Consider the following 60,948-nt stretch of genomic DNA (forward strand, 5'->3'; position numbering starts at 1 on the left):
CATGAGGTCCCGCAGACCTGGAGTTTTGTATCTGGGAAGAGGCAGAGTATGAGCAAAATATTCTGTGAAAAAAATTAACATTGCCTTTCAGTTTCTGTTGCAATTTTCCGTAATTCATTTTGAAGGATAACATAATTTTAATAAAAATGGTATGAATATTCAAGTAGGATGGTCAACATATCTGGTCAATATACATGTACTTTCCTGAACTGAAGGCAATATTTTGGGGGATAGCCTCCATTTAAAATGTTTTAAGGCAATAAAAGAGCAAAATAAAAGCAGTTTCAGGCTGTTGAATCTGGTCTAAAGACACATTACACCTGTATTTCCTCAGTGGTACAACTCAGCTCCTGTGTTCTTTTGCCTTAGGTTTTTATAGCTCACACATCTAACAAATATAAAGCCATCCTTTCTAGTGGGAACTAGACCAATGCTATTAAACAGTAATTATTTGCTGACTACAGTCATGACAGTCTGTTGAACGAACAACCTAGAGGTAAACTGGACTGTCAGCTACCACCAGCCACTTCACAGTAACTCTACAGTTTTGTAGGGTCTTGGTATTGTGGATTTATGGAACAGATCCACAGAGAGGACATTTCAAATTGTCAAGTTTAACTCAGTATGAAAGGCAATAATTGTTTAATAAATAGTCATATTTTATTGGCATTCTCCCCTATTGCTTCTTAATACACTTAGAGAAAACCAGTGTAAGACTTAGGTGTCTTGGATAGCAGACTGACTACTATGAGCAGAGGCTGAGAGAGCTGGGACTGTTCAGCCTGTGGAAAAGAATGGTTGGAAGGATCTTATCCATGTGTATAAACACCTGATGGGAGGGAATGAAGAAGACAGAGACAAGCTCTTCTCCGTGGTGGCCTGGGTCAGGACAAGAGGCAATGGGCACAAATTGGAATACAGGAAGTTCCACTTGAACATAAGGAAATATGTTTTCATTGTGAGGGTGTTCAAGCATGTGAGCAGGGTGCCCTGGAAGGTCGTTGAGGCTCCATCCTTGGAGATACTCAAAACCCAACTGGCCATGTTCCTGGACAGCCTGCTCTAGGTGGCCCTGCTTGAGCAGGGGGCTGGACCAGGTGACCTCCAGAAGTCCTGCCAACCTCAACCACCCTGTGACTAGGGAAAGACGAGGTAAGAAATTATTTCTCCCAAATAAGCACACCTGCAAAATATTTATGATAAAACACAATTTAAAGTACCTAACATAACATATATGAAGTATTATTTTTAAACAGGTGGGTATTAGACAAACAATGCCTTGAAACTTGTTAACCTAGTCGGATTTCTGCTAATTACCTCATGTGCATATCACACGAGAAACCTGACAGGGCACGGTGGGCAGCTCCGGGCGGGGTGGAAGGCCGGGCTATCACCACCGCCGCCCTCGGTACCGCAGACGGGTGTAATTCACCTCAGGAACCGGAGCCCCCCCTCCTCGGTCGAAGCGAGGCCGCAGGTGTGCCTCTGCCGGCGGCGGGAAGGCGGCGCGGCCTGTGCGGGGAGGCCCCGCGCCGGAGGGCGGCGTGCGGCCCCCGCCTTTCTCTGAGGGGCTGTGCGCGGCGGGCCAAGGCAGGCTCGGGCGGCCCCTCCTGCAGCCGCCCCCCTCGCCCCCGGCCCAAGGAGGTGTCTCCCCGCCGCTGCTCCGCCTTCCCCGCTCATCCTGCCCGCGCCGGTGCCAGGCCAGGGCTCCCCTCCCCGCCTTCCCTGGGGGAGGCGGCGCATCCCGCATCCTCTTGCGGGGAGCGGGCGCGGCGCTGCCCCTCGCCTCGGCGCACGGGGACGCGGCGGGGCTGGGAGGAGGAAGCGGCGGCCGTCCCTCCCTCTCTCCCGGTGCTGGCGGCGGCTCCTCCTCCCGCGTGTCACCCGCTGCTGCATGTGAGCGGGGAGGAGGGACGGCGCAGCGCGGGCCCCAGTGTGGCGGCGGCGACAGGAGGAGGAGCGGGAGCTGCGGCGCGGCGTCCCCCCGCAGCCTCATCGCTGGGCCCCGCCGGCGCCCCGAGCCCGCCGGCACCCCCCATGCCCGTGTGGTGCTGCCGCTGCTCCTTGGCCGGTCACGTCAGGTGAGGCGGCGGTGGGTCAGGGCGGCTGCCCGCTGCCCCCTCCCCGGCGCGGGAGCCGGGCCGCCGGGGGAGTGGGGTGAGGGGGCTGTGGCGGGGGCGGTGCCGGGAAGGACGGGGACGCCAGCGGGCGGGGAGCGCAGCCACCGCCCCGGTGCTGCGGCCCCCGCGGGGCTGCTGCGTGGCGGCGGGCGGCCGCGGGTCTCGCCGGCCCCGCACACCCCCACCGCTGCGCCGCTGCCTGGGTGTGCCGGCGGGCAGGGGCGCTGGGCGGGCGAAGCGCGGCGCCGGCGGCGAGGGGATGGAGGTGGCGGCCCGGGAAGGCGCGCTGTGACCTTGGGCAAGGCTGGAGCGCAGCCGGGGCTGGGAGGAAACCGACGCCTGGTGATGCTCGGGTTCGCTCCCGGGCTCCGAGCGCTGCACCGTCGGGGATCCCGGTCCTGGCGGGCATCGGTCTTCGCAGCTCCTTAAAAAAACCTCAGCAATCTGACGGTGTTAAATTTGCTTCCCGAAGTGTCATCTTGAGACCAAATTTAAATTCCTTTTATATAACGAGTTTTCTGTTAGCCGCCCACTACAGTCACTTAATTTTTTTGCTAAAAGTATGTAGGGAATTCTGGGATCTTTCAAAACTGCTACCTGAAAAAGGCACCTCTTATTTTAATAACTTGCAGTAAATTAAGACAGTTATTATGAAATAATTATTTTTCTCCTTTTCAAAGGGAGAACAACGTTTATGTATATGCTGTGGTTTTTCTCTTAATGAGTTTTTCACATTAATTAAAAATAAAAGTAACTGAAAAGCATTAAAAAGCAAAAAAAAAAAAAATTACCATGTTTAGAATCTATATGTTTGACAGGATGTAATTCTCGAGGTTATTTGCTATGACCAGCATAAGGTAAACTAAGCACTAGCTTTGGAACTGACTCATCTTTGTGCCCACTTGCATCTCTGCAGGACTAGAGCCACAGATATTTTTACCAAATCCGCACCACTGCAAAGCTGTCTGCCATGAGTTTTTACCAAGACGAAAAATTCTGGTACTTGGTGCCTTTCAGTGTTGTTCAGAAGGTAGGAAGATGGTGGTCCCCAACTTAAGATCTTACTGAGTTCTGGTATGGTGTTCTTGCAAAGGAAGAACATGCTCCCGACAGCAGTCCTTCATGTGCTTCATGTGCACAATAGCTGAGAAATTGTGTGTTGTATGCGGACGTTTCTGTGCAAAATGAGATTCTGCGCTCTACCAGTTGGGTAGTTTGTGATACACTATCTAAGCTGCAGAGAAGCAATGTTTTTATTGTTAAAGATTCTTTTGTAGCCTACAGCTCTCTGCATATGTCCCATAAAGAGGTTTTAAATGTTTCTTTTGATTTTTATCTTCCATCTAGCACAGCAAGTATATTAAAACCACACTAGAACATGCATGCTCTCTTTAAGCCTGTGTTTGCAAAGCATAGTGTAGTGTTGCCTTAGTTAACTTCGAGCAAAGGCTGGAAAATAATATAGTCTACCTGTGCCTATCTAAAAGAGGAGGTGAAAAAAGCAGTATGATAATTAGATAACCTCTTTCTGCCTTCTGCTCGTCTTCATCTAACTCACGCTGTTTGTATGTTACGCGTCTCCAAGATCACGAAGAGCTAATGCGCAGCTGTAATAAAACAGTAAGCATTTAATTTGCAACTTTTTTTTGTTGTAGTGCGGGAAATACAGATATAAAGTACTTGCTTTCTGAAATAAATACAACCTTAGAATAGCTCCCTACCCTTTTTAACAAGGAAATAATCATCAGAGAGCTCTTACACTGTGCACCAGTGCTGTTATTACTGTACAGCTCTGTCTCTAGTGTTACTTCAGACTTCACCATTGAGGAAAGGCTTTTGAAATACGTAGCAGAACCTTCAGTGTTGTGGGAGTTGAGGCAGCACATAATGTACGTGGCTTCTTGAAGGCCGTGGGAATGGGATCTTCCCATGTAGAAAGTAATTCCTGAAATATGAGAATAGCTTTAAGATATGCAGATTCTTAGGAAATAAATAAGAGTAGTTTTATTTATTAAGTTAATTATTAAAACTGTGTTTGAAAAGAGAAAATTGTTTAGATCAGTTGACTGGGGTACTTTTAATGAAAAAGTTGTTAAGTCTTTATTTTGAAGACTTAATAAAATAACTGCCAATAACAGACTATTTTAATTTGCCCCTGCCTTTCTAGCTAAACAGATAGTGCGTGCTTCTTCAATGACCTGGAAAGGCTTCAGAAAGGACTCCTAAATAATTAAGCAGCAAACAATATAAAACAAGTCTTCGTAGTCTAGAAGCACGTTTAGATGGTGAAGAGTTACGAGAGGAACCTAAGTGGATGTTGCAAAGAAAGAACTGAGAAATCTAGGAAAACGACTAGGGGTGAAAGCAGTCTGCTGTGCAGTAGCTGACCTGACTGCATGGCAATTCCTTTTATAAAAAGTTTTAACAGTGGTAAAATGGGCTGTGTCTAGGGCTTCCAGGGATCACACTTTTCTCCATCTTCACACGACTGCCAGCTTTAACCAGCCTTACTTCTACCCGAACAGAAATTTGTTGAGGCAAAGTCCCCTGTGTTGCTCAGTAGGTAGGAAGGGACTGAACGGCTGCTGTTGTACCTGAGCTGCTCCTTCAGCCTTTGGCTGGTCTTAATGTTGTTAATTGGCCAGGCAGTGTGTATCTCTCCTCTTTTGATAAGGATAATGAAGAATGAGTTCTGCTGTGTGAGGGATCAAAATAATGCTTGTAGGTGATATTTTGGTTTTGTGAACTAAAATTAGAAATCTGCATCTCTGCAGAGCCATCTGTGCCTTTGTTATCCTTCTGTAGACTTTCTAGGAGAAAGTGGACTTTTTTAAAAACGTCTGTTAGAAGAGCTGTGCTGAAGAGTAAAATTTTGTAGATTGGATGGAGCATATTTGTTTTGGTCTTGGTTTTGCCAGTTCTATAGATCTTAAAATAAAGTATCAAAAGCAGCTTCATTTTTGAAGAGACTGTTCTGACAACAGTTCAACTGTTTCATTGTAGTTTTCTCCCATCTGTCCTTCTTAATTAGAAGTTACAGCAGCCCTGAAACCGAAGGACAGCTTTTGAATTCCTTTGTCCAGTATTTTGGAGATAGCCTTGGGAGGAAGGTTAAAAGAATGCCTTTAATTGAAGAAACTGTTCTGCCTGGGGACTCCCTCCTTACTCTGCCTGTAGTAATAATAGGTGAGTTTTTTCACTTTTTTTAAGATTCTCTGTCATTGCCATTGCTTTTATAGACCTGCTGTATGAAGTCATTTATCATTAAATAACTAATGCTTAGCATCCTTACACTGAAGATGTTTATTAGAGTAACACAGTTGTTAATGATTAATAATAGTACCATAAAATTATGTTAAGGGACTTGCTATTGGAGTATATTTGAATTCAAATTGTGCTTTGACAAAATGAGATGCATTATTTGGCAGCAGATACGTGAGTCTTAACGGAAGAACTGTTTTGATTCTAGTGTTAATCACAGAGTTTGATTAATGTGATACGTCTACTTCAGGTTGCATGCAGGTTGTTCATGGTGCACTAGTAGAAATTTCTGGGGTCTGATGGGAAATTGAAAAGCATAACGTAAAATGTGTGCTGTATGTTGATTAGATGCTAACCTGTCTCATTAATTGCCTTTTTCTTTGTTGCATCCATCACTAATGTCTATATATTGTCCCATCTTTTCCAAAATGAAGCCAAGTCAATTCAACCAGTTTAAAACAATAAATTGTAGTCTTGATTAAATAGTTAAAGGCTTGTATTTGTAAAATCTTTCTGAATGACAGGAGAGAGAGGGAGCAGGCTTTTTAGGTACATACCTTAATTGAGAGTTTCAGCATGATTTGTATTGGGCCAAGGTTTTTCAGCAACAGCTGGTCACCAGCTCCTTACCATCATGATGTGATGAGGGGATAAAGAAAAGATCTGGAGTAAAGGAGGTTTTCAATAATCTAGTCCAAAGCTGTTGGGACTACAGCAAACCAACAGCTTTAATTGTACCTGCAAACAACCAGAGATTCCAGAGAATGGTGTTTCAATGGAATGGGCTCACAGTAAATATCCGCAACTTTGAAAGACTGGTGTTTGTACAGTGCCTGTTCTCAAAGCCCTCTTCATGATAGCTTAAAATAGTGCTCATGTAATACACTTACGTGGATGTGACAGACGTGAATCACTTGCTGAGTTCTGCATCATAGTTGAAGAGCAACAGTTTCCTGGCATATTGTCAGCCTTAGCATAGGTTTGCCATATGGTTAATGACTCAGTTTTCACTGTTTAGTTTTGCAAATACGCATTATGCAAATACCTGTGCTCAATACTTATTTTGTCTAGAATGCCTTTCTATGTGCTGACACCAAACACAGCTGCTTGAGAAACAAATACGTCGTCCAAATGCTTTTTCACAGATACGTTTGAGATGATACTTCATAAGCTGATCTTCTCCATTGGCAGCCTATTATCACTAATTCATTTGCTGTCTGAAGGGACTTAAAATGAATCTAAAATGATTTAATAATATAGTAGAAGAATACAAAAATAGTTGTCGTCCCCCACATACACATAGACACACGCACACACACACTGTCTACTGGTTTAATCTTCACAGAATCACAGAATGTTGGGTATTGGAAGGGACCTCGAAAGATGATCTAGTCCAATCCCCCTGCCGGAGCAGGATTACCTAGATCATATCACACAGGAACGGGTCCAGGTGGGTTTTGAATGTCTCCAGAGAAGGAGACTCCACAACCTCTCTGGGCAGCCTGTTCCAGTGTTCAGTTACCCTCACTGTAAAGAAGTTTTTCCTCATATTTATGTGGAACCTCCTGTGTTCCAGCTTGTACCTGTTGCCCCTTGTCCTGTCAATAGATGTCACTGAGAAGAGCCTGGCTCCATCCTCATCACAGAATCACAGAATCACAGAATGTTAGGGATTGGAAGGGACCTCGAAAGATCATCTAGTCCAATCCCCCTGCCAGAGCAGGATTGCCTAGACCATATCACACAGGAACGCGTCCAGGCGGGTTTTGAATGTCTCCAGAGAAGGAGGCTCCACAACCTCTCTGGGCAGCCTGTTCCAGTGTTCGGTCACCCTCACCGTAAAGAAGTTTTTCCTCATATTTATGCGGAACCTCCTGTGTTCCAGCTTGCACCCATTGCCCCTTGTCCTGTCAAGGGATGTCACTGAGAAGAGCCTGGCTCCATCCTCATGACACTTGCCCTTTACATATTTATAAACATTAATGAGGTCCCCCCTCAGTCTCCTCTTGTCCAAGCTAAAGAGACCCAGCTCCCTCAGCCTCTCCTCATAAGGGATATGTTCCACTCCCTTAATCATCTTCATGGCTCTGCGCTGGACTCTCTCTAGCAGTTCCCTGTCCTTCTTGAACTGAGGGGCCCAGAACTGGACACAATACTCCAGATGCGGCCTCACCAGGGCAGAATAGAGGGGGAGGAGAACCTCTCTTGACCTGCTAACCACACCCCTTCTAATACACCCCAGGATGCCATTGGCCTTCTTGGCCACAAGGGCACATTGCTGGCTCATGGTCATCCTGCTGTCCACTAGGACCCCCAGGTCCCTTTCCCCTACGCTGGTCTCCAACAGGTCTGTCCCCAACTTGCACTCATACATGGGGTTGTTCTTGCCCAGATGCAGGACTCTACACTTGCCCTTGTTATATTTCATTAAATTTCTCCCCGCCCAACTCTCCAGCCTGTCTAGGTCCCTCTGAATGGCTGCGCAGCCTTCCGGCGCGTCAGCCACTCCTCCCAGTTTTGTGTCATCAGCGAACTTGCTGACAGTGCACTCTATTCCCTCATCCAAGTCATTAATGAATATATTGAATAGTACTGGTCCCAGTACCGATCCTTGATGGACTCCGCTAGACACAGGTCTCCTACTGGACTCTGTCCCATTGACCACCACTCTCTGGCTTCTTTCCTTCAGCCAGTTCACAATCCACCTCACTACCCGATCATCCAGACCACACTTCCTCAGTTTAGCTGCGAGGATGCTGTGGGAGACCGTGTCAAACGCTTTACTGAAATCGAGATAGACCACATCCACAGCTTTACCATCATCTATCCACCTGGTTACGTCCTCATAAAAGGCTATCAAGTTGGTTAAGCATGACTTCCCCTTGGTGAAGCCATGTTGACTGCCCCTAATGATCCCCCTATCCTCGATGTGCCTAGAGACAGCACCAAGGACAAGTTGTTCATTACCTTTCCGGGGATGGAGGTGAGGCTGACCGGTCTATAGTTACCTGCGTCCTCCTTCTTGCCCTTTTTGAAGACTGGAGTGACATTTGCTTTCCTCCAGTCCTCAGGCACCTCTCCCGTTGCCCACGACTTAGCAAAGATGATGGAGAGTGGCCTAGCAATGACTTCTGCCAGATCCCTCAGCACCCGAGGGTGCATCCCATCAGGGCCCATGGATTTATGGACGTCCAGGTTGCTTAACTGGTCCCTGACCCAGCCCTCATCTACCAAGACAGACTCCTCCTCTATCCTGACTTCCTCTGGGGCCGCAGGGGTCCAGGGCTCCTCAGGACAGCCTCCAGCAGTATAGACAGAGGCAAAGAAGGCATTCAGTAACTCCGCCTTCTTTTTATCCTCTGTCTCCAGGGCCTCCACCTCATTCATCAGTGGGCCTACATTGCCTCTAGTGTTAGTTTTACCTGCAATGTATTTGAAGAAGCCCTTTCTGTTGTCCTTGACCTCTCTTGCAAGGTTTAATTCCAAGGAGGCCTTAGCTTTCCTAGTTGCCTCCCTACATTCTCTGACAACAGACTTATATTCCTCCCAAGTGGCCAGCCCCTCCTTCCATGATCTGTACACTCTCTTCTTCCACTTGAGTTTGCCCAGCAGTTCCCTGTTTAACCATGCAGGTCTCCTGGTACCCTTCCTTGATTTCCTACCTGCTGGGATGCTCTGATCTTGAGCTCGGAAGAAGCAGTCCTTGAATGCTAACCAACTATCTTGGGCCCCCTTACCTTCTAGTACCCTGTCCCATGGGATTTCCCCTAGCAATTGCTTGAAGAGGCCAAAGTTGGCCCTCCTGAAGTCCAGGGTTGTGATTTTGCTAGATATTCTGTTCCTGCCACATGAGATCCTGAACTCCACCATCTCATGGTCACTACAACCAAGGCTGCCCTCAACCTTCACCTCTTCAACCAGACCCTCCTTGTTAGTGAGAACAAGATCCAGCAGCGCTCCTGTCCTAGTTGGCTCATCCACCATTTGCATCAGAAAGTTATCATCAATGCACTGGAGGAACCTCCTGGACTGAGGATGGCTGGCTGAGTAGGCCTCCCAGCAAATATCAGGGTAGTTGAAATGCCCCACAACAACCAGGCCCTGTAATTGCGAGACTGCTCTCAGCTGCCTGTAGAAGGCCTCATCAAGCTTCTCAGCCTAGTCTGGTGGCCTGTAATAGACACCCACAACAGTATCACCCCTGCCAGCCTGCCCCTTAATTCGCACCCACAAACTCTCAACTGGCTCCTGATCCGCCCCTGGACAGAACTCAATACATTCTAGCTGCTCACTCACATAAAGAGCAACTCCACCACCTCTCCTTACTGGCCTGTCTTTCCTGAACAGGACATAGCCATCCATGACCACATTCCAGTCATGCGAGTTGTCCCACCAAGTCTCTGTAATTGCCACTAAATCATAGCCCCCCGACCGAACACGGATTTCTAACTCCTCCTGTTTATTCCCCATGCTGCGTGCATTGGTGTACAGGCATTTCAGGGAGCGAGCTGAGCGCACCGATTTCACCCCAGGGGGATGGGAGGCCTCCTGGTCTACCTCAACACTAGAGCGTTGCCCCAGTGGTGCAAGCCCAGCTACAACCCCATCCCCCTTCGAATCTAGTTTAAAGCTCTCCAAATGAGCCCTGCTAATTCCTGTCCCAGAACCCTTTTGCCCCTATGACATAAACCTTTCCCATGTATTACGGTCACGCCTGGTGTCTTATAAAACCAGCCATTATCAAAGAAGCCGAAGCCCTGCCTGTAGCACCAGTCTCGTAGCCAGGCATTTATAGAGAGAATCCTACTATTCCATCCCACGTCATCACCTGAAAATGGGAGGAGGGAGGAGGGAGGAGAAAACAACTTGTGCCCCAGACTCTTTCACCAACCGTCCTAAGGCCTTGAAGTCTTTCTTCATCCCCCTCAGACTACGGGATGCAGCTTCCTCCCCACCTGTCTGGAAGATCAGCAGCGGATCTTCTCTGTATGATTCCTGTAAAGCTGGAGTTAAACATACTTTTAGCTTCCTAGTGCCACCATCTTCTCATTGCACTATTAATCAGAAAGAAAAAAATGGCACATGTATAAGCAGTTAATGATGGAGCAGTAACTTATATCATTGCCCTTTCTTTAACTTCACCATCGCCTTTTTCCCTATATGATGCCCAATTTAAGATTTTATTCTAAGCTTGTGCTGCATATTGTACTGCAGTTCGGCACAGAGTACTAAGCTACTGTGGTGATATTAAGTAACTTCTGTCCTGTACCTGTCTTCGAGAAATTGGGAAGAAACAAATATGTTCTATTTGAATGAGTTGGGATTGAAGAATTTCATTTTGGAGCTCTAAGTCTAGAGGATGTTCTGTGCTAAACACTTTTATCTTCTGCACTAGTTTTGATCGTTATTGTCTAAACACAATGTCTTAAATTTTCATCCAAATAACAAGGCAGTTAGGATGATTGAAGTTGATTATTTGCTTTAAATTTAGACACATAGTATAAAGGTGATTGTATTTTAGTTTACTGTTAACCAGGAGAAGCTTCTGCTGCTATTCAAACAGAATATTAACTGCTGCTTAAATGAACAGGGCCATGTTTGGGGGTATGTTGATTGTATATTTAAAGTTTCTGTAATAGTCATATCTCTCAGTTGCAATCAGAGCTGTTATTGGAGGCATCGTGTGTAAATAAAGAGCAAACTCCTCAGGTATAAATTTCTCATTTCAAAAAAGATTTTTTTTCTTCCCCCAAGGATTTTTTGAGAAAATCATAGCAAGTCTAATTGCAGACATTGCAGCTGAACCTTCATCTTGGTGTGTTCTTGAGAGCATATCCATCAGGGAATTTCTTTCCTTTGGACTCAATCTGCTCGAAGAATAGGAACTGGGTTTGTATTGGCTCTCTGGATGGTCCTAGGGGAGGGGCTAGGGAGCTCAGTGATAGTAATTCACCTTAATATAATCCCATCCTCAGTCATTTCCTTGGCCCTTGCCAGCCTTTGTTTTGGCACCTTTTGTTATCCATTTGGTTCTTTTTAGTCTTATCTAGTAGGAATAATCTTTAGCACGGCATCCTTGGATATGGCACACATTCTTCTCTTTCCATTGTGGTCTAGCTTCCTTTACACCCCAGTAGGAAAAAAAAAACTAGCTATGCACTTGTAAAAAGAAACAAAATTCTTTACTGTGCACAAGATATAATTCTAAAAATAGTTAAGAATTTACTCAGTTGTGGGAATGCTTGTGAACTATAGGTACGATTAGAGTGTTTTCACAACTTCTATGGTTTCATTATGGATGGTTTCAATATATTACTAAGGTTCTCTCTCACATCCATTTGTGTGGCAAGTGGGTGACAGGAGGGGCTTGCATCCGTTTTAAGCTTTAAATTCCTGGACTGAAGCATACCCAGCTATCTCATGCTGATCTGTTTGTGGAAGGGTAGAACAGTATGAGAGTAAAGAGCGTTTTCACTGTCTGAAAGATTCTTTACGGTCTTTTTTGTAAATGGCAAAATAGGAACCAAAGTGGTTTGGGAAATAATATAAGCAGGATCACCAATACTTAAACCTTTTATTACAAACTTTTGATTTAACTGTCTTGAAGATCCCAGTGATGGAAATCCACACCTTTCCTAGACAGTCTTTTTCCTTACAGTACACAGGCACTCTAGTGCCTTCATTTTTGCCTCCATATTCTGGTACAAAAACTAGATTACTTGGTAGGAGCCATTGTGCAGTCTCACATACTTATTTGGGTTCTAGGCCTTTGGAGAAAAAATGCTTATTGAAGATTTTGTACAATTTAGCAGTCCCAGCCTTTAAAGAGCTCATCTGTGGTAAGCCTACATGATTTTTGTGTAGCCCGTGGCTGTGACCGGTCTACACACTCAGCATTGTAATAAAGTTTGGGACATAATGCTACTGGGGACCAGAGTGATGAGTGTAGGCTGGTGGAGGAGGAAAAAGAGCTCCGATGTATGAGGAGACTGGGAATGAACAGGGTTTCAGGAAACTGATGGGGGACTTAGGGGCTGGGAAATCAGAAAAGGGAGAAGAGACAGAAGGACAGTACCGCATCATACTACTTTAGTCTGATTTTGTTGCTGCTTATTTAGTGACTTACAAACTTTAGATTATTGACATTTTTACTAAAGCAGTAACTTCTTTCTTTAACAGGAAATGGACCTTCGGGAATTTGTCTTTCTTACCTGCTGTCTGGATACAGGCCATATTTATCTCCTGAAGCTATACACCCAAACCCCATTCTACATACGAAATTAGAAGCAGCTCGACATCTTTCCATTGTTGATCAAGTAAGCTTTGGTTGCCATCTTGTCCAGCTCTTTTCCTGTTGCAAGCTGGCTTATGAAACAGTAGGCTTTCTTTAACGATCCTGTCTAAAATGCTTTTGCAACTTACCTAAGTAGTGCCATAGACAAGAAAAAGCTTAATATTCTCAAAGAATTAGACCACAGTAAAGCTCAGTAACTGTGTGGCCTCAAACAACTAGCTTTATCTCTTGGCCTCTGTTTTTCCTACCTGTAAAATAAAGTGCACTATATACCTTCTTCAGTGGCTTGTAACAAATTATATATAGGGCACTACAGATGAAAAGCAATGCATTTTAAGAACTGCTTATCCAAAAAAAAATATGCAGATTGCATTGTGAAGAACCAGCTCACTTACCTAATCGTATTTCTAATGCATTAATAAGTTATTTTGTTATTCTGTTAATTTAAATAGAATAAACTCATGACCATTAGATCCAGTCCTGGGGCATGTGATGGTTTTTGTCGTTCTTCAGGGCTTTTGGTTTGTGACGTTTTTTGCTTTTACAGTCTGCCCTTTGTCGTGTTCTTACCGCTTGCCAAAAGTGTAAAGCACCACTTGGTCAGTGAGTAGCTAATGCAGGAATTTCAGCTTTCAAGTCCTAGGATGTTTGGGCACTATCGTAAAAGAACTCATGCTGCTAACCTACTTCAAGTACACATACTTCAAGTTAAAATCTTCCTACATAGCACAATTCTCATTAAGACTTCACTTTTTAGTAACATTAGGGATGTATATCCTCTACAAACACAACCCATTTTTCTTTTCTGAACAGTGTGCATCCTTCAGTGTTTGTGTTGCACTCACAACTGCTTTTGTGCTGTATTTGTTATCCTCATATACATCCCATTTTTCTGTCTCATTTGATAGTTAAATCTTCTCCATTATTTTACTCCCGACTTGCCCATTTGTTTGGCATGTTATTGTTTTCTACTCACTTCACTATAGTCCTGATGGATTACTCACAATACTATCACTAACTGTATTGCCTGTGTGACTGATTTATTTGAAATACAAACATGCATATGTGTTCGTAGTGGGGAAGTAGGGGTTGTTTGGCTTTGGGATTGGGTTTTGTTTTGTTTTGTTTTAGTGCTGTGCTGTTTGCATGTAATGTTGACCTCAAGTCTCAAGGTTTATTTTTTTGGCAGGAGAGTAAGTTGCCAAAGCTTTTGGCTACAGATGTTTCGTGTACTTCATCCTCGCCTGAGCCCCTGAGATTTTCCTAATTTAGGAAGCTAAACTGTCCTGTCTTTGTCAGCAAAAATTTGCCTTATGGCCAATTCTTTCATCAGATCTCTATTCTGTCTTCAAATATTTGCCATTGCATCACAAAGTTTTTAGAAGATGGCTGGTTAATAGATGCTGAAATATGAACATTTTAAAAGTCCTAGAAATTGTTCTCAACATGACCTGTTTTGTAATATATGCCTAGTTTTAATTATTTTTAAAAAATAATACTTATAATACCTCCTTTATTTCAAAATATAATAAAGTTAGTGTTGGAACTACTTAAGAGCTGTCAAAGGAGCTTTTTCTACTCAGTGTTTAAAATTTAATGTTTTTAAATTCCAGTTTTGCTTTATCAAAATGTAGCTCCTAGAAATACTAGCAATTCTTTGTTAAAAGCAGTCCACTATCTATAAATGTAAATGTTACTAAGTTGCTCTGATCTCTGAATATTTGTCCCTGTATTTTCTACAATGAATTTCAAATACTGACCTGCCCTGGTATTACTGTGTTACTAACATGTAATTTTTAAATTAGTAAAATGTATTATTCAGAGTTACAGAAGAACTGAATCATGGCAGTTATTTCTGGAAAGCGTTGTGATTGAGTCTCTACATTAAATACTTATTTCTACTTAAAATGAAACTTAAACTAATTGTCTTTTCTTTTGAAATTCAGCTTCTGTGTATCAGAACAGCCTGATGAACAGTAACAGTTACATGAAGAGATCAAACTTTCTTTCATATTTTAGGATCTGGAGTACCTGTCTGAAGGCCTTGAAGGACGCTCTTCAAACCCAGTTGCAGTGCTTTTTGATACACTGCTTCATCCTGATGCTGACTTTGGGTATGACTACCCGCCAGTTTTGCACTGGAAGCTGGAACAACATAATTATATTCCCCATATAGTGCTTGGTAAAGGACCGCCTGGTGGGGCTTGGCATGTGAGTAAAAACTTCATATCACCCCCCGTGACAGGGGGTTTTCTTACTGTCTAAGTTTTTTTTAGATAGTAATGGCAATTGCAGTTTCAACTGCTCGATTACTAAAGCCCAAATATGTTAGAGAGATGCAAAAGGAAGAAAAAGTTGTCCTTAATTTGGGGATTTTTGACCATGGCTGCTTATGTGGTCTTTTATTAGTTTTGATTTAATGAATTATGATGAAGAGTATTTTCTATTACTTTTTTCTCCTGTCTTTGCATTGTTTCCAGGTGCTGTTTATACAAAATCTTAAATGTTGATGTTCATATCCTGTTGGTTTCAGACTTCTTTCTTCTTGTTTTGTATTCTAAATAACTTGATTTTAGTTTCCCTTTCACTTGTTCTCTCTTCACCTTCTGCTTTATTAGATCATGTAGTTGCTCCTTAAAATAGTATCTAACTGTAACACGACAAGTAGTTCATCAACACTTCACGTAATGTCCTGGTATTATGTTAAGTTCTGCTATTTTATTGCTCTAAATGAGTACAATGAGAAGAACTTCACTGTGTTTTACATAAATGTATCAATTTGAAATGTATCTGGTCATGCATCTTGGTTTTTTCTCCATAGTCCATGGAAGGCTCTATGCTAACAATCAGTTTTGGAGACTGGATGGAATTGCCTGGCCTCACCTTTAAGGAGTGGGCAGCTAGCAAACGCAGGTAAAGATACTGCGTAATGTATTTGGGAAACCTACTTGCTATAAGAATCCACATAGCATTATTTTAAGAACTGGAAAACATTCAAGCTTCATTGTTCACAGGAGGTCGTCTTGTTTTGTTTATTAAATTGCCTGATGGCACTGGAAATTATTCTGCTGTGCTGTACTCTGGTGGACCAAAATGGACAACGGTTGGCCAGAGTAATTGCTTTGAGTGTATCATTGAAAGCATACGTACTAGCAGTGGTGTGTTTCAGCAGCATTTCGGAAAGAAGCGCTGTTACTGTAAGCAGTTTTGATCAGAGTTCAGGGAAGAATTTAAAATCTACAGAAGTATTGGAAGTTCCTCTTTCAACATGGAATGCAACTTAAGTTGCTGTGCACACTAGCTTTCATGTAATTCAGGAACTCCTGTATTTCGGTATGTGCTTTTACAGGAAAAGCTGCAGCATCTGAAATGTTACTATATATGACTTTTAAGAGCATAATTCAGTATTTCCAAGGTTGTTGTCTAGTAGTAAGTTTCTTGGAAGAAATTTAGGGAAGAAAAATTACTGTCTTGTACAAGCTCACTGTTTTTACTTCATTACACAATTAGTTCACAAAGGTCTGTGTCAGCAGATGAACGTAGGAACTCTACATAAGCTTTTTCTAAAATCTGAATTTTCTTGACTTTGTTCTAGCAAAATTAAAGGAAGTTGTTCTTCTACCACGTATGACAAAAGAAGAAGTAGAATGACTTGGGCATATGTCTTTAAGGGCAGACTGTTACTCATTTCAGGACAACACCTACAGCGAAGAAACTGTACCTTTGTTCTTTAATCACTTTCTTAGATAACAACAGTAGTCTTGCCTCCTTATTAACTGAAATCCCATAAGCTGCTTGTTATCTGAAGCTAATTTGTTTTATATTACAGTTTTCAACAATACTAAAACCAGAAATGCTGACCTGTTATACTACAATTAAACACACATATTTCAAAGTACTGAAGATAATGAAAACTTGTAGTTACGTAAAATAGTTTCCTAAGTTTCCTTGTAACAGGTGTTACACTGTCGCATTATCCTCTTCAATAAATATCTCATCAGGATTTTCAGAGTAGTAATTTGAACATTTAAAAGTACATATGCTATTACCTTGTTAATCTCTGAGAATGAGTAGCCTGATTTCTTGTAAATATGCTTTTAAGCATAATTCAGTGGCAATCATGTTCGCTACCGTTTCTTTTGCCGTCTTCCTAGAGCTTACTTCTAAAGAAGCAGCAGAATTCATACACCTGTTCAAAATAATTACATTTTCTTTTTTTATAATAAACATGAGAAAAGCATAGATGTAATATGAGGATTGCAGTGCAAAAATGTTTTTTATTGGACACTTATGCATCATAATCCTATTTACATAGTTGCATTAAGATTCTGTGTCATACTTGCTTTGTTCTTTCCTGTGATACAGAACTACTTAATTTGATACTTATTGAACTTCCCTGTACCCAAGGGAGAGGTCTTTTCCAAAGTATGATGAAGAATACTTGACTCAAGTAATATATCGAACCTAGATATTCAAAATTAGCACTTAACAGTTACTATGATATTTAATTACTTATATCCTAAGTAAGTACATTCTCACCGAGTACAAGTTTAGCCACTGTTGTATTGTTGACAGTCGTGATGCTAAACTGGCTTTGTAAACACTTCCATACAGACCTACTGTGATACTGCAGAGTTTTGTTATGCTTAATTTGTTAATCACCATACTTTACATTGTAAAGATTTACAACTATTAAAAAAAGTTAGCTTGTCTTGTATGTCAGGAATCAAGGGAACAAATAAATTGAATGCGTTTAAAAGATATTGAACTCAGTGTCAGTTACACTGAGCAAATTCAGTCCTCTTAAATTTCACTGCTATGTGGTATGTCATATATGATATTCAAATTACTGATAAGGTCTAAATATTAACTGGAACCATTCAATTCTGTTTCAGAAATATAAAGAGTAACCGAGTAATGCCAGAGGAAATAGCTTGTTATTATAAACACTATGTTAAAGTCATGGGCCTCCAAAAGAATTTCAGAGACAACGTTTACATAACATCAGTATCCAGGCTTTACCGAGAAAAGGATGATGAAGACAGAAGTCAACTAAATGAAAATATTTCAACACAGCATTTGGAAATGGAGGAAGGACAGAAATCACTGATTAAGAGAAACTGGGAAGTCAGAGGTTATCAGCGAGCAACAGATGGTTCTCATGTGCCCTTCTGCCTCTTTGCTGAGAATGTGGCTCTTGCCACAGGAACCTTTGATTCTCCTGGCCGACTACAAGTTGAAGGAGAAGACTTTCCTTTCGTGCTTCATTCCATGTCTGACTTCGGAGCTGCTATCAGCAAAGGAAAGTTGCGTGGGAAGGCAGACCCTGTGTTAATTGTGGGTGCTGGACTTACAGCAGCTGATGCAGTACTGTGTGCCTACAACAACAACATCCCAGTAATCCATGTATTTCGTAGAAGAGTTACTGATACAAGTCTGATTTTCAAACAGTTACCTAAAAAGCTTTACCCTGAATACCATAAGGTCTATCATATGATGTGTACTCAATCACACACTGTGGACTCTAGTCTACACTCTGCTTACACTAGTTTCCCTGAACACAATGTACTTTCCTTCAAGCCTGAAATGAAGTGTGTTCTTCAGAGTGCCTCTGGACTGAAGAAAATTTTGAAGTTTTCTGTAGCCTTAGTTCTGATAGGTTCTCACCCAAATCTTTCCTTTCTAAAGGACCAAGGACATAGTATAGGTCATCACTCTAATCAGCCCATCACATGCAAGGGGAATCCTATAGAGATTGATCCATACACCTATGAATGCACTAAAGAAGATAACCTCTTTGCTTTAGGTCCTCTGGTGGGAGACAACTTTGTACGGTTTTTAAAAGGAGGTGCGTTGGGCATTGCACGATGCTTGGCAATAAGACAAAAGAAGAAACATGAATTGATTGAAAGTGGGGATGGAGGAGGTGATGGGGTACCCTAAATGAGACATTAGAAACTTTCACATACAGGATTACAGACGTAGTCTAATAGAACACTCACTGACAGTGAAAGTTGATAGCAGTCACATTTCTGTTGTATACAAGTAACCTGCGCTTGTATTGCTTGGTAAAGGATGCTGATACTACAATACTTCACCTTTGCAAAATACAAAAAATTGATCTGCTATTACAACTGATCTCTACTCAGCTGGAATTACTTCCAGATAAACAGTAAATGAGACTAACTTACATTGACCTGCCTGTCATCTCTTGCTCAGCTAAAAGAGCAGACTTCCTCTGGGAAAAGCAATGCCTACCAGAGTGGCTTTACATTGTAGTGTCAAATGTGACAAAATATTTTTACCATGAAATCAAAATAACTTCTAAAGGCAGAAAGGTTGCTTAGTACAAAGTGATTCTTGGTCCTAAAGCAAATTTGGAGCCTTCTGCTTGAAACAAGGATTTTATTTATTTGTCATAGTAATACAGTAATACTTGGAATGAGCACTTAGTAAAATGTTTTTTCCTATAAGGATTTCTGTAAGCAAGAAGTATTCCTCAACAGTTATAAATTATCCTATTTGATAATTGGAATAAAAGAATAAGCATTCCCATTTAATCTTTAATGCATGATTTGACACAATCTATTAATGTTTTCTCACACTATGCCTAGAGTTGGGTGAGTGCAGAAAGACTAACATGAGATGTTCCCCTACAGTGATATGTACAGTCTGAGAATACTTATTAACATAAACAATAAAGTACTGATATAAGTGCTCTTATTACAGTGTCAATATAATGAATATCTGGTGTACTACTGAAAAATTAAGTACATGAGAAAACTTAAGGTTTTTTTGCTTCCTAGCTCAGGAAGACTGAATGGGATCACTTGACTGATGAAGGTGGGTGACAGATATTCTCATCTCCCGTTTGAACAAGTACTGGTCATTTCTCCTTTTTTTCTAGAGCAGCACATAACACCAAAACTATTTTAGCCTGCAGGTTTTGAAACTTGAAAAATGCTCATATCTTACAGCCAGCTAAAAAATAAACAAACCAAACCCAAAGCAAACATGCCGTAGTTCCTATAAATCTTAAAGCTTGTTATGAAAGACAAAGACTGAACTTGTACCTACCTCTGACTTGAGGTTTCACCTTTCTGCTCCGTAAAGTAAGACCTAGATTTCATTTTCTGCATTTTAGAGTAGTTGGTTTACCTAAACACACTCATGGGTTATTCACCATAGTGAGGTAAGCAACAGCTGGTTAGAAAACTCAAGTTATCTTCCAGAACTCTGAGTAGACCAAGTGCTTGGTTTTAACTGATGTATTACCAAACATTTTAATTCAGGTCCAATGTGATGGAATAGATGTTATTTAATTTTTTCTTTGGGCTTTTTGTGTTGAAGAATGTCATGTTAGTTTAAGGTATTGTATTTGCATGATTAAAATCTCCATAGTAGAACTTGAACAGATTTTAAAAAGGAAATTAGACTTAGACTTTCTGAAACTACTAGTGCTTGCTGGTTTCCCAGCTGTCTTAACTGTCCTAAGTTGTAGATACCTATATGCAATAAATGCCTGTTTTCTGTGCCTACTGAATTATGGGGTTCTGTTGCTACTGCAGGCCTTTATGCATCTGAGTAAGTTACTTAGACTTTGGACATAGAAGTTGAAAAGGTAAAGTATGCAAGGATTAAAATGACAGTATTTTCAATGGAAGTCCAAAGTAATTTATGAAATGATGCTACTACTAATAATAAATTTTATTTTAGAGCCAATTTAATTGCATAAAAATAAACTCAAATGAGGCAAAATTTTTATTAATTTCTGCATTGCCTACATGGTTAGATTTAACCATGCATTGTCAATACTAGTTAAGATATTTTTTTTATACTTATATCTGAGCTGGTTTTAATTATGCTAAAGTCTAGGCTTATTTTTTTCATAATTGAACTGAGATTCTGTAATTTGCCTTCTTTGGCAGAAACTGTGTATATATAGATCTGTCCTAAACCTGTGATACCTAATAATTTTAACTGAGGATCTGTATAAGTGCAAAGTATTTGATTATAGAACTTTATTGCAATTAATATATTGGGAATACATCTGCGCTGTGATTAAACTCCTTCAGTTTTGTGTCAATATAAATGCCCAAGTACAACATATTGTGGCATGTTACTGCATTTTCATTTGTCATGTGAAACATTTAAAATGCCAACAAAACAAAGGAAGCAATTTACTTAAAAGTTTTTTTTGCAAAAAAGGGGATAAAATCTTCCAACAGCCAAATCTCTAGCCTAAGCTGCTGCAGCTACTCACAGGCTCTGTGTGTTGCAGTGACAAATTTGTAGCAGACATCAGGGTCCTGTTCTTACACAGGTATCTTTCCCTGCAGTATTACAGCACCTTGAGGTTTAGCTGCTTTTTTTCTTTTATCAATCTTGCCAGGATGTTTGAGATGATTAAAAAAACGCATGTGAGAGCCCTTAGTTGGGCAGACAAATGTTCTCAGTGGTCATGTTTATTAAGGCAGTATGAAAACACTTCTTTCAACCAAAGCTTTACTAAAAAATGATCGTTTCTGCTAGGAATTGCTAGTTTTAAAGTTGTAGCTGGACTTTCTCACTTTTGGGTTTCTGATTTTGAGACAAATTTCTGTTTCTCTCCTCTTAGATTTTTTGAGAGAATAAGAGATGTAAAAATTCAAGGTTTGCCTTAGGATAGTTTTACCTAAAGCACTGTATCATAATTACTGCATTTATTGTGGATTAGATGTTGGCACTGAATAGTTGTCTTTTGGGGAAATAACTTTGTTTCTTGGATTTAAAAAAAAACCAAACATTTGAATTTCCTGTATATTGTAATAGTTCCCAGAAGGGAGACTGATTGCTTCTTTCAGCTCTTCTTTCAGTGAGAAAGATGAGTTTTAAACATCATGGAGTTAAAAAGGATCCTTACTACTTAAGCTTTATTACTAAAATACATACAGGAAGAATATAATTTTTAGCTAGAAGAATTTAATTTGCATTTATAGAATTTGTAAAGGTATGTTAACCCATACTGTGTATTTTCTAAGAGGCTAGTGGGAAAATGTCTCTTACATTTGGGTTTGGTTCTTAATGCTGAATGTGTCTTCTAGCTAAATCATTGCTAGGATTATTTCACATAGTATCCAGCTGTGTTGAACTGCGGCTAAGATTTGTCATAGCAGATCTCCCTAATAATGTGGGCTTGCCAGCAAATGTATGGAAAGAGTACAGGTCCCAGAAACAGCACCTATACATTGAGTAAGGGACACCAAAGTGCATCTCACAGCAGTAGGTCCCTAGTCCTCAGCACTTAGGGAATTGTTGGGGTATACTGTATTTTCCTTCTGACCTGGTGAGTGTAGGTATCTTTTTTTAATGATTAATTTCATAGAGTGTGGTTGCATAATGAAAAATACTAATTTTGTAGAGGGAGGTGGCTGTAGCTTCTTTCTCCCACAGCTCAAAAACTGTGAAAAGAAGGCCAGAGCCGAAATCCAGAGTACTGGAGGAAAAAAAGCTGGAGGAAATTAAATTAAGATCCAAACTTTGAGGCAAGCCTGACCTGCATAGCCAGCTGAGGGGAAGAAAATGAGTTTACCTCATGAAATCCTGTTTTTAGGCCAGCTGCTCTTAAGAGAGAAAGAAAGAGTGTAAAATTTGCAAACTTCTAGCGAGTCCTCACTGATAACAAGCAGTGACCAGTGAGGAACGATGGGAGGAAAGCGGCAAAGAATCTGAGCAGTATGAACTGCAAACCTATAGGTGCTGAAGTGAATCCATGCGGCGTTGATAGGCTGGTGGTCTCCTGTCCTCTTCTGTCAAGATCTGCACACTGTAACTTCAGAGCTCTGTGCTGGAGCTGTTAGTCTAATGTGTTGGCATATATTTTTAATTGGCTGTTAACTGAAGTTACACTGAAGTGCAACACATACATATGAACTAGAAGCAATTGCTCCAGAAGCAGTAGGACTGGATCAGTAAGGCAGTGTGTGCCAAGAGATGAGACTTGGTTGCTCTGGTACCATGTTTTCTACTTCTGAGAAAGCAAGCAGGTATTTTCATGTAATAGCAGAATCTGTGCTGTAGCAGTGCTAGCTCCCAAACATTTCTAAACAGCAGGAGAGAGCATGCATATGCCTTAAAGGGAGCTGATTATTCGATTTTATTATCATCCATATAGTAATGATTTTATTTTGAATAAGTTATGGAACAAAAACTGCTAAAAGGTTTATACTGTTACATTTTAATTTAGATAATATTTTAGAACTTTATAATAACAATGTCATTTTTGGATTATTTTTTGAGGATTATATTTTGAGAGCAAGATGGGAGCACAGTACTTCAACTGATATGAGAGCTTTTGGGACATTTACTCCTCCCTTTTTCCCTTCCCCAGCATGAAAGAGAAGTCATGTGTTGTTTGAAATAACCATAATAACTGATTGTATTTAGCAGAAATCAATGGAAACTGAAACATTCTTTGACAGAGAAAGGAAGGCTTTGGTGACATTATGGGTACAAAGTTGAAGCTAGGATATTGAACTATGAACAGCTCTTTTTTTCTGAAAAAGACTATACTTTGGGGAATGTGGTACACTTAAGGTGTTTGAGTTCAGCTGACTTTTGAAGCTTGACTTGCACAAGGAAGTGTGAGGTCAAGGATGAATTTTGATCTAAGGAACAAGGATTATGGGAGGGGAAAAAAGTGTTAAGAGTATAATTTAGTAATTATAGTGAAGCTAAGCACTGTTTTAAGGATGGTTTTGTCTTTGCAGACACTGGAATGTTGCAGCTTAAACAAACCGTGAACTTGAGTTCACATTACACCTGTCTGCATGGTAGCTGATTTTCTAACAAGGGTAATTTTGTACTTATAGGGCATATTAAGCCAACTTTTATAACCTAGTGGTCATCAGTAGTTACCCAAAACAGAAAAAAATATACTTCATATTCCTAGCTCTCCTTTTGAAACGACTTGTTCTGGAGACTAAGTTAATCTAATTGGCACTTTCCTCTCTCTATTCTGAGATCACTGGCAATGTGCAAGTATGAGCCTACATTGCCTACAGTGGATGCTTCAATAAACTAAAATTCAGCTTTGTATTCCTGGGCACCCTCTGTAGACTTACATGCCAGCATAAAGAAAATGAACAATGAGGTTTGTTACGTATTCACAAATTATGACATCCTGGCATTTTTTAGGTTCTTTTAACTAAGAATAGGAAGAACGAATAGTTGTCCCCAAATCTAAAGCTAGAGACAAGGTGATTAGAGAGATTTGATAAGTTCCAGAGGATACTCTGAGGAGAGGGAAATCATTAATTTTTCATCAGTTCAGTTCTAGTACCAGCTTCTGTCTGAACACTTGAGTTATTCCTGTTCAAGAACTGATCCTGCTACCTTACGTCTACCTGGCACAATCTGGAAAGCCCATGCTCTGATCTTGCCCGTTTCTATGTTAGGTCTGGTATGCTGGTTGTGGAATTCCAGTTCTAAAGGAGATAAAGGCTTATATTGATCTACCTGTATTTTTGTTCACACATGATACACCTAAACTTAGAGATATTATGTAAGTGTGTGTGTGTCATGCCTCAGTATTTCTGCTTTTGCTGAAGTATGCTTGGGTCATACCCTTTTTTTTTAGATAAGCTATGTAAATGTGTACAGAACATCTGCTCTCGGCTGAAATATATTCTCCTGAGCTGCAAGCAACTTGCGAGCAAAACCTCAGCTTTGATTAGATGATAACCCTACCTGAGGTTTGCATGCTAAGCTTGTTCTATCTTCATGTGTGAAAACTGATGACAGATGGAAGGCTAAAGGAGTAATATTAAAACAGCTTCACCTAGAAGCCAATTATTTTGGTTTGAAGAAGTGGGGAACTCTTTAAGTCAGAGGAAAAAAAACAAACCATGGGGAGGAAGAGGTGTTCAGAGAGCTGTAGTGTTCAGAAAGAGGGAAAAGGTATTGGTTTGCATGGATCTGGTGCTGTAGCCAGTGCTTGAGATTCTGATAGTCAAAGCTGGGGCAGAGTGCTAAAGCAAGTGGCAGGGAGAGTTGCTAGTTAGGGAGATCTGATCTTGTCTAGCATTTTTGTAACTATCTCACTGGAATGCGGTGACGGTGGTTATCAAAACACTATATGAGGAAGAGTGAGGAATAATGGAAGACAGTTCAGGTTTTGCCACATTTGGCTTAAATTCTAAGGAGATACCAGAACACAATTAGAAGTAGCCAGTTTGTGAATCAAATACCAGATGTGGCCAAATGTGACCATGGATAGATTCAAGAAATGGAACAGAGCAAGAGAAGGGCTAGTTTTATGGGAGGAGGGGGAAAAGACAGGGTAAGAATAAGGACTGAGAGATCACCTGTACAAAATGGACTGGTAATAGGAGAGCTGGGAAGGGATTGGAGGTAGGTCTATAGTGGAGACTTCAGCTACTATCTCGGTTATGAACTGAGGTTTGATGGTAAACGTGGAATAGAGCCTCTCGGACACATCAGGAATGGAGGTAACGAAGGGGGCTTAGCATTCTGGAGGAAGTCGATGGGGAGATTGGTGGACAGAGGAAACCAAAGCTGACTACAAACACACTTTCAGCATATAGGAGCTGATGCAAAGACACAGGAGAGACCAGCCCTGCTGCCCCAGCACACGTTCTGGGAGAAGATTGGGAGTAGGAGTTGGAGAAAATGGGGCAGACTCACAGACGTGAATGGATGGAAATAGAAAACAAACTTCAACAGTGAGAATATCGTGGTAGTCTTGCCAAAAAAGGCAGTGGCTTCCCCAGCTGATGCAGGAAAGACGAGAAGTCAGCTGAAACTGGTGTGAGTTAAACTGAAAATTAAGCATGTTGTTCCTGCAGGGATACAGCACCCATCCTCTTATTTTAGTGGTGCATGGAGTAATTCAATCTGCATTAAACTGTGTTCAGCTAAGCTGCTGAATGCAAGACTGTATTTTAAAAGCCTTGCTAATAAAAAGTATATTTAGTTTAAGTATTGTGTGCATCTCCTTCCTGTGAGCAGTGTGAACAAAGATAATACATGCTTTAAAAAAGCAGTCCCAACAAACCCTCAAACTTCTGTGTTACACAGAAAAATGCAAGAAACAAGATCTGAAGATAAGTCTCTGCTTAGATGTATTTTTAGGTGAAGAGCAGCATTTTGTCAAAAAGGTGGGTATGCTTGCAGATTGTGGTTTGGGGCAGATGAGCGAAACCTTAGATGTCATGTCTGAGTTACTGAACTTTCTTAACCTTCTAAAGAAAATCAACACCACAGAAATTCTCTCAGAAAACTGGTGACCTGAATGTTGAAACCACAGGGCACAAGCCCACAGAATGAAAATGGAGCATGCAGCAAAAGTTCTGAACTGCAGAATGCAAAGTTAATTGCCCTTGCTTGGGCCCACAGCTTTTGCTTTACCTATGTCTTTATCTCAACGCATAACCTTTCCAACTTTCATTCTCGTTCTCTCACCCGCCCTGCTGCAGGGGGTGCAAGTGAGCAGCTGCATGGGGCTTAGCTCCCTACTAGAGTTCGCCTGCAACAGCATATTTTATGAAATAAAGGAAACATCAGGTCAAGTTAATGTAACAGTTCCAGGGGTAAGGCAAACACTGATGTAATTTGTTGGATGTCCAGGCTCCCAAGATTTGGATCATGTAATCATGTCCTTTATCATCTACCTCAGAAACTCCAGTAAACAGAAGGCCCAAACCAGTAAGCCAACAAGCATGTTTCCTCTAACATCTGGAGCTGAAAACCATGACAAAACGATGCTAAAATGGAAGCAAGGCTTCAATATTATGAATAGGAGTTGTTACATGAATTTGGAATTACAATTCAAGCTACGGGTAAGGGGTGTAAGTTTAGATGTCTAAGCTGCTCTTTTAATGCAAGCATGAATTCATGTTGAAATAGCAAAAGGCTCAGGTTCACCAATCTACAGGCTTCTCATCAACCAGACAGCAGATGCAACTGAATTAGAAAACAAACTATCACCTATTAGGCATCCTCAGGTTAGACCCAAAACAGGAACATACACCCTGTGTATCTTGAGCCAAGTGCTGATCCTAACTTTTTTTTTCTCAGCACTACTGTGGAAAACCCCACATGGCCTCCCCTCTTGAGAACATACAGCTGCCTGTCAAAGACTGCAAAGAAATCTGAAGGTGATGTTGGAAATGCTGCTACAGAGAAAGCATCTCAAACAAAATCTATGAAGAAATCTTCAAGCGTTTGTCTGTGGGTGCTCACCCAGTCACTTCATGGTCGAGTCCATCAGTCCTATGACACTAAAAAAAAAAAAGTATCAAAGTTGCTAAATTCAGCTCTCTAGGGAACTGCATTTGAAGAGCCCTAAGTCACGAATGGAAGAGTGGTCACTGATGTACCACCAGGGTTGCAGTCTGAGCAGCAAAGGACTTAACCTTTATTTTCTTGTAGAAGGCCCCTGTACATTGTATCTTTAGAGAATTTCTAAGGTGAAATGACAAGTTCTGTTTTTCACAACTATAAACACAACCTTTCTGAAGGATCTTGTCCATTGATATTCTGCTATCCAAGCTACCTGCTTGAATTTAGTAACAACAATCAAAAAGGACATCCTCAGCAATCTACAAGAGCTGCCCTGTTTGACCAGAAGGTCTTCAACAGGAAAACCTGGAGATTCTCATTGTCAGAGTAGAAAAATTCACCTGAGGGTGCAACAAACAGCAGTCACTATACCTCCTCCAGCAAATATTTCAACTGCTGAAGAACAGTCTTTTTAAAGGTATTTGGTGGACACAATTTGATGTGCCCTAATGCAAGTTACAATACCAAAACACTCTCATGGATACTGCTGAACTCAAAGGTACTGGTCCTGCACTTTGTGTATCACTCTGGAGAGTCCTGACCAAGTGATCAAGAAGATGCCAAAACAGACCTGAGGAAACACTGGTTTTTGAAGACCAAATATTTTCTGAGACCATGCAATCACACTGACTTCAGCATATCTGCTATCTTGATATACACAGATCTCAGGATGCTGTTCATCAAATATGACACACACCAGAGTGGCTTGAAACAGCTCAGGTCATCTTGCTTGAATGTTCTGAGCTCTCACCAGAGGAAGTAGCTTTCTTACTGAGCACTTAAATTCAATTACATCAACCAAATGTACTCTCACATAAGGAAGGAGATCCTACCATCCTGCCTCTTGAAACAGGATGCGATGGAGCTACTGTCCACCTTCATCTGTATGTGATGGCTTCATACAGCCGAGCAGAAAGTCTGGAAGGCTTTTCTCACTGTACTTTCAGGGGAATCCTTCAAATTCCAAATTCTCAGATCATTAAGATGAGCTCTCCTAACCCAAAAACGGGTAGCTCTTTCATAGCTTTCACTGTCAATATAGATGATGGAATTATTCTCAAGGGTAGATTTTTTACAGTGATTGAAAAAAGTAAAGGCATGGGTAACGGGCATTATTTCCAATAGCATGGGGATTAATTTGGCTTCTCTGCCATACCCTAACCTGGAGCTTTCAAGTTTTTCTTTTTTTTATTTTCCAGGGAAACTCCCCCCATCCCCCAACCAGTTTTTATTTTTAAGCCTTAGTTTTGGGGTGTTCCCTGCCCCTTCACGTGACTCCTGGAAACTATCAAATTTGGTCTTCTCTCCCCCTAACATGAGTCTCATTACAAATAAAAACAAATTACAGAATATGAGACATCATTATATCAGAATTTACACTTCTGAGGAACGTACAAGGTTATTTCTCATTTAATACTACAGGTAAGTACACAGACTCTCATAATCTGATGGTTCTCATCACGCAGCTTTTGGGCTTTCCTTAGACATCTTTTGTTCCTAAACAGCCATGTTCAAACACAGCTCTCTATTTGCAAAAGAAAGGAAATATGCAGAGAAAGAAACTGCACTTGCCTCTCTCTTCCTTCCCAAGAAATCAAAATTAAACTGCTTGTTGCTGCTGCAAACTTTTTTGGAATATTTTTCTGAGTTTATAAGAGTGTTTCTAGTCTAACTGTAGACTGTTCAAACAAATATTGATGATTTGAAGGCATAATAGGGCAAAAAATCACTGAATTTTAGAATTTAAACATTTGTTTCAAATATGCCATCACACAAAATTGGTGGCTGGCTACAAATAATTTGATGTCACCAACTTCAAAAACAGAAATAATCTTGAACTTATCAGTATTAAATACTTCTTGTTCACTCAGAGACAAATTTCAAGTTTGGTCTAACTTATTTATGAAGTTTTCAAAAACCTCCACCTCAAGACAAAATTAACAGTATACAAAAACTTAATTAATAAAGCCTTTCTGAAAAGAAAAAAGCCTGATGTTGACTTCCTTTTTTTCCCAAAATAGTACTGACAAGCAAACATTAGAAATAAACAGCCTAAAATGAAATCCTAAATATCTATGGTATTTTACTGATCATTACTCTGAAGCAAATGTTAAGGTCTTGAAAACATGCAATCCCTAAAGTACAAGCAGTGAAAGAAACTTTTATTTTTCTTTAATAAAAGCAAGACTCAAAAACATGTCTTACAATAATAGATAGCTCAAATGGTCATATGTAGGTATATATTACATGTTGTAACCAGCAAACCTAAGGAACAGAAAGTGGATTATGCTGGAGAACCACTGTAAATTCAGGTCACAGTTTATCTTCTCCTTTTCACATTAGGATCGTATCTGCAACAAAAAAAGAAAATTTGTCACAAATAAGTAAAACTTAATGATACTCAAAGTTAACAATGTGATGTAAATAGCTTTATTATATGTTCATAAGAAGGGATTGGTCAGTGTTCAGTCCCTTCCCTGACTGCACTTCTGTAACTACAGGTGCTACAATTTGACTGAAGGATGCATAAGCTAGAACCTGTGCATGAGCTAGAGAGAACCTTTACTGAAATATTCACTGACTTCCTAGCTACTTAAAATCTTTAGATCTGATGCATGAACAAGCTTCTCCAAGCCTCTAATGTCCCAACATGAAGTTCCTCACTTAAAAAAAAAAAGGGGGGGGGCACACAGAGAGAAGGGAAAGGGCTACTGTATATTCACAGCAATGTACAACATTTGGCCACAGCTCATTCAGACAAAATCCTTCTGATGCTTCTTACTCCCACATAAAGCAGTTCCTTGCTTTACCTTCCCCTTTACATAGCTTCTGATTGATTTTTATTTATTTATATCTACTTTCTGGATATACCAAATACCTGATTTACTGCAATATGCTTATAGTTTGCCTCTGCTTGACACTGCTATCCCTTGGCCTTCTCTTTCTCTCCATGTGTGCTTCATCTCCCCAAACCCTGTGTCACTTCTTTGAAATTCTGATGTGTTTTGTATTCATGCATGAATAACTTATGGACACAACTGAATGATCAGGCAGTTTTACTTCCACTAATTCTGTTCTCATTCATCAAGACTTTTTTTGCTTAGACAGGAAAATGTGACAACTTGTGAGCCAAATTACATCACCGCATAACTAGAAAGGTATTAGAAGTCACTGCTGTTGCTGTACAACTCAGATTTTTGGCAAAAATGAAATGTGTACCCTTTGAAAGAAATGCTCTATTATTAACTATTAACAGTGCAAGCTATTAATGCAGTAAGATTTTCTGAATGGCTCTTACACATGTTGATATGTGGTATCATGTTTCTTTGATAGGGATTTGGACAAAAACATCGTTCTTCACCATACACATTTTTCTACCTAAATGCACAATTTTTAGTGTGAGCCAAACGCATGGCAAGTGAGAAGTCAAACAGTGGTTGCTTGCTTCTTCACTTAAAAACTAAGAAAATAATTAAATCTTTGCTAAACAAAATGAGATCCTTATACTAAATCTGAAAGCACTTCTTTGAATTTATTGCTATATCATTGTAATACATTAGTTCTAACATTTAAGTATGTCCTGGACACCAAATTCTATTTTGGGGTGGGGGAGAAGGGGATGATACATGATGAAAACCTGCCATCAGGACACCAAAAGCTTCAACCCTCTCTGTGACTGTCTGTGGAGATGCTGGCACTGACAATCATGATCATATTTTTACGTAATCTTCCCCACCTCACCTCCAGCCATCTTCCATGTTAAATGAAGCCTGTATGATGTTTTCCAAACAGAAAGAAATCGAACAACATTATCAGAGAAAGGAAACTGTACAGTGCCTGTGGCCCGAAATGGAAAAAGGACTACAGAGATTCCACTACTGTGAGAGAATGCACAAAGAAACAAAAGACCTTGCTGGGAACAGGGAGTGAAGGATACAAAGGGCTATTACTGAACATAATCCATTTATCTTCAGTTTTAGCAGACTGTATGATACTTTCCTATGCCTTCCCTTCCTCCACTATCTCAGTAGGCACTCAGCAGCAGTTGAGGGCACAGCTTTTCTTTCTAGCTCATCTTTACCTTTGAGTACTGCGTGACTCTTTCTAATGGCATCTTCAAACACAATTTTCACGGGAAATGGCAGCTGTTAACATTAGCATTATGCCAAGTAGTTTTACTCAGGATTGAGGACAAAATTAGAAGTATGTTACAAACTGCTGAACATTGTGTGTTTTAATATTTTTGACTGTGGAAAATTCTGTAAGTACAACTATCCTAAATAAACTGGAGTTGAGGTAAAAGCTTTTCTAAGCATGAATACATGCAAATTATCTAAGTTTCCACTGCTGTGTTTTGAAAGGCAAAAATTAATCAAGATATTTTGAACCAGTTAATATTTATACAATCACAGAATGGTGTGGGTTGGAAGGGACCTTAAAGATCATCTAGTTCCAACCCCCCTGCCACAGGCAGGGACACCTTTCCACTAGACCTGGTTGCTCAAAGCCTCATCCAATCTGGCCTTAAACACTGCCAGGGAGGGGGCAGCCACAACTTCTCTGGGCAACCTGTTCCAGTGTCTCACCACCCTCACAGTAAAGAATTTCTTCCTAATTCCAGCACAGCAATCAAGCTGCACCAGGTTTTTATAAATGTTTTCATAACTGACATACATTTAAAGGCTGTATTGCAGATGTAAAAACTGGATAAAGTAGCAAACTTGGCTTAGAACTTTTTTTAATTAGAAAGTGGTTATAAATCATTAAATTAGGATTACAGTTGAAAGTAACTGGACAGGAAATCAACTGAATAGGATGATTCTCTCTTTCAAAAGAGAGATCAGGAAAGCAGTAGGCAGCCAAAGTGAGGGTTATTGAAAGAAAACTGCTGAAACAGACTGTATTTTAGAGGCAAATGTAATGAGTTATGGCAAAAAGCAAAGGCAAACAGCCAAGGTGAACCTGGACCTACCAAAGAAATGTCTCAGACTCCTGTGACATAACCACTGATGAAGACAGAATGAATGAAGACTACTATGCTGTCAGGAGCACAGAATGATCAATGTAAAAATCCCTCTACTCCTCAGTCTGAAAATTGGAAAGACAGTAAGGCCTTCAGGGAGTTTCTAACAAGTAAAAAAAGCTAGCAGCTCTTTCATTGTGAATGGGTTTGAAAGCAGTTTAAGGTCTCAAAGATAAGGGACAAAGAGGGGCCACAATGAAGGATTTACTTAGGTGGGTTTTTACTTTTTTGTTTTAAATTCTGGGAATCATTACTTCAAAGATCAAAAAAAAAAAAAAGAAAGCAGTCCTGCCAATCACTTTTCCACAGAACTAGTATTCTGTTGCTTTAGCTCCCTCAAGTGACAGGGCAGACAAGTGCCATGGCCAGAATGAAAAAGTGGCAGACGCCCTCACTTTTTATTGGGCATTCAGATGACTGCCTTAATTGTAAGATCAAAACACTTCATTGGGCTCTAGCAAACACTAATAGTGGAAAGCCTGACCCCAGAATCTCTTCCAGCCTTTCTGAACAATCAATCTGGTGCATATAAGACAGGAAATAAGAATATTTTTGTTTTGAGAATGTTCGTATTAAAAAATCGTAGCAAGTCTGAATGAAATTGAAAGTTTAAGACATAAAAAAAATTGAGAGAAGTTGATGAATCATTTTTAGTATATTCCATACATGGAATACATGGAATTTTGAAAAGAATAGTCAAAGAAGTCTTTTACAAAATTGTAATTTGTCAAAAAAAAAAAAGATGTGATGCAAAAAATACACATTTTCTAAGTACAAACATAAAACTCTTACCTAAAGAGATCATCAGCAAGTGATTCTTCTCTTGCATGTCGGTTCTGTTCCTGAGAAAGTAAGTTTATTTAATATTTGATGTTAAGGATGAAGCTAATGAACAATATAGCAGAACAATATATTCCTGCACTAACACAGTTTTTCCTAAAGAAATAAGTTCTCTCTAAGTACTCCATTCAGTGCATATTCACATTAGATAATATATTTCACTACTCAAGTTTGGCTACTGCTGCCAATGGAATGGATTAGTTTGTGCAAGACCCCAATTTTGGTCAGAAACATGTTTTTTGTTTTTTAAGCATCATTATAGAAATAGGGAAATTTTTATCTGATTATTGGTGTGTAAAGAGAATTTTAATTAGCATTGTCTATACCCCAGGATAAAAAAAAAGGAGATAACAAAAAAGTGTTGATGTAGCAGGATCTCGATCAGGCTGTGGAAACAGAATATGACTCATCAGTAAGTATTTTTAAAGAAACTATTGGAAAATGAAAGTGCTAAAGAGCTGCTGTGATGAAATACAACATTTTTTTAGAACTTTTACATGGAAAGGTGAAGATTTTTGTAATAGAAAAAATATTAAATTTATTCTTACTATATCTCTTCAGTATACTCCAACAGAATTTTACTCAGGTATTTTCTGTTCTGTTCAAGAGTAGAATATCAATTGTACTGTATAAAAATCTGAACACAGTTAACCATGTAAAAGTTCTTCCGTGACACATTTTTAGAAGTCACAAGTTCCCATAATGCTTATTTTGCTTATTAAAAAAAAAGATCATTCTCTTTGAGGTTATTGATTTTGCTTTAAATCAGTATTTCTGATTATGTGAATGCTGCATGTAAAATGAATTCAAATAATCAGCAAAAAGATGAGCCTTACCACTGACCTCTGACTTTTCAGTAACTTTTCTAATGTGTATGTTCCTATGAGCATGTGTGAACAGCTAATTGGCTGAGGTTTTATTTCAAAAATAAAATTCTGAAGTATTTCAGTAATGACCACAGGTATGACCACTTACATAAGTCAAGTTTTGTTTGATCATCTTTAAAAAATAATTCCTTACCTCCATTTCTTGCCTTAACCAGTCTTCTAGCTCTGAATTCTTTTTAGCATGGTGAGCAATTAAATCTGATCCTCCAATAATGTATGGAATTCGTCCTGCCCCTGGATAAGCTACCTGTCAGACAATAAATTCTTACAATTACAATACAAGGCAAGCATACTGCAAGTAAAAGGTCTGTTTTAAAAAATTCAGAAAGTCTATTCAGATATCACAGAAGAAAGTGAGTCATTCTTTGAATAACATTTATCAGAGATCATATTTAAAAGAGATTGAAGTGAAAAAAGCATTTACAGAAAGCTATTAACTCCCTCCTTTTGCCAAAAGAAACAAACAAAAAAAAAGCTAACAAGTTACATATGCTAAATAAATCTGATAGTACATTAAATGGAGTTTGAAAACATTATAAACTGATTTTTACTTATAGATTCTATTTTATCATCAGAATGCATAAGCATCTATTACAAAACGGTAGAAAAGAAAATACTATCAGAAATTTAAAATGTCATCTAAAAATGACAGCATACTCCCAGAAAGCTGGAAGTGGTACTATGTGACTCACATTCTCTGCATAGTATTTTACTGAAATGCATTTCTAGTAATCTTACATCATATATACTTTTTTAATTTTTAAGATGAGCTGAAGTAGTATTTTTACATTGAACACTAATAATCTTCTCGAAATTACGTTCAGGACCCAAGCAAGCGATAATCTTACTTTTGTACGATACTAGATTCAGTTCTATTTAGATTTATTAGATAAAATGCAAGATTCTGAATCAGCATATGCTTTGTATGTAGGTCTTTGGAGAAGGCAAATTACCAGCTTTTGGAGGTACAACTGGAAGTCATGGTAAGCATAACTTAATGACTTATTCTAAGTAACAGCTTAGAATAGAGAGTACAAGTATCTAAATAATCTAGCATGAGGTAAGCCTTTGTCAGCCTGGTACTTCTTCAGTCAATTAGCAAAATATTTGTTAACAATATAATACGGTATTTAAATAGTTTCTTTCTGTAGTTACTATCAATTTTAAAAAAATCTTTCATAACATATATTTCTACAATCACAAGGCAATACTTTTTAGTATTTTTAAACAGTGCCATCTTGTGACCATTTCAAATACACACTAACCTTTTTGAACATTTTGAAATTTTTCTTTCCCCCGTAGCTGGCATTTCCAGTAAGCTGACTGTTCCATCTTGGATGGCTGACAACCAATGATCTAAACTCAGTCAACAGAAGTCTGCTAGGAAGATTGTTGGAGTCATCTTGAAGTTTGTGGTGGTTCTTATGTGGGAAGAAAAGGATGGAACACGTCAAGTGTATAAACAGACATACAGCATATCTAACAGTATAAATGTCAGAGAAAGAAATTATCATGAGCACAGCTGAGGCAAAAGTTTGGATTACAGAAGGGCGAGGGGAAGTAGTAGCAGTGCTAGAAGCCAAGAAGATGGATGTACTTATCTGCCTCCTTATATACTACCAATAGAGCTGTGAGCTCAGTAAATTTCTCTCTCTCATATTTACATCTCTTGAAAAGACAGAATCATTAAGAACTGCAGTAATAGTAAATCAGTGTACCTCATTTGACTAGGATTTTACTTCAAGATAAAACTTCAAGTAAAAAAAAAAAAATTTTCTTTTTCAATTTAGCTAATATCTAAGAATTACTTCTCTCCTCCCCTTCACCTTGCCTCTTACCCAAACTAATTTAATCAAGTGTGCTTACTCTAATGCAAACTCCAGTAAAGTCCACAAAAGACAAAGCTGAACATCATCAGCTCAATTCTAGCCTACAGATTTACCATTTAGGCCAACTCTAGGGCTATAAGATGGATCTGATCAATGAAGCAACTTTTTCTTGTACATGAGAACGCTCAGATGTCAGCAAGTTTGCATGCACACTTTGCTGCTTGGGGCTAGACCTATGTGGATTAAAAAGGAAGTCTGGGTGCAGGCCAAGTTCACAAGTAATGTTAAATTGTCTTCATGGACAGCTCCAGCCCAGATGCAGTACAGTTGTTTTCTAGCAAAGTATAAACTAGAAGTCTCTTAATCTGAGCTGACCCTGCACTTTGGTGTACCTGCACAGCATTCCCTCTTCTTGGGACTGTTTTCTGTACATTATGTGAAAAGGTTTTATCCTGCCCCTTGCTGACGGGCTACACTCTCCTTTACCTCTTCAGAATCTTTCCATTCAGTTTCATTTAGCCTCATCTCCTTTTCCTCTGCCTCCCTGCCATTCTCCGCAATTCTCCCCTCCTTCCTTCATTTTTCTCACCTATAACACAGCACGCTATTTACTGTTAATCAGTGTATGTTACATCTATTTTCTGTATGGTCCATCTCTTCCATTCGAGTTGTGATCTCCTTAGAACAGACAAGGAGATTATGTTCTTGTCTAGTCTTTAAGCATTAACATAACAAAAACATCAGTACAAGTATTAACCACATTGAAAGGTTAATACGATTACATTAGGTTTCTGTAGTTTCAGTCATCTTAAGTATCCATCCAAATACCATTACAAAAGCACACAGATCAACTACAGTTCTGTCTTTTCACAGTCAGTAATTTGGACTGTACTATTCAAATTTACACATGATTCTTTTAAGGAGTATAATCTTCAGCATCTCGTTTACTCTGAAATAAGATCCACACATACTATGTTCTTAAATGCAAAATTTTGATGCATTTTCTTAACACTTTTAAAAGTTTGCTGTTCAAACTTAACAATTAACTGGTTTCTTACCAAGACTGGTGACTCTTGCTTGATCTCACTTTTCATTTCTGAAGTTAGAACTGATCCAAGTTCCTCTTCGTTCTATTTGATTAAAAGTTATTTAAAATGTAACACTGAAATTAAACATAAATTTAACCACATAAAACTGTTTACTGCTCTTTACAGTGGAACAGGCATTTTCAAATCTATATAAATATCTGGACAGAAAAGAAACTGCACTGTACTTTTAAATTTATATTTCATGTACACGACAACAATTGCTTGGGTTTTTTTCTATTAAAAAAATCACCATTATTTTCTCACTTTTTTTTTTTTCTTATACCAGTAGCAAGTTTTGTCCATGTGTACGATCTCCAAAGTCCTGCCAGGTTCTAGAAAATACTGTAAAAGCTTTTGAATATAAAAAGTAGCATTATCAATTCCAAATGTTGTGTACATGTACGCAGAAAGGACATTTTATTACAAGGATAGGAAAGTATTCTGCAGGTTGCTTTCCTCCCATAGTTTAAGACCAGATTTGCCTTTCATAAATTATTTTCAGTGGTTGAAAAAAATCAGATGAGCTTTATGCACCCTGTAGATTTTGAGTCAATTACTCACATTCTCTGCCTTGCCAGATACACAAGGTGCCTCTATACTTTAAAAAAAAAAAAGTAACATAAATATGCCTGTGGAGCTTTAACATTAAATCTCCTTCCTATTTGACTGAAAACACAATTTATGTGAATAAAATAGGTCATCATTAATTAAGCTATTAGAAGGCTTTTTGTCAGCAAAAATCTTTAAGTGTGCATCTGATAAAACAAGAGCTTAGTTATACATAAGAATTTGTTTTCCTTCACGATCCTGACAAGAAGTCAGACTAGAAAAACTTCACAGGGCATAATAAAATTTGTAAGACTATTCCAAAGAGCCATTTTAGTCCCTCAGTACGGTCAGACCCAATAGAAAGTACCTCCTCTCTGATAGTATAAAGAGCAAAAAACAAAGATTCTCTACAAAGACTTACTTGTCTTTTAAAATTTGCCTATTAATAAAAAAAAAAAGCTTTATTATAAAGTTCAAAATTCACACTTTGCCAGAGGCAAGCTCCAGTAAAGTATCAAGAGAAGAGTGTTAAGCTGCTCTGAGCTAAGGATGCACAGGCAATTACTAATTCTCATCTGATCCAAGGTATCTTGCAAATTCCAGTTACTCAATCATACATTCAAACTTTATTATTACAGCATTTAAGCACTGCCTACACTGTAAGAATTGACTAGACAGGAAGCTTTAATATATATATTTTTTTAAATAAACAAAAATTAAACCTATTCCTTCTCTCTTATTCCCCTCTGCATTGTTAATAGTTTACTTTGCTAGAGCTCTCAGCATTTGTTTTCCTCTACAAACCTGCTTTTGTTTTTTTTCAATGAAGTGGCTACTGTTAACTCAAAATCCATTGTTTTCTTAATTTCTCTTAGAAAAGTGCCTTATTCTCAAAAACAGAGAAACAATCAAGAAAACTAACCAGAAGCTGTGTTGTGTTTTTTTTGGTCTTATTTGTATTTTGTTTTGGTTGGGTTTTTTTGTGGTTTGTTTTTGTTTTTTTTTTTTTTTTAGAGGACATTAGTGATTTGAACAGTAATTTTAATAATCTTTCACATGACATCTAGAGATTCTCACTTGAAAGATATTAGACACTACTGTAGCATTCAACAAAAGATGCCAACTAAGGTTTCTTCAGAAAATCCATTACAGAAAGATAATACAATTGAGTATTATTTTGGTATAAATACCAACATTATAATTAACACAACAACATACAATACGAAAAGTTCTTCTTGGACCAGAGATATATTCTGCTGTTACCTAACAGTACTTCAAGCAAAGAGAGAGAAAAACTTTCAGAATACAAGCAGCTTTCAATTCACAAAGTAACAAAGTCCTGAAGAATGAAAAAACATTTAGATAGGAGTAACACTGCAATGTTCACATGTAATAGATACATCATGTCAATTTTTAGTTACGAGTGATCTGAGAGGTTTAAGCAAACAAACTTTACAAAGCCACTGTCTGTATGCAGGCAGCCTCATCCTTAAAGAAGCTATCTGCATCCTTCTAACACAATTGTAAATGTCAAGATTAGACACAGGAGAAGAATACCACTTACCAATATTTTATTCTCTTCTCTCTGCTTTACATTTACTTCTCGAATCCTGCTTCCTTTGGCTTCCAAACATCGTTTTTTCCGTATATTTCCTTGAGCTTCCTGGTCATGATCTGCCATTTGATCTTCCCAGTCTAGGTCTCTGCTTCCAAACACAATTTCTAGTGCCTCTGTATCTTCAGATAAATCATCTAACTCCTTTCTCTTCTTTGGTGCATACTTTTCACTAGTAGTTTTAGTGTCTGTTTTATCACTTGCTAGTTTGCCACTTTCCCTCATAAGCTTTATACCCGTGTCTTCTAATGCAAAATTTGGGTTTGGGTCCAGGATGTTACTTTCCTTTTGATGCTGTTCTGCTTCACTGTTGCACACCGAAGCTGTGGGTTCAGTGCACTTGGAAACAGGCGATGACCTTTCCTCCAGTTTTGCTTGTTTGGGTACAGATGTTTCTTCTCCTTCTTCAGCTCTTTCCCTTAGCCAGAAAGTAATTACAAAAAGAAATTACAAAAGCAATTACAATTACAAAGATTACAAAAATTTTTGAATATGACTAGCTGCATCCCCAACATTAACAGCTTCCCGGGGGTTTAGCGACTGCATTGTGAAATTTGAACGTTAAGTACCCTTGAGGAAAAACTTGCCATTCTAGGAAGATGATCTCAAAATTACCTTTTTCAGTATGTCTTGAATTAAATGTACATCCCTTGAGTTAAAATTATTTTCCAGAAACAGCACCAACAATAAGGGAAGTAACACCAAGAACATTTTGACATACCTTTTTCTAGCTACCTGGAAGTAATTCATAATTGAGTTAGACTGGTGTCGTGAAGCGCACTCACTAGGTTTACCAGCTTCAGAAATTTTAGATGGCGAGACAGGATGACTTTTTTGACTAAATCCAGATGTTCTGTTCACTCTAGATATCGATGTTCCTGCATTTACGCTGCCACTTTCGCTAGCATTTTTCTTTACAGCAGTTATATCCTGGAAAGCCATTTTCCCTTTTCTGTCCATCTGGGGAGTATTCTCTATCACCATACTACATTAAAGAGAAAAAACATTAAGTGAACATACAAGATGTTACCACAGAGATACACATCAGAATACCACTTCTTAAAAAAGCTGTACTTGTACTTTGAACATACTTAGAAACATTGTAAATGTGCTAAAAACAAATGTAAAATTCGCTGTATTTTCATAATTGTGAAATGGCTTGAAAATTTTTAATAAAGACAGTCAAATCAGATATGCAGTATCTACATTTGTATCTGAAAAAGTCACAAGTCCTATGTGATGTTTTCTGTTATCTACCACTCAAAAGTAGAAATTATCTCACTGCAGACAAGTTAACAGGAATTTACTAAGTGTCATGTCAAACACTGTGTATCTTTGTCCATGGCAACGGTACAGTTCCTCTGCCACAAAAGATTGATTTGCAAATACTAGCTTAGAAACTATTTCCATGAATACCTTACCATGTCTGCTCTTCTATTTCTGTATCAGCTACATATACTGTGCTGTTATCTGCAGCAGTTGGCATTATGGTTTCATCCACAGCCAAGCTCTGAGAAATGGCTCTTCCCGCAACAGCTGATGCACGAGTACTTTCAGTTACAGCTGCAAGATCAACACAAGAGAATAATTAACAAGTTAATATCAAATCTGTGTTTCTTTGCATTATTTCTTGCAATAAATCTGTATTATCACACATTGGTAACTGATCAGGTGAGATTTTTGTAAAATAGTCTTAATGCAATCTTAATCAAAAAATTAATTTCTTAATTCAAAAAATTGAAAGAAACAGTTGTAAAGTCCATATTCTGGGATCTGGTTTTAGTTAAATATTCCACTGAATTAAGCAATGGAATTTTGCTTAAATAAAAATGAAGAACAATGGGAAACATATTAAATAGACATAATGTAATTAATAAATCATACAATATATATTTTATGCAAATCTGTCAGAGCACAAAAATCCTTACATTTACTGCTTTATGATCACAGAATCACACAGAATCAATCAGGTCAGAAGAGACCTCAGGGATCATCGAGTCCAACTGTTGCCCTGACACCACCCTGTTGACTAGACCATGGCACTAAGTGCCATGTCCAGTCTTTTCTTAAACACATCCAGAGATGGTGACTCCACCACCTCCCTGGGCAGCCCATTCCAATGTCTAATGACCCTTTCTGTAAAGAAATTCTTCCTAATGTCCAACCTGAACCTCCCCTGGTGAAGCTTGAGGCTGTGTCCTCTTGTCCTATCGCTAGTTGCCTGGGAGAAGAGGCCAACTCCCACTCCACTACAACCTCCCTTCAGGTAGTTGTAGACTGCACTAAGGCCACCTCTGAGCCTCCTCTTCTCCAGGCTAAACAACCCCAGCTCCCTCAGCCGTTCCTCATAGGTCAGACCCTCCAGACCCTTCACCAGCTTGGTCGCCCTCCTCTGGACTCGCTCCAACACCTCAACATCTTTCTTGAAGTGCGGGGCCCAGAACTGGACACAGTATTCAAGGTGTGGCCTCACCAGTGCCGAGTACAGAGGGACGATCACTTCCCTAGACCGGCTGGCTACACTATTCCTAATAGAGGCCAGGATGCCATTGGCCTTCTTGGCCACCTGGGCACACTGCTGGCTCATGTTTAGCCGGCTGTCGATCAGCACCCCCAGGTCTCTTTCCACCGGGCCGCTTTCTAACCACTCTTCCCCCAGCCTATAGCGCTGCATGGGGTTGTTGTGGCCGAAGTGTAAGACCCGGCACTTGTTCTTGTTGAACCTCATGCCGTTGGTCTCAGCCCATCTATCTAACCTGTCCAGATCCCTCTGTAGGGCCTTCCTACCCTCCAGCAGATCGACACTCCCACCCAGCTTGGTGTCATCTGCAAATTTGCTGAGGGTGCACTCAATCCCTACGTCTAGATCATCTATAAAGATATTGAACATGATGATCTCTAACATGTGATTATTATATTTGGGATTATTGCTATTAATACAGAACCAATATTTGCTATCAAAACAACCCTTAAAATAAATGTCTTCTACAGCCAATTTCTCATAACCCCCTACAGTCAGGGGACTGCCTTAAAACATCGTTTGCTGCTGTCTATTTACTTACATTATTTCTCTGTAAACCAGAAAGACATATTGTCTGCCCTTTCACTTGTCCTTGTCTTCATATACTTATGTGTCCTCCAAGTCAAAGGATACTAACATTTGCTATTTTAACGTATGTCTCATCATACTTCTAGATACATTTGGTATTTTTAATTACTACTTCTCTCTCAGCCCTTTACATTCTTCCCGCATCTCATTCTGATTGAGAATATGATGACAGTATTATCCTTTCAGATGACCCATTCTTTATACATTCATTCATTAATTTTTTCCTGCTACTGTAACCTATAGAGGAATAACCTACAGAGACACATAGGTCTCCTCCTTGAGCAACTACATATTATATGTTGCTATTCATTGTTCTGAGACAAGATCAGAGGAAGAAGTCTTGTTTGCAATCCCTTTGATTTGCAACACATCCATGGAAGTTTTTTGTAACTTCCAAACAATGGCCTTTGTTCCCTCTTAGCAAATAAGCTGTAAACACAGCTACCTTTAAAAGCCTGATATACGGTCCTTTTATGCAATTCATTCAGACAATTTAATTTTTATCCAATCGAATCATTCAGACTGGAAACAAGAATCAGCATTTCTGATTTATTCAGATGTCTGCAGGGTCAATATCCTTAAATTTCATGTGAGAATCAATTTATTTTGTATTGTTTTCTAACCTAACAGGATAGACAACAGATCATATGCAAGTTATTCATACAAGAATACTAGTCAACCAAAATATTTTTTCAGAGTTCTGCCAGTACTGCACATATACCTTTCTCCCCTCAAAATACATTTTTGAGTAAGTAATGTTCCTATATGTGAAGAAAAATGTATGTCTTTTTTGTTTGATTTTTTAAAAATCATAGGATTTGCTATCTGATGTAACACTTTGTAGAACAGAATAGAATCTAAAATTATACACGTAACTGACAATTTTATAGAAAGAAAATATAGACTTTTTTGGAAGAAGCATGAAAAGAGTATTAGACAAACAATTAGTATTAGGTATTAGCAAATATAAGTTAAGTTTCAAGTCGAGACTTTGAATGTCCACCCCCAAACTATTACTTCAGCAAATGTGGCAATCATGCCTCATTGTTTTTTCTTGTTATGTCAAGATTATGTTTGGTTTTGAACTGGGCGGGGGGCAGTTGAACTTCCCTAAAGCAACTTCCTTTCTGTGCAAAAAAAAATTCTTATTCTCTCAATTTCTAACATTCATCTTCTACCTCATTACTTCAGTCTTTTCATAAAAGACAGAATAGCATGGAATTCAAACTACCACATACATATTACTTCAGCGGCCACTAAAAATGTGAACCTCAGAAGATTGTTTTAAAGTACCTTTCCTTTAAAGATCAATGTACTATGTGTCTGCTTTTTACACTAATTTTAGATCTACTTTTTTATTTACCTCTAAGAGTTATAATTTTCAATGCAGTTTATTGCAAGATGATTAAAAAACAATAACCTCTTCGGACTTGTATACATTGTTCATACAGTACCATTCTATTTTAGTGATCTTGCAAAAGAAAACAAAAGAACTTGAACATTACCCATTGATGCCCTTGTACAAAAAGAAATACTGCCTCTTTAATGTTGTTAATTTATTACTACCCTTCTTCCAATTACCTTTATTACCAGGCTGCTTTTGAGGGTTGCAGTATTTTTCCGTAGACATGAAGATAACTGCCAAACCAATTTCTGCCTCGGGAATAGCCCTGAGATCCTTGCTGTTAATATACAAATAAAATAAAGACAAAAAAAATTTCTCAATACAGATTTAAAGATGAATAGTTCAATGGGCACAGATATGACAAAGTACAAAATGTTCCATTCATCCTTTCAAAAAACATCAGCCTACACTACAATTTTTCACAACAGAGTAAGTCAGCATAATTATCCATCATTATACCCATGTCCTATACATATGAACTTCCACATTTCCTGCTGCTGTAGCCACTGCCTAGTCCCAGTAATCTGGCCAATGCATCTCTCCCTACCCGATTTCTGGGCATTTAACCAACTGTGCTCTACCTCTGATTCAAAAATGTGTGTGAATAGAAAAGTGACTTGAAAGATTTGAGCACTTCTTACAAGTCAGTTAGGCACACCCCCCCCTCTTCTGTGCTACAGCCATGAGAAGAGCTTCAGTACAGTCTTCTCTATTTAGCAGGAAAATTCAGGGGAACTAGGTTTATGTATTAGGTTAAGGATTGGGATTTTGTTTTCTTTCATTGTTTTAGTAAGATGGCACCATGAAAACCCTAACATCTATAAAATACGCAGTCTGCCCTCTCAAACAAAACCTACCACCAAAACAAAAACTAATTTTCACTAAACAGAAGCTGCTCTTCAGAAACATTGCATGCAAATAATCAGACAGCAATGAACCACATGACCTTAAGGTGACATCTCACCTGTTTTCCATGAAATAAATACGTATATTCATTGAAAAAGCATAAATTATCTATTTTCCATTCTTAGAATATATTAATTTTTAATAGCAGAAGAAAAACCACTTGCTGTCTGTAATTTCAAAGCAGCTTCATTACAATGAAGTTTTGTAGAATTGGATCTTCCAAAAAAGAAACAAAAAAGAAACAAACAAACAAAACCCCATCAAATCTTTACAGAACTGCCAAGCCCTTTCTTTCCTGCTTCAAGAAATTTTAGTTACTCTGTTAAATACCTAAAGCAATTAAGAAAATGCCCTCTTTATATGCATCCTACTGCTTAAATATGTATGCAAACACCATGAGTAAATCTCTGCAGAAATTCTGAAATTACCCTACCACTGTACAAGAGAACAATGCCGCACCTTTGCAAGACAGTCAGAATGGAATCAGTCCAGTTTCTCATGGAGTCAGATCCTGGGATCTGAGAGTTTGTCAACCCCACATCAACAACACAAACTTCAGGAGAAACTACTAACGATGTTTCTTTTCTTCCTTCTGTCATCAACTTTGCTTCCCCTCCTCCAAGAATAACTGCTGGACCCAGTTTCTTGTGCTAAAAAGAGAATGCAAATAATAAAAAAATTAAAATACAGTCAGTTTAGAAGCATCAGCATAATGAACCATCAGCATAGGGCTTATCACTGATGCACTAATGCAGATGTGATGTGTTGTTTCTCCCCCTGTATTTCATCTTGCTTATGCCATTGTATTGTAAGAAGATAAATACACAGAAATCCTTCTTTCCTGATGAACTCAGAATGAGTGTGAATTCACAGATAACAGAATCTGTGCTTAGCTACCCCTGCATCACTTTTGCAATGTAAAGCCTGATTACCTGCTTGGCAGTTAGAAATACAAAAGTTTTTCCACTGAATATTTTTTTCCTTTCACGATGCTCAGATAAATCCAGTTTTTCAGTGCCAATGGAAGGCTCATCAACTGGAGGATAAAAGCTGCAAGAACAGAAAATTAAAGTTACAAAATTCAGATTTATCTAACAGTACTGACTCATGCTCCTTTCAGTTTTTGGAGTAAAGCTCTGAAGTTAAAATACTGTATTGCTCTGTTAAAACTATTAACATAAATAACTTTTCAAGAGAATGTTAAGAAGAAACAGAGCCTCTAATTTCTCAACATCTAAGCTAAGACTAAGACTTTCTACTTCAGTAACTAAGAGGACAACACTTTTAGGAATGTATTCAACCCATCCACTTTAAGCATCTGCTGTACACACATCCACATTCTCCACTAACAATACTGACAAATGAGACTGCAATCTCATTCTGCACTTACTCTAGCTAACAGTAAAACTCCACACTAAATTAGACATCTTGCTTCTCTTACCCTTCAGGTGGGGACAGTCACCCCTCCTTCTCTTCTATTGGATCAAGAAATGCCACCACACTAGATGACAGCCTACTAATATGGCAGAAAATAAGTACACTTTTCTTGCTGGTGGAATAGAGAACTGAACTGATTCATCCTGCAGATTCTCGTTTTGTCCAATACAAGAAAAGTGACCAGGAGTTCAGCTTGGAAACAGATTAGGCAGAAATGAAATTCTGTCCTGAAGCTCTCATTTTTGTCATGGCCTATGATCTCAGCTCCAGTTAATGATGGCATGCCCACATCATAAAAAGCCTCTAGAGTTAAGACAAACATCTAACTGATAATTTCAGGATAGTATTTACAGGATCTTTGAGCCACATATTCACTCCTACTGCAGTTCTGACAGAGCACGCACTAGAAAGAAGGGAGTCTATAGGTCTATTTTAACCATACTATACTATGTCTGTACCTAAACAGCAGTTTATGTATGTACTTTGGCTGATCACAGAACTACTTATCTTTGTTCTGACTGCTGATTATACATCCTTCTCATACTACTATGCAGGAAAAAAAAGATGCTGAAACATACTCCCAAAATCTCGTTTAACAGCACAATAAATTAAATATATATACACACGTATACATACATACACTTGGATACGTTTTTAATTTTTTTTTTAATTTATGCAAAGATTAACAGATTCTAAGCAAGAAACATACTCCATGAAATGCTGAAATGTTTAAATTTCTGAAAAAAATGGACCATCTCTGAACATATTCTTCAGACACTGAATATTCACATAATTATAGCCGAACACAAGAATAAGCCTGTAAATTTTCTACTGCATCCAAATATGTAATTCAATTATGACAGGCTAAAATGTACTATAGAATTACAGTTAATTTTAAATAATCTTTGTTCTTTCGTGTTCTTCACAATCAATTTCTGAAGCTTTATGTACACAATGGAAATTAACCAGACTGAAACCATCAGGTTTTGAAAAATGAGTATTTGGTAAGTTTCAGCAACCTGTTCAAGTCTGTTTACAAAAATATCCTTGCACTGAAATTGAAATAGATATGATAAAGTCTACTAATTGTAAGCAATAGGGTAACTTGGATTTTAGTTATCAGGCCAGAAGACTTCTGATACTGAGTCCCACAGAGACAGTTATTAACCTAAAATAAATACGGGGAACAAAGTCATCTTTAAACACCAAAGGATGAGTAAAAAGGGAGAAACAGCAGTTTCCATTATTTTGGAACTGGACTATAGTTTCTCTATAAATACATTTCAAACCTCTGTTTTTTAATTTCAGCAGGAAACTTCAACTGATATCTCCTCCTCAAATAAACCTTTGATTTTCCTTTGAAACTCTTATCCAATGCTGATCTAAGCTCAAAAGGCAACACAGTCTTTTTCCGTCTTAGGATTCTCAAGTGCTTCTTATACTCTCTCCCCATAAGCTCTGAACAGTAACACCTTTGTCCAGAAAAGACCCTCTACAGTCTTCACAGAATCACAGAATGTTAGGGATTGGAAGGGACCTCGAAAGATCATCTAGTCCAATCCCCCTGCCGGGGCAGGATTGCCTAGACCATATCACACAGGAACGCGTCCAGGCGGGTTTTGAATGTCTCCAGAGAAGGAGACTCCACAACCTCTCTGGGCAGCCTGTTCCAGTGTTCGGTCACCCTCACCGTAAAGAAGTTTTTCCTCATATTTATGTGGAACCTCCTGTGTTCCAGCTTGCACCCATTGCCCCTTGTCCTGTCAAGGGATGTCACTGAAAAGAGCCTGGCTCCATCCTCATGACACTTGCCCTTTACATATTTATAAACATTAATGAGGTCCCCCCTCAGTCTCCTCTTGTCCAAGCTAAAGAGACCCAGCTCCCTCAGCCTCTCCTCATAAGGGAGATGTTCCACTCCCTTAATCATCTTCGTGGCTCTGCGCTGGACTCTCTCTAGCAGTTCCCTGTCCTTCTTGAACTGAGGGGCCCAGAACTGGACACAATACTCCAGATGCGGCCTCACCAGGGCAGAGTAGAGAGGGAGGAGAACCTCTCTCGACCTGCTGACCACACCCCTTCTAATCCACCCCAGGATGCCATTGGCCTTCTTGGCCACAAGGGCACACTGCTGGCTCATGGTCATCCTGCTGTCCACTAGGACCCCCAGGTCCCTTTCCCCTACGCTGGTCTCCAACAGCTCTGCCCCCAACTTGTACTGGTACATGGGGTTGTTCTTGCCCAGATGCAGGACTCTACACTTGCCCTTGTTATATTTCATTAAATTTCTCCCCGCCCAACTCTCCAGCCTGTCCAGGTCTCTCTGAATGGCTGCGCAGCCTTCCGGTGTGTCAGCCACTCCTCCCAGTTTTGTGTCATCAGCGAACTTGCGGACAGTGCACTCTATTCCCTCATCCAAGTCATTAATGAATATATTGAATAGTACTGGTCCCAGTACCGATCCTTGAGGGACTCCGCTAGACACAGGCCTCCAACTGGACTCTGTCCCATTGACCACCACTCTCTGGCTTCTTTCCTTCAGCCAGTTCACAGTCCACCTCACTACCCGATCATCCAGACCACACTTCCTCAGTTTAGCTGCGAGGATGCTGTGGGAGACCGTGTCAAACGCTTTACTGAAATCGAGATAGACCACATCCACAGCTTTACCATCATCTATCCACCGGGTTGTGTCCTCATAAAAGGCTATCAAGTTGGTTGAGCATGACTTCCCCTTGGTGAAGCCATGCTGAGCGCCCCTAATGATGCCCCTATCCTTGATGTGTCTAGAGACAGCACCAAGGACAAGTTGTTCCATCACCTTTCCGGGGAAGGAGGTGAGGCTGACCGGTCTATAGTTACCCGCGTTCTCCTTCTTGCCCTTTTTGAAGACTGGAGTGACATTTGCTTTCCTCCAGTCCTCAGGCACCTCTCCCGTTGCCCACGACTTAGCAAAGATGATGGAGAGTGGCCTAGCAATGACTTCCACCAGCTCCCTCAGCACCCGCGGGTGCATCCCATCAGGGCCCATGAATTTATGGACGTCCAGATTGCTTAATTGGTCCCTGACCCAGCCCTCATCTACCAAGACAAATTCCTCCTCTATCCCGACTTCTTCTGGGGCCTCAGGGGTCCGGGGCTCCTCAGGGCAGCCTCCAGCAGTATAGACAGAGGCAAAGAAGGCATTCAGTAACTCCGCCTTCTTTTTATCCTCTGTCTCCAGGGCCCCCACCTCACTCATCAGTGGGCCTACATTGCCTCTAGTGTTGGCTTTACCTGCAATGTATTTGAAGAAGCCCTTTCTGTTGTCCTTGACCTCTCTTGCAAGGTTTAATTCCAAGGAGGCCTTAGCTTTCCTAGTTGCCTCCCTACATTCTCTGACAACAGACTTATATTCCTCCCAAGTGGCCAGCCCCTCCTTCCATGATCTCTACACCCTCTTCTTCCACTTGAGTTTGCCCAGCAGTTCCCTGTTTAACCATGCAGGTCTCCTGGTACCCTTCCTTGATTTCCTACCTGCTGGGATGCTCTGATCTTGAGCTCGGAAGAAGCAGTCCTTGAATGCTAACCAACTATCTTGGGCCCCCTTACCTTCTAGTACCCTGTCCCATGGGATTTCCCCTAGCAATTGCTTGAAAAGGCCAAAGTTGGCCCTCCTGAAGTCCAGGGTTGTGATTCTGCTAGCTATTCTGTTCCTGAATAGGAAAGGTCTTGAACCTTTCAATAAATAGATTTTGATTCTTGATGAGTTTCTGTTAAAGGCTCAGTTACTTTCCTACTTTTTCAATGCACTGCACTATTTACACTGGACTGCTGTAATAAAACATGTTATTTCATACAGAGTTGCACTTATGCAGCCCTTAGTGAAATCTTCAGTTACTGGTCTTCCTTTCATAGGTTATCAGAGAGCACCAGAGGACTGGGGTAATATACTTCACCATAAAAAGCCTCAAGTAAGAAGCCCCGCATTCATATGCGAACTGCGAGTTCGCAATTCCGTCAAGTCTTAGTATAAACAAGAAGTTGTTTTAATTTTTTTGAACTTTAAGTTATATTTCCCTAAGGTTTTTTGGGGATCAGATCTACAGTAGTAATCAACATTTAATTAACTGTGTCACCCTCTATTACCACGTCAATATACCTTTCTTATTTCATATTCAACTAATATTGCCCCAAGTTGTTTAGTGTCTTGCGGATGTACGAGCCCAGGTCAGCTCTAGCTACAATGCATAATGTAGAGATACCCCGTGAAAGTTAAAAGTATTTTTGGAATTGAATGCAAACAGCTGCTACATAAATTTTCAATATCTTCCCACAAGCTAGATCTTAAAAATATCACAGAATCAGAGAATCATAGAATGGTTTGGGTTGGAAGGGACCTTAAAGATCACCTAGTTCCAACCCCCTGCCATGGGCAGGGACACCTTTCCACTAGACCAGGTTGCTCAAAGCCCCATCCAACCTGGCCTTGAACACTGCCAGGGAGGGGGCATTCACAGCTTCTCCGGGCAACCTCTTCCAGTGTCTCACTACCCTCACAGTAAGGAATTTCTTCCTAATATCTAATCTAAATCTACCCTCTCAGTTTCAAACCATTCTCCCTTGTCCTGTCACTACGTGCCCTTGTAAAAAGTCCCTCTCCCACTATTCTGTAGGCCCCCTTCAGGTACTGGAAGGCTGCTAGAAGGTCTCCCAGGAGCCTTCCCTTCTCTAGGCTGAAGAGCCCCAACTCTCTCAGCCTGTCTTCATAGGAGAGGTGCTCCAGCCCTCCATCATCTTCGTGGCCCTCCTCTGGACTCGTTCCAACAGCTCCATGTCCTTCTTATGTTGGGGGCCCCAGAGCTGGATGCAGTGCTCCAGGTGGCGTCTCACAAGAGCGGAGTAGAGGGGGAGAATTACCTCCCTTGACCTGCTGGCCATTCTGCTTTTGATGCAGCTCAGGATACGGTTGGCCTTCTGGGCTGCAAGCGCACATAAATATCACCTATTTAAAATACTGTAATTATTTTAAATATAGACCTGTGTATTACACCACCTGTCTCATTTAGCTTGATGCAGAACTCTCTCTTTGAAAGCTACATAATGGATATACTGCTAGTGTCACTAACATGACATTTAGTCAGCTCAATTCCTCTGAGGATCTTAATAGTTAGCAAAAAATGTTTAAGAAAGGGAAACATACCCATCTGGTTCTATTTAAGGGAGTACTTAACAGCTCAATTGTACTGTCACTTCTATATTAAAGGAATGGACAACATGCATCCTGCTTTCAAGAGCCCAAGCGACTGTTTGCTTGTTACTGTGACAGTAACAGCAGCCTTACATCACATTAGACCAAGCAAATTTCAGATTGCACAACACATCGCTAGCTTTTGATGGCTTGTACTACCTGCACTAATAAACAGGTAAACCTGCCAGAAAACCTTATGTCCAGTATTTCAGAGAGGACTCTAAATAGTTGATTGATTTAACTTATTAGGTAAACCCTTGCAAATGTAAACAGCATCTAGAAACTAAAGAGTTGCAATTGCTACCACTTGCTCCAGATTGGCACTCGTATTGTTCTAACCAGGTACTGTCACATTCTGTGAAATATATTTTACCACGTAGCAAGTGCAGTTTATGATGAGTCCTCTGCAGCTTTGCTTCCATTACCATGCGTGCACCACTGAGGTTTGTTTAGCTGCCCTTCCCCCCGCTCCCGTTTTCCAAACTATTCTACCAATGGCTATCATCAGACCCACTAAAAAAGAAATTAAATTACTATGTTCTAACCCGTATGTATGTAAGTATATTAACATATATGTAAAACCAGCAGTGACTTCCATTCTTCTTCACCACTTATTTCCCCCAACTCAAAAGTCTGCTGTCCAGCACCCATCTGGCTGAAAACAATACATCCAGAAAAATCATTATGTTTTGAATGCATTTAAAGTAATTTCACAAATTTAATGTTAGTTAACAGGGAGAAAAAAGTTCAACATGTTATTTTTCAAATGCCAAGTACTCTTATGATTCCATTCATTATGTCTTTCATTTCACAGTATCTTCTGAAGCATGCAAAGAACAGAAGCAATAAAAAAAGCCAAGTACCCATGCAGTTTACTTTTTAAAAATACGTGATGGAAATTTCTCACCTGCATAAATCACATGCTCATAAAAAAAAAAAAAGTACCCAAATAAAACACAACTGTCTCCCTTTTCAAGGTAAAAATAGTAGCAATATAGGCTCAGATGAAATTCTCACATACAATAATGGGATTACTTTACACTTTTCTACACAGAGAAAATAACCAAAAGGGCTATTCTGCAGAACTTTTTTTATTCCAAGTAAAAATTCCCTTTTCAAGTTAATTTAACCATGAAAACAATGAGTATTTTATTCTCATATAGTGAAGACCAATGCACATTAATTTCACTTCACCTCTTAACAGATAATTAAAACCCCCTGCTATTTCAGGGAATTCAACAAGTCAGGCTAACTCTGTTTTGACGAAAGTTTACAGTAAACTCAGTAACTAACTGTGTACTGGGAAAATATGCGGGTGCTGAGGGAGCTGGCGGAAGTCATTGCTAGGCCACTCTCCATCATCTTTGCTAAGTCGTGGGCAACGGGAGAGGTGCCTGAGGACTGGAGGAAAGCAAATGTCACTCCAGTCTTCAAAAAGGGCAAGAAGGAGGACCCAGGTAACTATAGACCGGTCAGCCTCACCTCCATCCCCGGAAAGGTGATGGAACTTGCCCTTGGTGCTGTCTCTAGGCACATCAAGGATAGGGGGATCATTAGGGGCACTCAGCATGGCTTCACCAAGGGGAAGTCATGCTCAACCAACTTGATAGCCTTTTATGAGGACACAGCCCGGTGGATAGATGATGGTAAAGCTGTGGATGTGGTCTATCTCGATTTCAGTAAAGCGTTTGACACGGTCTCCCACAGCATCCTCGCAGCTAAACTGAGGAAGTATGGTCTGGATGATCGGGTAGTGAGGTGGACTGTGAACTGGCTGAAGGAAAGAAGCCAGAGAGTGGTGGTCAATGGGACAGAGTCCAGTTGGAGGCCTGTGTCTAGCGGAGTCCCTCAAGGAACGGTACTGGGACCAGTACTATTCAATATATTCATTAATGACTTGGATGAGGGATTAGAGTGCGCTGTCAGCAAGTTCGCTGATGACACAAAACTGGGAGGAGTGGCTGACACACCGGAAGGCTGCGCAGCCATTCAGAGAGACCTGGACAGGCTGGAGAGTTGGGCGGGGAGAAACTTAATGAAATATAACAAGGGCAAGTGTAGAGTCCTGCATCTGGGCAAGAACAACCCCATGTACCAGTACAAGTTGGGGGCAGAGCTGTTGGAGACCAGCGTAGGGGAAAGGGACCTGGGGGTCCTAGTGGACAATAGGATGACCATGAGCCAGCAGTGTGCCCTTGTGGCCAAGAAGGCCAATGGCATCCTGGGGTGGATTAGAAGGGGTGTGGTCAGCAGGTCGAGAGAGGTTCTCCTCCCCCTCTACTCTGGCCTGGTGAGGCCGCATCTGGAGTATTGTGTCCAGTTCTGGGCCCCTCAGTTCAAGAAGGACAGGGAACTGCTAGAGAGAGTCCAGCGCAGAGCCACGAAGATGATTAAGGGGGTGGAACATCTCCCTTATGAGGAGAGGCTGAGGGAGCTGGGTCTCTTTAGCTTGGACAAGAGGAGATTGAGGGGTGACCTCATTAATGTTTATAAATATGTAAAGGGCAAGTGTCATGAGGATGGAGCCAGGCTCTTTTCAGTGACATCCCTTGACAGGACAAGGGGCAATGGGTGCAAGCTGGAACACAGGAGGTTCCACATAAATATGAGGAAAAACTTCTTTACGGTGAGGGTGACCGAACACTGGAACAGGCTGCCCAGAGAGGTTGTGGAGTCTTCTTCTCTGGAGACATTCAAAACCCGCCTGGACGCGTTCCTGTGTGATATGGTCTAGGTAATCCTGCCCCGGCAGGGGGATTGGACTAGATGATCTTTCGAGGTCCCTTCCAATCCCTAACATTCTGTGATTCTGTGATTCTGTGAAAATATGTCTACATAATGAAATGCTTGATATAATTTCTTTTATAAAAATAGAATTTTATTTTAATGTATCAACTCCCAAAAGAGCTTAAGTGTTGCTTCAAACACATCAACAAAGTAAGTTCCTACTTAGCCCTAGTAACATCTCTAAGCATATAGCCAATTCCAAGAGCTCATTTTATAACTCTAGGGATGAGAGCAAGAAAATTGCCTTAATATTAATATCTGTGTCATATTAAGCATTCTTCCACAAATAAAATTAGTGTAATTCATATATTCTGACAAACATAACCAGATAAATGTGTAGTTATTTGATAAAATAACTTCCATAAATTTAATTCTGTGACATTGAAAACATGATAGAATCACAGAATCAGAACCATAGCTACTTACCTTTCATGATTTGGCAACTGTTGCCTGGACTGAATAGCTTTGATTAATTCAACAAAAAACTCTGGTTTTATAATTGGTCGACCACAGATCAAAGCACATATAGTCTGAAAATATAGAAAATATATATTTACTGTATGGAAAAAGTTCAGCTAGAAAATAGTTCAAATGACATTAGCTTTTTAAGATCTTAGATGTGGAAAATGTCACACAAACAAATAGAAGGCTACTGAATTTTGTACTGAAAACCAGGATAGTTTTGCTTCTAACAGCCTAGCTGTTAATTGTAATCTTGACCAAAGTTATGCAAATGTACAAGGCAACTGATGAAAATCAGTAACAGCCTTCAAAAACTAGCTTTTTTCATTTTCTTTCCCTCCAACCTTCCATCAACATACACCTCTTTCTAAACTTGGAAAAGCTGACTTCATAGCTTTGTAGAGGAAAATCTTGAGCAGGTCTAGCATTTAATTCACATCTGTGGGAAAACAGCAAAGCAATGCCATCGATATGCAAAAGCTCAACATACCTTAACAGTAACTTTTACTGATACCATGACAAGGTGAGTACACTCTTTTGTCCATTCATTCACCACAAGGCCTCCAAGCTGCTGGATGGCTTGGTTTAAAGCCATTTTCTGAGCAACATCTAAACATGAGGAGCAGACAACCAAAGGTTCATACTCTACTCTGAAAGGAACAAGTAAAAGATAATTGCTTTAGTTATTTCAGCCAATCATTATGATGAACAGAGTTGAATTAACTATCATGTTTGTGTCTCAGGGAAATCTGAAAGAGGGGAAAAAAAAAAAAAAAAAAAAAAAAAAGACCCATACTCTTACCTAGATCAAAGACTGCTTTAAAATTTCCTGAAGAAAAAAAAAATTAACAACATTTTGACTTGATGTCTGAAATACTTCTAAGGAGTTTTGGGTCTTTCACAGACATCACATAGAATCAGTCCTTCAAAAATGTTGCAAGGTCAGAGAATACCAGAAGAAATGGGAGTGTGTGCTTCCAAAGGCAAAAGCACACTCAACAGAACAGTCCATGAACAGATTAGTATTTAAAAAATTTAAGTGCCACAGAATGCAAGTTAATCTAACTTTTTTTCCTAATACTGCCATTACCCTTGACCATAAGCCTATTTATAGTTGTAGATCTTCCATATGGAATTACAGCGTATCAAATTCTATGATCTGATTTGGTTTAGTCTACAAAGCAGAAAGAAATTTAAAGAATCTTTCTAGTACAACAGTCACGATGCATCTGATCTCATGGCGTGATTCCTGTACTGCATTTCAGGTACATTTATCTAAAATATCAAAAATAATTTATTGTAATAAGTGGAGGAGAATGCCATTTTTTCTATCAAATAATGCCAGCAGCAGTGACAAGAGAGTCAAATTTTAAGGAAACAAAGGCAAATTCTGCTTTCTTTAATGTTGATTTTAATGGTCATTAGATTTCGTTCTATTTACCTACCACTTCACTTCAAGGAATGCTTCATATATTCAAACAGATAGCACTTGCTACCATGTTAAATTTGAAAAATCAGCAAGTTGGGTTCACTAAAGAGAATGCAGCCATACACCACAGCAACAAGCATTCAGTGGCTAGTGCTGCACAAAGCATCCTCCAGCTATCTCAGTTCTTTTCTCATTACATTATCATCAGCTAACAAGGGCTCAGAGCAGCTCTCTCCCTACCCTAAACTTTCCTCCCTTTAGAACCATTTGTGTTTTAGGATTTTGTTCTTTGCCTAAGATAGCCTGAAAACACTCACTGTACATGATACAACATCTTCTAAAATGCCAGTGCTTTACTATGAACAATTTTAATCTCTTGGTGTCAAAATAAATTACGTTCTAAAAATATGTAATGGAAAACTATTGCAGAAGCAGGTATGGAACACAGACAAAATATTACTCATCTCCTTTAGTTTCTAAAAACTCATCATTGCTGTATCGCTTGCTGAGTTGTATGATGTGCTAAAATACTCCTCTCAAAATCTGCAATTTTCTACTTGATATTTTATAATCAAAGCACTTACCTAAACTTGCTCTCAAAGACTCCAAAGTTGATTCTGTCACCAGACTGCAAAGACATTGAAGTACCATTGAGTTTTGAACCATTAACAAAGGTGCCATATTTCGATTTATCTCTTACTGTTAATATAGGGACTGAGAGAGACTGGCTCTGAAAAGAAACATAAATAAGCCATTATAGTTTATCAGAATGAGGTAGTTTTATCAGAAACAGGTTACTACCATTATGGATCAAAGCAATAGATAAATAAGAAAAAGCCCACAAAATACCATCCTAAATAAAGACTTTGGACAATGAGGCTGGTTACCTGTAATTATTCATCTTCTGTTTTTCATTGTGAAGGAATGAGAGAAAACATACATATTTTTAGCTTCAGAACTTCTGTGCTTCTTGCACTCAGTCTTTTTGGAGGCTGTGCAAAGCAATCATTCACTGGCCCAAAGCCTCTGCTAGTGCAATCTGGCAAGGCTCTGAGATTTATTATTGATGCTTTTACCCATCATTCAGCCCTGGCATAGCTGTCCAAGTCACTTTCCCTCACTTCCTTCCACAAGCACTGCTAGTCTTCCACAAGCTGCAGGGCATGGTGATATCAGTGCATCTTGAGAAGAGGTCAGACACTGTCATATTTCCCAAATGGTTCACAAGCCAGCAAGAACACTATCAGCCTGCTTTTATGAAATTTTGCTATGTAGTTATACACTATTTGCAGTTTTAAAAGGACTAATAAATTTTATGCATTTCATTTCAAATTCTATATACAGTTACATAAAAGAAATTCCTGCTGACTGGCTTCAACATTGCAACACATAAGTGATAGTAAATTGCTGCTGCTTGCTAATTCTCCTTGGGACATTTTCATTTTCAGTCCCCTAAGCAAATACAGAATTAATGATGTGGAATGAAACACAAACTAAGCCTGCAGTAAGACAACTGAAGCACTTCCCAGAACCAAGACCTAAATCTTGTCTACGTAATGAAATTTAATTGCATAATTTTCCTGCTATGATTATTTTAATACAAATTCCTAGTGAATCTTCACTCTAGGATAAAAAGGAGCTAGGACCAGTAGAATTATGCCACTAAATTTCTCAACACAGGCAAGCAACCCTGAGAAAAAAAAAAAACAAGTCAAGGTTAAGAAAAGACAGGTGATCAATGGTTCTACTCCAAGCAGAAAACATCAGTGAGAGTGAAACGAGACTATGTATGGTCATGGCAGACTGAATTATCCACATAGAGCACTGATAATGCAGTAAAATGCTGTCTACTTACAGGGGTTGTTTCAGGACGACTTACTGTCAGAACTGCATGACTTCGACTGATGGACTGATCACCCTGAACTAGAATTGCACAGTCTTTGCGTCCAATGACATATTCTGTACCACTTAAAAGCCGATATGGCTCTCCTGAAAATAAACGAGACAGAAAAATATCAATTTACAAAAAACTCCAAAATACCCAAAGCACTTAGGAAACATTCAGAAGTTTGTAGTAGATCTGAAACTCAACTTTGTCATGCATCATTTATTAGGCTGACTACAATTATGCATTTAGTTTATAGACAACATCTCTTTCTTCTCCTCTCCCTTGCTTTGTCCATTATAAAAGGATAAATTTCATGAAAAAGAAATCAGTTACAAAAGTGGCAGCACATGTTTTTCAAGGACAATATATTTTTACTAATACTTTGTTTCTTAAATTTTCTCTTGTATTACTTCTTGAAGATTAACTGTTACATAAAAAAACAGTACAAAAACCAAAAAGATTACAATGTAAGACAGCTTTTCCAAAACACGAGTTTTTAAGGGTACATAATTTTTTGAGGATACATAATTTATTTACATAACTTATTAAGAAATTCAGAGGAAAATATCCTCCTAATAAATGTGGGAAGATCTGCAATGCAAATCAAACTGATACTTAGTAAGTTCAGCCTCTGACATATGCTTTAGGTCATTCTTGGTATCTGCCATCTATACCACATGGTGGCTTTTCAGTGAATGGCTTGAGTACATCCAAAAGGTGTGTGTTACCCCTGGTCAACAGGATCAGAAATGTTTCTTGATTAAAATGAAAGAATAATTACAGATTAAATTCTAGTTATCAACCCCGGGCAAAAAACTTTCCAAATATGAACTGTGTGGAAACGATCATCCTGAATACAACGACAATACCAGTGTTTTGGCTCTTGCTCAAGAGTTTTCCAAGCCGTAAGAAATAACTCAGTCCATTTCGTAGGATTAGGTACTGTTGCCACTAAGAGATAAACCAAATATCCAAAATTCACTCCCAATGAATTAGGAAATAAAGAGCAGATGCAGTTGTGACAGGACTGCTTGTTATACCGAAAACATTTAAGTCAAGAAGAAATTTGTATATTATATACCTATTATCAAAGTTATCAATGTATCAAAGCTCCTATGCATAAGGAAACTGATGGAGAAAGGTACAGTGGCAATTCAGTTTCAAAATTCCGCATTCCAAGAAACAACATGATGTCTTTAAGTTCAAGACTTGGTCCCTACAAAATCAACATAGTATTTAGACATCTTTTGCGAAAGGAAAGACTCCTGAGGTTGACTTCTGCCCCAGAGCTCAACTCTTCAGGTATTTTAAAGCAGCACTCTGTAACCGGCTTCACTGGCTGCAGCAGCACCTGAAGACATCCCACACGGGCTCGCAAAGCGAAAAGCCCTATTCAGTTTAACAGGAGCTGTGGTCTGCAGTGCTCGAGGGAAAAACGGAGGCTCGGCCGTGGACGAGCGCCCAGAGCGACGAGGAGCTCTCTCACCACTTCTCCACACCGGAGCGACGCAGGGGAGCACGGACAAGCAATCCCGCCTGGAAACCCCCGCGGGGGCCGAGACACAAGGGGCCGAGACGCCGGCTCCCGGCGCCGGCTCACCTCGGCACCCGAAGGCACCGCCCGGGCCAGCGGCTCCCGGCCGCACGGGCCGCTGCAAGAGGCGCGCCCGAGGCCAGGAACCGGCCCCAGGCCCGGGGATCCGCGCAGGCGCAGGCTGGGGCAGGGAAGCGCCGGGAGCCCGCGGTGCCCGGGCCCGGCCCGCCCGAGCGGCCGCGGGGCCTGGCGCTCCCTCACCTTCTCCTGTGGCGCGCACCAGCTTCCACATCCTGGGGGGCGGCGAGGGGCGACTCAGCGGGGGCGGCCGGGGCGCCTTAGCGGGGGGGGGGCCGCTCCGCCCAGCGCCCCCCGGCGAGCCGGGGCAAGGCTGGGAAGGGAGGAGGAAGCCCCTCACTAGGCGCTACCGCCGGGACCGGCGCGTCCCTGCAACCGAGACCCCGTCCACGGTTAGCGACCGCGCGGTGGGAGGGGAAGGAAAAGGGACGGGCGTGGAGAGCGCCACCTACCGGCGGCGGGGAGACAGACAGCCGGGGCCCGGCGCGCATGCTCAGCGGGAGGGCCACGCCCCCGCGCTCACGGAGGCTCGGAGGGGGCGGTGGGTCTCTCATCAGCCCCGCCGCCGCGTCCCCCCGCCACTGCTCGGGGCCCAGGACCCCGTTTCAGCGCCCCGGAGCTGCCGGTCCTCCCCTGACTGCTTAGGCCGGGACTGATAGCCCCGGGATGAACTGAGGCGGGGCTCCTGGGCCCCGGGGGCGGGGTGCAGGTGGGGCTGGGCAGGGCGGTAAGGCCTGAGGAGCTCCCCCCGCCCCGCCCAACCCCGACAGCTGTGTCCCTCTGTCCTACCCTTCAGAGAGCGCTAATATCCCTAACAAAATGCTTTGCATGCAGAAATTGTAGAGATTCATTTCTTAATTGAAAGCAGCTTTTTGGATAAAAAGAAGAACTAAACTTTCTAGAATTTTAAATAAAAGAAAAAAACGCCTGGGAGTTTGAAGGCCATTCGGCAGGTTACCAAAAACTTGCTACTCTGTTATGCTGAATGTTCTGGAAAGGAACAGCAGAGGACAGGTATGCAGAAGCCATATGTGCCTGACTCCAGTTGTGCACGTTTGAGGTATGGCTCAAAATGCCCATTTCTCATTGTGCTGTGCAGCTCACAAGGCGCAGGGTGTCAAATCCCTGATGTCCATAATCACATAGGCCAGCAACTGGAAAGCAAATTTCTTCCTACTGGGCAATCGGCTGGCTTCTCAAGTAACGAATATTGGTAATTGTTTGCCCTTTATCTTTGCAAAACAGCGAAAGCTTTTGGAGGTATGTCCACAGTTAGCTAAGAAGTTTTAACACCAGAAAACCTGTGGAGTTGAAGTGGGGGAACTCAGGATAGCATTGTTCTGATAGGAAAAGATTAATTTAAAACATGAAGAAATGTAAATACGAGCTGTCAGTCAGAAATGTTTCTGTAGAATCACAATGTTTAATGTCCATGTGTCACAACTTTTAAGTATCCTTTGTCCTTACATGTTCACTTAGATACCTTTTTATATTTTCCCTCCTGCACTTCTAAGATAAATGATCCCAATCTCCTTAATCTCTTGGGAGTTTTCTTCATCTTCTTTGCTTGTTTTTTTAGTCCCTCATAATTATGCAATTTCAGTTTTGAGCTAGGGTGACGAGAAATATAGAGCGTATCCTAAATGACACTATTTCTCAGCTTTATATAACTGTACTTAAATATTCTCTGTATTGTCATTATTCTATGTCTTATTTATCCTATTGGCTTGACTTTTGTGATTGCATCTTTATATGACAAATCATCGTCATAAGAAACTGTATGAATCCTGTAAACCCCATTATGATGTTTATACTTTCAATTTCCTTGCATTTATCC

The 60,948-nt window shown here is 40.1% G+C and overlaps 2 protein-coding genes across 6 annotated transcripts; one reads left to right on the plus strand and one right to left on the minus strand.

Moving 5' to 3' along the window:
• The first annotated feature begins 2,037 nt into the window (after positions 1 to 2,037).
• Positions 2,038 to 18,700, plus strand: OSGIN2 (oxidative stress induced growth inhibitor family member 2). Its single transcript, XM_068396624.1, has 6 exons — positions 2,038 to 2,081; positions 5,152 to 5,306; positions 12,561 to 12,697; positions 14,695 to 14,886; positions 15,497 to 15,588; positions 17,571 to 18,700. Exons 1-6 carry the CDS (start codon positions 2,038 to 2,040, stop codon positions 18,616 to 18,618), a joined length of 1,668 nt encoding a protein of 555 aa, XP_068252725.1. The 3' UTR covers positions 18,619 to 18,700.
• A 10,456-nt stretch (positions 18,701 to 29,156) lies between these two features.
• NBN (nibrin) lies at positions 29,157 to 59,531 on the minus strand. Of its 5 annotated transcripts, none has more exons than XM_068396717.1 (16): positions 59,295 to 59,531; positions 57,491 to 57,600; positions 56,196 to 56,341; positions 54,673 to 54,832; positions 54,147 to 54,250; positions 45,199 to 45,316; positions 44,726 to 44,916; positions 43,537 to 43,637; positions 40,268 to 40,409; positions 39,568 to 39,831; positions 38,796 to 39,264; positions 36,653 to 36,724; positions 35,031 to 35,186; positions 33,899 to 34,012; positions 32,831 to 32,880; positions 29,157 to 29,366 (listed from the first exon to the last, which is right to left on the minus strand). In XM_068396717.1, the coding sequence occupies exons 1-16, from the start codon at positions 59,323 to 59,325 to the stop codon at positions 29,336 to 29,338; spliced, it is 2,259 nt and encodes a 752-aa protein (XP_068252818.1). In that variant the 5' UTR covers positions 59,326 to 59,531; the 3' UTR covers positions 29,157 to 29,335. The 5 variants fall into 5 exon arrangements, with proteins under 5 accessions (XP_068252818.1, XP_068252817.1, XP_068252821.1 ...); XM_068396716.1 differs by having other exon boundaries at positions 57,467 to 57,600; XM_068396720.1 differs by lacking the exon at positions 59,295 to 59,531 and having other exon boundaries at positions 54,673 to 54,791; positions 57,491 to 57,568.
• Positions 59,532 to 60,948: the final 1,417 nt, after the last annotated feature.

The sequence above is a fragment of the Nyctibius grandis genome, chromosome 3 (assembly GCF_013368605.1).
Source record: "Nyctibius grandis isolate bNycGra1 chromosome 3, bNycGra1.pri, whole genome shotgun sequence".
Taxonomy (NCBI): Eukaryota; Metazoa; Chordata; class Aves; order Nyctibiiformes; family Nyctibiidae; genus Nyctibius; species Nyctibius grandis.

Excerpts from the sequence above, each read along its gene's own strand:
- OSGIN2 (XM_068396624.1), top strand. The coding sequence starts at position 2,038 with ATGCCCGTGTGGTGCTGCCGCTGCTCCTTGGCCGGTCACGTCAG. Across the intron at positions 5,307-12,560 it reads TCTGCCTGTAGTAATAATAG|GAAATGGACCTTCGGGAATT; the intron begins GTGAGTTTTTTC and ends TTTCTTTAACAG. Across the intron at positions 12,698-14,694 it reads ATCTTTCCATTGTTGATCAA|GATCTGGAGTACCTGTCTGA; the intron begins GTAAGCTTTGGT and ends TTCATATTTTAG.
- NBN (XM_068396716.1), bottom strand. The coding sequence starts at position 59,325 with ATGTGGAAGCTGGTGCGCGCCACAGGAGAAG. Across the intron at positions 43,638-44,725 it reads ATTCTGACTGTCTTGCAAAG|CAAGGATCTCAGGGCTATTC; the intron begins GTGCGGCATTGT and ends GTATATTAACAG. Across the intron at positions 35,187-36,652 it reads AGCAAGAGTCACCAGTCTTG|AACCACCACAAACTTCAAGA; the intron begins GTAAGAAACCAG and ends TTCCCACATAAG.